This window comes from Oryza brachyantha, chromosome 9 (genome assembly GCF_000231095.2).
Source record: "Oryza brachyantha chromosome 9, ObraRS2, whole genome shotgun sequence".
Taxonomy (NCBI): Eukaryota; Viridiplantae; Streptophyta; class Magnoliopsida; order Poales; family Poaceae; genus Oryza; species Oryza brachyantha.
The window spans coordinates 3,336,057-3,408,145 of record NC_023171.2 but is presented as its reverse complement, the minus strand read 5'-3'; the positions used below and the strand labels follow the sequence as shown (position 1 = coordinate 3,408,145).

General features: G+C 43.3%; 3 protein-coding genes across 11 annotated transcripts in view; 1 reads left to right on the top strand and 2 right to left on the bottom strand.

Annotated features, from left to right (window-relative positions):
• Positions 1-5,105, top strand: part of LOC102707334 (FRIGIDA-like protein 3) — a 6,261-nt gene extending 1,156 nt beyond the window's left edge. The window contains exons 2-4 of the mRNA XM_006660384.3: positions 1-609; positions 1,720-1,889; positions 4,451-5,105. The exon at positions 1-609 is cut by the window's left edge and continues 450 nt beyond it. Of these exons, the coding sequence (XP_006660447.1) occupies positions 1-609; positions 1,720-1,889; positions 4,451-4,870 (1,199 nt within the window). The 3' untranslated portion in view covers positions 4,871-5,105. The remainder of the gene's footprint in view (positions 610-1,719; positions 1,890-4,450) is intronic.
• A 13,845-nt stretch (positions 5,106-18,950) lies between these two features.
• LOC102707056 (fasciclin-like arabinogalactan protein 2) lies at positions 18,951-24,127 on the bottom strand. Its single transcript, XM_006660383.2, has 2 exons — positions 23,709-24,127; positions 18,951-20,043 (listed from the first exon to the last, which is right to left on the bottom strand). The coding sequence occupies exons 1-2, from the start codon at positions 24,042-24,044 to the stop codon at positions 19,192-19,194; spliced, it is 1,188 nt and encodes a 395-aa protein (XP_006660446.1). The 5' UTR covers positions 24,045-24,127; the 3' UTR covers positions 18,951-19,191.
• A 3,434-nt stretch (positions 24,128-27,561) lies between these two features.
• On the bottom strand, positions 27,562-36,986 carry LOC102705842 (D-aminoacyl-tRNA deacylase). Of its 9 annotated transcripts, none has more exons than XM_015840768.1 (10): positions 36,734-36,986; positions 35,240-35,423; positions 34,823-34,965; positions 34,677-34,740; positions 33,830-33,882; positions 33,550-33,602; positions 32,408-32,476; positions 30,886-31,071; positions 30,687-30,751; positions 29,703-30,205 (listed from the first exon to the last, which is right to left on the bottom strand). In XM_015840768.1, exons 1-10 carry the CDS (start codon positions 36,845-36,847, stop codon positions 30,183-30,185), a joined length of 954 nt encoding a protein of 317 aa, XP_015696254.1. In that variant the 5' UTR covers positions 36,848-36,986; the 3' UTR covers positions 29,703-30,182. The 9 variants fall into 9 exon arrangements, with proteins under 9 accessions (XP_015696257.1, XP_015696254.1, XP_015696256.1 ...); XM_015840766.2 differs by lacking the exon at positions 29,703-30,205 and adding an exon at positions 30,366-30,565; XM_015840769.2 differs by lacking the exon at positions 29,703-30,205 and adding an exon at positions 30,367-30,565 and having other exon boundaries at positions 36,746-36,986.
• Positions 36,987-72,089: the final 35,103 nt, after the last annotated feature.

Genomic DNA, 72,089 nt, shown 5'->3' with positions numbered 1-72,089 from the left:
AGCCTGCAACCGAGCATGGTGCAGACCTGCAAGATTACACTGCTGTGAAACCTCGTTCTGAACTTGTTGTCCTCTGTGAAGAAATGAATGTTAACGGGCTTCATAAGTTCATATCAGACAATCGTAAGGACTTAACATCCATTCGTGAGGAAATCCCAGTTGCACTTAGGAGAGTATCTGATCCATATGGCTTGGTGTTGGCTTCGCTGGAAGACTTCTACTTTGGAGACAATCTTATATTGGATGGCAAAAAGGATGGAAACCTTCTGGGTGTACGAAGGACATGCCTCATGTTGATGGAATCACTTGGTCAGCTGCAAACTGATGCCACTACTGGTTTCATATCGGAAGGACAAATGCTTACTGCTAGTATCAAGGAGCGAGCAAAAAAGATTGCACATGAGTGGAAATCCAAGTTGGATAACCTTGACTTTGATGCTAGCAATGGGAACTGCCTGGAAGCACATGCATTTCTCCAACTCCTGGCTACCTTTGGTGTATTTACTGAATTTGCGCAAGATGAGCTGTGTAAGCTACTTCCTTCAGTCAGTCGTCGTCGCCAGACACCTGAACTTTGCAGATTACTTGGGTTGTCACATAACATGCCAGGTAAGTGCTTTCATGGATTAATAATGCATCTTGTTCCATTATGCGTTTATCACAAGGGATTTTCTATTTTTGGTTGTCACTCAGATTCTTAAAGGTCACGTTCTTATCAATTCAATAATAGTTGATTTATGAATATATCTATCTTACAATTTATTTTCTAGTCAGTAGCTGCAGGGTTAATAAGATGCCTAGAACTAATGAGAATTCTGACATTGCTGTTTATATAATTTATATGTAAATCTGCATGCTGGTATTTATGTTTTACTGGCTGCACATCTTAAACTCATTGCATAGATCTGTATTGTTCTTAGTGGCAAAAAAAAGTCAGCAACTTCTAAGCATGCTATTGTATGGTCCAATCAACTGCTCATTTCAGGGCTCAGGAGATCTTAATGCAACAGAATGCTATTTACTAATTTCCAATTAATATATGTAATTTAAGTGTATATAGTATATATCTCAGTGAAACATACAACTTTACTCAGTGCCTTTATTATGTACTAGGATGTGCTTTCATGCATCTCTTTTAGAAAAAAAAATGTAGACATTTGAGTATTGTTGTTAACATTATGTGGTGGCAAATATGCATCAAACCTACAAAGATTAGGCAATGAAATGCTTGCCACTCGCATGTTTTTGAAATATATAGCTACATATAATCTTCAATCCGATTCAGTTTCTATGCTGATGCTGATTTACACATATCTACCAATTTGCCAAAAATTCTATACTCAAAGAATTGTACAGAAGCAAGGCCCTAGTTCTTGAATTTTGTTACAGCTTGTATTGCTCCACCAATTAAGCAACCTAAAACTATTATGATCACAAACATGGAGTTTTGTATGGTCTGAACAAGGATGTTGCTTATTGTCATAATATCATGGTGCATGCCTATGTTTGCTCTGCTGCTTCTGTTTTGACAGTTTCAACAGTTATTGCAAGTGAACACTATTTATGGTGTAATCTTTGTTTTCCTTATCGTTAGCTCCATTCTTGTAATTTGTATTTCTTCTTTTCTGCTTTTTCCTCTCTTGCTCGCTTTTTCGTTTTTACAAGTAAGCACATTTGCTCATTAGAATTAGTCCTAATGTTCATGTTTCTTGGTATCAGGTGTCATTGGAGTCTTGGTTGAAAATGGGAGAACTATTGATGCAATTAATTTGGCTTTTGCATTTGAGCTGACTGCTCAGTTTGAACCAGTGGAATTACTAAAAGCTTATCTGAAGGAGGTCAAGGGTATGCCACATGTCAAGCCCGGAAAGATATCTCTGGGAGTACAGGTGCACTTTTTTATATTTCAATTTTAAACTGGATGGTACCTATATAATTTTCTTTCACTGAACCATGTTCAAGATCCAAGTGTTGATTTAATTTGGATCCGAAAATTATCATTTAGAATTTCAAAACTTGACATTTTGTCAAAACAAACCATTAAATCACCGTGATTCTATCCTTAAAAGAATTAATGTAAGCCTGTACAAATTGAGTGAAAATTGAAGTTCAAATGTTCTAAAAACAAGATTATTTGTAGAATATGGCAATTCTGTTTGATGGTGATGCCACTCTTTTAGTATCTATTGTCAAACATATAATATTCATTATGTAAGTAAATAAAATAAAAAAAGTTTTTTGTGAAAATTACTACTGCCACCGTCCCTGAAAAAGTGCATTCCTAGCATTCACTTGACAAATTACTATGGAATAGAAATGACCTAGATGGTCCTCATTATGAGGGGTGGTTGTGAGTGAGAGGTATTTGGGGGTAAGATGGGGAAATTTTGAATGAATGATGGTTAGAGGAAAAAGTAGGTATGTGAAGTACACTTATTTTGAGATAATATTTGAATCCTAGAAATGCACTTACTTAGGGACAAGGGCTGCAATATTGTGCTGGAGCATTTGGACTGAACCATCCGTTCACTAGTATTCTAACGTCTTCATGCTAATTTTTTGCGTGGCACCATGAGATCCTGTCACCATGATCCATCAAATGCTCCTTATGCTGCACACCTTAACAATTGCAGACAAAACTAGGATAGGAGATTGTTCCAAAATTTCCTGGGATTGACTAGTTTGGATGGAATTTTAGCCTATATTGGGAAATGGAATCCTGTGTTGAACTAATTGTTAAATTTGCACTAATTCTCTTAAGGAGTTCTGAAGTCTGAACCACTTGAAAGTTCATTTTTCAGCTCTGCATTCTTTTGCCACCATAATGAAATTTTTTCCAGATTTATATTTTCTATCTGGGAAGCTTCTAGAAGCTTGTTTAGTGCTTGTGTTTTAAATCTAAGCTAATTTCACCTGTTTGATTGTTTGAAGTTTCTGATAGTGTTATGTGATCCAGCGTTCCAGCTAATCCTTTCTGAAAAGTCCTGATATAAATGGTAACAAGTCATTTGATGCTTTGATCAGTTGATTTTACTCAGTATACTTCTTGATGTGCTTATTCTGGAATAGTTCAGTATGGGGTTTGATGATATTAAAAGTTACAGATCATTTAGCCACCAATCAACTTTAACTCGCCTATGATGTTGCACATTCATGTGACTCTAATCATCTTGTTACATGGTACGCAAAGGAGTGGCAGTCCGTCTCTCTTGGGGCTTCTTGTTGATCGTGAAAAACATGGGTCAAACAGAAAAAGGATTAATGGCACTGTGCTGATACATTACATGGTTTATCATTTATTGCAAACTTTACATCTGCATGAGTTGCCATCTTATAGCTGCCCCTGTCGCTGCATGACCCCCTTATCCTCCCTTTATTTTCCATTGGTGCACACGCTTTATAGCCCATGCACATACATTTGCAGGTTTTCTAAGGAATTAGTTCAATGCTATATTAAATTTGTCTGAAAATCATTTAACCTACATGCACATACATTTGTTGGCAGGAGTGTGCATATCGCCGTAGAACATTTATCTCAAAACAAGTTACCAATTAATTGCTAGAAGTTAAATTAATCACATAAACATACATTTGTTTTGGGAAATGGACTGGCTGTTGACTTTTCAATGGGCCCAGTCCATCTGCTATATGAAAGGGCAGTGGCTGGCTATTAGTTTTAGGGTTTGCTCTTCCCTTCCATGTTGCATGACCCATCACCTTTCCATCGTCTCTGCCACCACAAGAGTAAATGACCCCCAAAGCCCTCTCACTGCCCAGAGATGTCATTGCTGTCAGGGTATTATACTACATAGCCATTGTCACATAAGCACAACACTGATATATATAGTCATTGTGATACACACTATGAATTGTTTGCACCTCAGCCTCAACCAACGAATCTTTACTAAAGGATGAATTTTTATTTGTAAAACAGCCTTTACTAAAGGTGCAAATCGTAAAATTATATGCATGACCTTATCTCTTCCTCTCTGTATTCTTTAGCTTTTTTCTCCCCCTCTCTTTCTACTCTTTCTTTCTTTTCTCGTTGCTTCATTTCTAGAAACTTCGGAATGATTTTTTTACCACCCATCAGATCTGACTGTTAAGATTGATTCACCTTATTTTGTCTCCTATTGAATCCGACGGCTAATATTCGCTCAATGACGTGGCACATGGTGTTTGAAGAACCTCCAATGATATATATGCAAGATAAGATATAGAAGCTCGAATGCTACGACTAACCTCAATAATAAAGAGCTAGTCTAGGTTGCAAATACATATTAAGCTACTTGTCCGCTGGTTTTGCTTTCTTGAGTGGGATAATGAATACTCTCCCAATTTTCACTAGATATATATACATGTAAGATAAGATATGCTTTCTTGAGCATATCTGCATGCATTCCTAGTACTTATGTTTTGTATTATAACTGATGAGTTGTATATTATTCAGAATGAAATAAATGAACGGGAGCTGTCTACCTTGAAAGCCGTTATCAAGTGTATTGAGGAGCACAAACTCGAAGAGCAATTTCCTATCGACCCACTTCAGAAAAGGGTCATCCAGCTTGAGAAAGCCAAGGCAGACAAGAGAAGGGCTGTTGAAGCTGCAAAGCCACAGTCTAAGAGGCCTCGTGCTAATGGATCAGTATATGCGCCAGCACCACATATTACAAGCTTTCCTGACAAAAGCTTCTACCAGGCTGCGCCACAGAGGCATTCTTACCCTTACGAGAGGCAGTATGTGTATGGTGCTGAGGCCCATCATCATCCCACAATGATAAGCTCAGCTCCCTATGGCATCTCAGCTGGCCACGCGACATATTATGGTAATGGCTATCAGGTTCAGTACCAGGTACCGTATATCCACTGATGGAGAGAGTGCGGGTGCTCTTGCCTAAATATCTAGCTCTTAACCTGCTACTGTGTGTTGTAGTTGTATCAATCCACTAGCTAGACTGCCTAGCTGAAATTAGTTGGACCACTCTTGTGTGTGCTGAGTGGTCAGTGTGAAAATCTGTTAATTTCTCTCACGACTTATGACATAATTTACTTCTAATGTTTAGCTATATAATTTGCTTTTGTTTAATATATGCCCTACGGCCTATCTATAAAAGTTGAGATAATCTCAGTACCTAAGAATGCGGGGATTTTGTGCACTGCACGGTGGAAACATCCTCAGTAACGCTTGCTGTGGCATCCGAAACAAAACTTTTACTATCCCATTTCTTTTCCTGACATGATGCAAGATTTGTTATATTTTATTAATTCAATTATTAAACTTTGGATGAGAACATGTATCCTGACATCTTTTAGATTTTTCACATGGGAGCTGTTAGTGAAACAGGTCAACTTTTCATTTTGTTTCTGCTCTTCATTTGGTTTGCTCCTTACTTTACCCCCATCTAAGTGAAAATTCTATTTACAAAAGTTTATGTGTGTTCAATTTTGTCGGCATTATTTTGACATTCAGACACTGGTTATGCAACTGATGTTTTGTTCCAATAGTGTAGCGTTGTACTCCAGTTGTACACGATTTTGATATTAGGCACACGTTTAGATGTTTGTAAAATGTATAGTTTAGGTCGCTCGACAATCACAAAATTTACTTTTTCACCCTCTACTGGATAACAATGACCCAATTACTCTTTGATTGCTGTAGCAACACAATGTTTGCTAATTTCACCCCTACATATATGGGAAAGCGCTCATGGAAATTCCTGATCTACTGTCCATTGTTTCTGAAATTACCGACCGAAGGAAACATAAATGGTTTGATGAAAATAATAAATAGAATAGTAAATAATATAGAAATGGTTTTGTTATTTACCAACTGTTTTGTTGGTAAATGGTACATTTACGAGTATGGAAAAATACTTTTTTTTTCACAAGGCACATGCCGAACCGTAAAACTCAACGGTTCAACTATAATTTCTCCTTCCACGAGGTGACAAGGGCCCATTGCACGTGCTCACATGCCACAACTTAAATATCCCGTTTTCTATTTGCGTACTTTTCTACTTGTAAACTTTTCTATTTGCGTATCGTGTTATCGTGGTTTATAGGCCTACCCATCCCTTAAATATCGTTGAATTCTCGAACTTATTATCAATTTAATATGCATGTAGTTTATTTTCCAAAATGAATTATACCGATATATTTTTGATCAAATAATTCCATTTGTGATATACTGATATTTTTGATATCGTTTTCATTCCGAGCTTATCGTTTCCGATTTTATTCCAAAAAATAATGTGGATGTAAAAATGGTTTGCCTGTTTACCGACGACCATTTTCATCCCTGCTACATATATCTCCAACTCCAGCCATCTTACGACGAGCCACGTCGTGATATTATATCCTTAACTTCTTATAGGAAGTATTATATCCTTAACTTCTTATAGGACGGAGATAGTAGTGCGTGTTTTGCTAACTTGTCATTTGGTGGCTAAGACATGTTACTAGAATTAATCTTAAATTTTAGAAAGTAAGAGTAATAACACATGATTATTTGGATTATACCTTCTCGCACCAAGTCACTTGAGGGAAAAAAAGAAAGATAGAACCACATCTCTTTATTTTTCTTTATTTTACACATTTCCTTTTTTTCATGATATTTTTCTCAACCAGGAACAAAAGAAAAGCAGCATCACTTATCATCTCAAACGGATGCAATATGCAACGCACGATTTGCTTTGAAAATCATGCTAAAACTTTAAAATTCAAAAACTTAATCTTCCCAAGGAAATTTTGCAAAGAAAATTTTGACAAACCCAACAAAATGTGTAACTTTTTATGTATATGTCCATAGACTATTTATTGCCATATTCATACTCTGTGCGGTTGTTTTGCCAAAGGTGACACGAATTAGGGTATCGCAACACCAATTTCAATGTTTCTCTGTAGCAAACCTTCTATAAAAGAGTAAACACGACTAACAAGGAGAGCCTAGCGATGCAGGGCAATTAACACAAGTCAGCCTGTGACCAATCTAAAATATTGCGAAGTAGGTTATTAACACAAGGTGACTAACAAACAAAACCTAATATATCTCGATCTCATAAGGAAGGCTCTTGCGGAAGGTAACAACTAGAACTACGGATGTGACTAAACCAATGACTGGACTTGACCTAGGACACAAAATCAGGAAAGCAAAACTGAAATTAAAAAACGGGTTTGGACAACAAAAAGTAATTTTTTATGCAATTTTCTAGACTATATGTAAAGGAAAATTAACAAACGAAAGATCATGATAGATATACATAACAAGCAATCTGGCACTGTGATATCAACTGATGAGAAATTAGGATCCTGATCAGGATTCTCTGGAAGGTATGGATAGGTTGATTATAGAGACTCGGTGTTTATGATCCAACGGCTCTAACCAAAATGATTGAACCCCTTGCAACCACTACACACCACACTGTTGGTTATAATCATATCAAAATACAATTAACCTCACCAAGAAGGCTATCTACCGCAAGCGAATCAAGAACACAAGCAATAGAATAGAAGAAACAATGTCAATATATTGCGAATATAGATGAATATAATAATTTTGGGTTCCATAAACCGAACTAGTGGCAAAAGGATGACGGTAGAATAATTTAAGCAAAAACCAACCCTAACTCGACGTACTATTGAATATAAAGGGTTTGGGGTCTGACAAGGACTCTTGGATATGTCATGATACAAGGACCATAACCCAAAAGACTATGATGCATCACATTGACAGATTTGAGATGTCCTCTTACTTCAACAATTCTTGTTGATTCTGAATGAATTTTGATGAGAATAGATCCATTGTAAATGCGACATCGTCAACTTTCCGTAGATAGAATACCGAAAACATAGTTCTATGTAACTACAGCGACCAACTTAGTGTGATAAAACATGGTATCAATAGTCGAGAGATGATAGCACAAGGAACTAATAGACAACCAAACTAACACAAGCCCACTAGTGCAGAAAAAATCGTTTTCCCTTTCAATGTAGGTATAGGGGCACGTGTAAAGAGTGTAATCCTCTAGTATGCACTACGACAGAACGCCACACCTGTGACGGGATACCTCTGACGGGCCAACGGCCCGGTCAGTGCCATCCATCACCTCTGACGGGTTGTAACTACATCTGTCACAAGTGGGGCATCCTATCTCGGCCTGGCAGCAGCTCGTCACTGGTGTTCGATACTACTGACGGGCCAACGTGAAAAGCCGTCACAGGTGATGGATATCACCTGTGACGGGCCTCATGGCATAAGCCGTTTCTGGTATGCCATCACCTATGACGGCTTTTCCAGTTGCAAACCGTCACAGTTAACATCCACCACCTTTGGCGGGTATTTCTTTAAAACCATCTAAGGCATGTGTTCGTGCTATAAATACCCCCAACTGCCAACTGTTTTCTGTCCTGACCAGTGCACTGTTCATAGTTGGGTTGGGAGGACAAAGGGGCGAATTTTTGTAAAAATTGGAGGTAAAAATAAGATGTTTGACTTTTTTCTTTCAATGTTTGACCATTTGTCTTATTCCAAAAATAATGGAAATATTTTATAATATTTTTTCAATCAAACATCATATAATATTTCTTTATGTTATTTATTGCAGATGGATCGGAAGTGGATGTACCATGTTCATCGTTCATCCACGGAGTATAGGGAGGGGTCACTGAATTTGTTAAATTTGCGGACAATGACAGGAAAAGTAGGATGAGCCTGTATATATCGTGTCCATGTATGTAATGACTGTACGAATGAAAAGATGATCCCTGATAGTTCAGAAGTGCATTCTCATTTGATAAGGAGAGGATTCATGGAGAATTATACATGTTGGAGCAAACATGGAGAGCAAGAGGCACCTGATGTTGATGCTAATGAAGAAGTGTCGGATCAAAATACAGTGAACGTCGCCGCAGCTCTAGAAAGCATGTTTGCACCATCTCTGTTAGGCGGAGATACCATTGATTTCGACACTGAATGTCTATATCAAATGTTGCATGACATTGAAGACGCAGATGACAACGACAAAGACTTTGAGAAGTTTAGTAAGTTGGTGAAAGATTGTCAGATGCCCTTGTATGATGGATGTAAGTCGAAGCACACCAAGTTGTCCTGCGTGTTGGAACTCATGAAGCTTAAAGCAAGTAATGGATGGTCCGACAAGAGTCTTACAGAACTTCTTGAGCTGTTAAAAGACATGTTGCCAGAGGGGAACAAATTACCCAGACGACATACGAAGCTAAGCACGTTTTATGTCCGTTGAGCCTAGAAGTTAGAAGAATTCATGCTTGTCCGAACGACTGTATTTTGTATTACAAGCAATATGCTGACCTGGATGCTTGCCCTGTATGTGGGGCTTGTAGATACAAACGAGCAAAAAGTGCAGGTGAAGGAAGTATTAAGTCAAAGAGGGGAGGACCGGCAAAGGTTGTATGGTATCTCCCAATTGCGGAGCGCATGAAGAGAACATTTGCGAATAAGGAACAAGCAAAGCTCGTGCGTTGGCATGCCGAAGAACGGAAAGTCGATGGCAAGCTTAGACACCCAACAGATTCAGTACAATGGCGGAGAATCGATAGGATTTACCAGGAATTCTCAGAGGATCCAAGAAACATGCATTTTGCCATGTGTACAGATGGAATTAATCCGTTTGGTGATTTGAGCAGCCGTCATAGTACATGGCCAGTTCTTCTTGTGAACTACAACCTTCCTCCTTGGGTTTGCTTCAAAAGAAAGTATATTATGCTTGCCATGCTCATTCAAGGACCAAGACAATCGGGCAACGATATTGATGTGTTCATTGAACCAATAATCGATGACTTCGTGACACTTTGGAATGAGGGCACACGTACATGGGACGCATATGCACAGGAGTATTTCAACCTCTATGCAATGGTTTTTAATACCATCAACGATTATCCAGCCCTTGGCAATCTTTCTAGCCAAACAGTCAAAGGGAAATGGGCGTGTTTGGAGTGTATGGACAAAACAAGAAGCAAATGGTTGAAGCATTCACACAAGATGGTCTACATGAGTCGCAGGAGATTTCTCCCATGGTATCATCCTTATAGGAATATGAAAAATTTTTTTAATGGCCACAGAGATACAGCCAGACCCCCAGAACACCCAACAGGGACAGATGTGCACAACTTAGTGATGAGAATAACCAACGAGTTTGGAAAAAAGAGAAAAGCTGTAAAGGCAAAAGATAAGAGCATGTGGAAGAAAAAATCAATATTTTGGAGACTACCATACTAGAAGGATCTTGAGGTTCGCCACTGCATAGATCTGATGCATGTTGAGAAGAATGTATGTGAGAGTTTGATGGGGCTACTGCTTAACCCAAGTATTACAAAGGATGGTCTAAACGCTCGACGAGATCTGCAAGACATGGGTGTTCGTCCGGAGCTACATCCCGTTACCACAGAGTCCGACAGGGTGTACCTTCCTCCAGCCTGCTACACTCTATCGAAAGATGAGAAGATGAATTTGTTGACATGTCTTAGTGGTATACAGGTTCTATCTGGTTACTCGTCAAGAATTAGTAGGTTTGTTTCACTGCAAGACCTTAAGCTGGTAGGAATGAAGTCGCATGATTGTCACGTTCTTATCACACAATTGTTGCCCGTTGCAATAAGGAATATTTTGCCTCCTAAGGTGAGACACACGATAATGCGGTTGTGCTCCTTCTTACATGCTATCGACTAGAAGATCATTGATCTTGAGGGACTAGATAAACTACAGGCAGAAATTTTGAGAACGCTATGTCATTTGGAGATGTACTTTTCTCCAACTTTCTTTCATATAATGGTACATCTTCTAGTGTATCTTGTCAGACAAACAAAGTGTTGTGGACCTGCTTTCATGACGCAAATGTATCCTTGCGAAAGGTATATGGGGATCCTAAAGGGTTTTGTACGGAACCGATCCCACCCCGAGGGAAGCATCATTGAGAGTTACACCAGCGAAGAGGTCATCGATTTTTGTGTGGACTACCTGTCGAAAACCTCTTCAATTGGATTACCACGATGTCATCACGAGGGGAGGCTTGATGGTGTGGGTACTGTTGGACGGAAAATAGTAGGGATGGATCGAAAGGTGTATGATAAGGCTCATTTCACGGTACTCACGCATATGACCGAGGCAGTGCCGTATGTTGATGAACACTTGGAATTTCTCCAAGATGAAAACCCAGGCCGATCAGATAGTTGGTTTAGAAGCAAGCACATGTCTTCCTTCAACGAGTGGTTCAAGAATAGAATTGCGAACGAGCAGAACTTATCCAGTGAAACATTGAAGTGGTTGTCACAGGGTCATGAATGAAGTGCCACAACCTGGCAAGGATATGACATAAACGGATACACCTTTCACACGATCAAGCAAGACAGTAAATGCACTGTGCAGAACAGTGGGTTGCGCATTGAGGCTGGTACCAACGACGGTGGTCGCCGTGATCAGTACTACGGCAAAGTAGAGCAAATATTGGAGCTAGACTACTTGAAGTTCAAAGTCCCATTGTTTCGTTGTCGATGGGTCGATCTTCGCAACGTACAAGTTGATACGGAAGGTTTCACCACTGTCAATTTGGCTAACAATGCCTACAAGGATGAACCTTTCGTTCTTGCCAAACAAGTTGTTCAAATTTGCTATATACTTCATCCGTGTAACAAGAAGCTACATGTTGTTCGTGAAGGCAAAACAATAATTGTTGGATTGGACAATATCATAGACGAAGATGACTACAACCAGCACATGCATGGCATAGCTTAAGAAATACCTCTAGAAGAGGAGGAAGAGGAAGATGATGTTCAACATGCCCGCGTTGACCATGAGGAAGGATTATTTTTGTAATTTATGTCATGCACGCGTATGAATGTAATATGTTCGCAATGCTCATTAATATCATATATATTTGGCTAATTAATCTATTGTACTGATTAAATTAATCATCTATCAATCTACTGCATTAATTTCATGCATCATCTATGATAATATTACTCATGTATTTTACTAATCAACATATTCTATTGATGCATAAAGTTTATGAATAAAAATATTTTATTTGTGTTTAAATTTTATGAATACTTATGCACAAAGTTTATAACAAGAAATATTTTATCTACATATAAAATTTATGTATATTTATGTAAAATCTTTATAAATAGAAATATTTTATTTATGTATCATGTTTATGAATTGAAATATTTTGTATAAGTAGAAATTTTACCAATGAAAATTATTTTTCATATAATTCCAAGTAGAAGGTCAAAATTTTAATATCACTTTTATTAAAAAAACTTAATCTAAGAAATTTTTATTTATTTTTGTATTTTACTTGCCAGTATAATTTTGATACACTTTACTTTTCCCAACTGAATGTGTAATTTGTTTCTAAAATTTATTTTAATTTACATAATAAAAATTAATTTGACCCGGTGCAACCTTGAAAACCCCGAACCCTAAGTCAACTATGGTCAACCTTACCTCTAACGGGCGCCAGCTAGAGGCCATCCCAGGTACGCATACCTGTGATGGGTTGAAACCTCAGATCCGTCAAAGGTCCCGACATCTTTGACGGTTCCGTGTATCCCACTCGTCCCAGGTACGCTTACCTGTGATGGGCCCTTAGTTGGAGTCCGTCACAGGTAATGTTGACCCATGTTAACCTAGGGTTCGGCCTCTTCAAGGTCCAGACCCGACCACACTCTCTCTCAAACTTCACCGCCGCCTCCCCGCGCTCTCCCTGCCTGTGCCGTCTCCGTCGCCGTCGGACCTAGTCTTCGGCGCGCCTCCCCAACCTCACCATCAGTGCTGCCTCCCCGGCCTACGCCCTAGCCCCCGCTGGCCGACCTTCCCCTTGGCGTTGGCTCCGGCTCCTACTGCCGCGTCGGCTCCTCGACCTCGCCCTCGGCGCCGCCTCCTCAGCCTGCCTGCCTCCGCGTCATACTTTGGCCCCGCATCCCCGACCTCCGCGTCAGCGCCGCCTCCCCCTCCCCCTCCCTCTCACTGACTCCTCTTCCTTCTCCCGGACCAGGTAGGTCGCCGCCTTCCCACCTCCCCCTCCCTCTCACTCCAATGAGTTTGATCAAGTGGATGGTTAGATTAATTTGATGCAGTGGATGAATTTACGATGAATATAGTATGATTTTGATGCACTGGATTAATTTATGATGAAACTAGGTTTATTTTGATGCAATGGAAGAATTTTGGATGAATTTAGAATTGGTTTGATGAAGTGGATGACTTATGGATGAATTTTGGATTAATTTGATGCAGTGGATGAATTACGATGAATTTAGTATGATTTTGATGCACTGGATTAATTTACGATGAAACTAGGTTTATTTTGATGCAGTGGAAGAATTTTGAATGAATTTAGAATTGGTTTGTTGAAGTGGATGAATTTACGATGAATTTAGGATTATTTTGATGAAGTACATGAGTTATGGATGAATTTAGGATTATTTTGATGCACTGGATTAATTTACAATGAAACTAGGTTTATTTTGATGCAGTGGAAGAATTTTGGAGAATTTAGAATTGGTTTGTTGAAGTGGATGAATTTACGATGAATTTTGGATTATTTTGATGAAGTACATGAGTTATGGATGAATTTAGGATTATTTTAATGTAGTCGATGAATTTACGATGAATTTTGTCAGATTTTGATGAAGTAGATGAGTTATGGATGAATTTAGGAGCCATTTTGATGAAGTTGATGACTTATTGATGGATTTAGGATCAATTTGATGCAGTGGATGAATTTAGAATTAGTTTTATGCAGTGGGTGATTGGCCAGTGATGAATGCTCAAGAACAAATTATCTACACTTATTTTTTTTGAAAAGTTGGTTGTTTTGTACTCATAAATAGATTATCTACACTTGTTCTTTCTTTCGTGGTTAAAAGTTTGTTGCTTTATGATCAAGAACAGATTATGTACACATGTTCTTTTTCTCGTGGTTCAAAGTTGGCTACTTTATGATCAAAAACAGATTATCTACACTTGTTCTTTTTTTTAGTTAAAAGTTTACTGCTTTAGGTCAAGAACAGATTATCTACACTTGTTTTTTCTAAAAGTTGGTTGTTTTGTGCTCATAGATAGATTATCTACACTTGTTCTTTCTTTCGTGGTTAAAAGTTGGCTGCTTTATGGTCAAGAACAGATTATGTACACTTGTTCTTTTTTTCGTAGTTACAAGTTGGATACATTATGATCAAGAATAGATTATCTACACTTATTCTTTTTTGGTGGTTAAAAGTTCACTGATTTACGATTAAGAACAAATTATTTACACTTGTTCTTTTTTTTGTAGTTAAAAGTTTACTGCTTTATGGTCAAGAACATATTATCTACACTTGTTTTTTTCGTGTTTGCAAGTTGCCTGCTTTCTGCCCAAGAACAAATTATGTACACTAGTCGCCTTTTTTTCTCACGCAAATGATGGTATTTGATGCATACTTTCTGAGCAAAACTGAGGCCATACCTTAGTACAATCATGTTCTAAAAAATATAAAATTACATGTTCCAAAAATAATAGAAGGTTTTAAGCGTTTTCAGATAAATAGACCATGACAACACCCGTCGCATCCCCGTTGTCCGCAACGCCACCGAGGCAACAGGCAGAACCCGACCAAGCTATAGAGGTGGTCAGGGGAGTTGAACCCATGCCGACAACGTCAGTGCTCCAGGCACAAGAGGACCCAGCTGTGGAGCCAGTCCCGGTAGGTCATCCATCGACGACGATGGCAGGCGAACAAATCGAACCTCAAGGTAACTTATAGGACAAATTTGCAATACGTGACAATTTTGCAACACCAACCTCCTGTTTGTGTTACAGTTACGCCGCAGGAACAACAGACCTCGATGTCAGGGGGGACTAGTGCAAGTAGGTCGAGTAGAAACCCTCGGACACAAAACAAATGGCCCATGACAGTGCAGGTGATAAGAGAGGTAGATGCTAGTGGTAGGCCCACAGCGCCGAGAACTGTCATAGGAAGATGGTCTAACTGCTGCGGGGTGGCGGCCCGTGAAAATTTCGGCGTCCTACATAAGGATATAGGGAAGGTCTCGGAAGCCGACAAGGAGCGAGCTTGGACGGCTATGGAGAAATGGTTCACATTTCCGGATGAAGCAAAAGATAGGCTTAAGCGGAAGGCAATCCAGAAGATGGGTAAAGCTTGGAAGAATTGGAAGTCCAAGCTCCTAAACGAGTACATCATCCCGCCCGGCAATCGTCTGCTATTCGTTGAGTACCCTCAAATTACGGATGCAGTCTGGGAGCAGTTCCGCCAACTGAAGAACACCGACGAGTTCAGGGAGTCAAGTGAGGCACATCGCCGACTACAACAGCAGAATGAGCACCCGCATCATCTGGGCACGGCCGGGTACGTCGGCAAGGAGCAGATATGGGCCCAAGAGGATGCGGCCGCTGCAGCTGCGAATCTCCTCGCCCCGTTCTCAGACATTCCAGAACCACGAGCTCGCAACTGGGCAAGGGCAAAGGGTAAGGTCAACCCGGACGGCTCCATCACATTTGACAACATAAGTGTTGCCGTCGTCTATCAAGACCTGGTAAGATCGCACTTTAGCATAAATAATTCCCGTTTGTACGCGGTGAAATATTGTAAAAACCTTTCTCGCTTTTTTACAGTTGAATTTGGTTGCTGAACAAGCCTCACGGAGCGAGGTGGAGTCCGCGCCAATGATGCGTGAGGATGACATTCTAACGAAGGTGCTCGGAACCAAAGAACATCCTGGCCGGACACAGTGAATCGGCGTCGACGTGTCCTAGAAGCATGGCCTGCCACAGTATAGCTCGCAATACAGGAAACGAAAAGTCTCAAAGGAAGAGAGGGACGCTCGTTTAAAGGCTGAGCTTAAAGTGGAGGTTATTCAAGAGCTGCAGGCAAGCATGGACGCCAAGGTGGAAGAAAGGCTTAAACAGGTCCTGGCCGACATGAACATACCCCGAGGCACACCACAAGCTGTTCATCCTACTCCTTGGGCACATCATGACGCAAGCCTTATCCCTGGTAGGAGCAGTTGTGCATCCACGGAGGTGCCGGCCCCTGGTGTACCTATCGCACCACTAGAGGCAATGGACAATATAGAGGTAATTGATGTTTTCCTATCCAAATGTACTCCAACACCTTTGCACGTTCAAATATTAATTTGAAACTTTACACATGCAGAACGTAGCGCAATGTGCCATATTGGTGAGGGTCCACCCAAATTTTGCTCAGGAAGTCGCTGAGGTCATGGCTTTCAAACCCTCCATGACAGAAAAGATCCATGGCGCAACCCTACTATCTGGGTATGCCAAGGTGTCCATCGATTCAATAAAAGATAACTGGTCAGCCTATTCACTGCCTGTGCCCCCAACGATGAAATCATGACTTTGGGTGATGCGTGCAAGACATTCATACAGTGGCCTAAGGAATACATAGTTGTCAAGATGACTCCTCGTCCAAGTCGACCGACGGAGCTCACACCTCCCAAGTCTCCCAAGTCAAAGCTTTTTATCGAGGCTCCACGTGGACCGGCAATGTTGTTACCGCATTCACCGGATGCACCTGATATAGATTTGGGAGATATTACTAAAAACATGGCTCCGATCAAGACCACAAGAAAGGCCGATAGCTCCCCACCAGTTGTCAAGGGACCACACAAACATGACTGCGGGGGCGCTAAAGGCAAGGGGAAGGTCGAGGAGTCGGCGCCGGCACCCAAAAGGAGGAAGGCTGCAACTTCAGCGGGAGACACCAAATCGAGGAAAGTTGAGAAGGCGCTGACCCAATTTGAATTGGGCAAGCCATTGGTGGATGACCATCTATTAGTCATGATGGGCATTACTTGCAGAGAGCTACATAAACAATACATGGAGCTGAGCAATGCCAAGCAGAAAATGAGGGAGTCATCCATAGTTGGACATCACGACCACCAGCCGTTCCTGTCGTCGCTTGCATATGTAACTATAGGTTTTGATGACCTCTTCGACCTGTTTAGGATCCGAAAGTTGGACACCGGACTTCTAAAATGCTACTCCTTGTAAGTGCAATCCTTACTCATTTCTTAATGAACTGTCTCCTACGTAGATTGGTGCTAATACGTACATGATTTAAGGTTGTGTTGGCTCGAAAGTCATCGCCTTGGTAATCTGGTTGGGTTCCTTGATCCATCGATGATCAACGAGGTAAATTTACGACAGAGCTTCGACAACGTAGTTGAATATGTGAACCGGTGTTTATGGGCCCACCAAGACAAGGAGTACATCATGTGCGCACATAACCAACACTAAGAACACAGTACCCTTCGTGTATATTAATTCTGAAGTTAAGGTTCTTAGTACTAATGCTAGATATCCACCGTGTAGGCAACATTGGGTTCTGTTAGTTATCGTACCTAAATGGAATAGGGTCGCCTATCTTAACTCCAATAAGGCCAAAGAGTATGATTTCACTGAAATCATTAAGGCCTTAAATTTGGCTTGGGGCCCATATGTGGCAAAGAGTGTTAGGCATAAGGATGGTAAGAACGAGTTATATCATGACACCAAGTTCGCATGCGCACAATAGATCGGAGACCAATGTAGTTTCCACGTGTGCCACAACATGTCGACACTCCTAAGAGCGGTGAAAGATTTCGACCCTGAGGTTGTTTCTAATGGCAAATAAGCTCATTTCAGTATCAACTTTATTCTTCTAAACGTTTTAACCCCTGGCTTATTGAACAAAAAGGTAAAGCTGGCATGAAGATTGTACCCATCAACCCCCCGCTATTAGAGGAGAAGTGTGCGGCTTCATTCTTGCTGAAATAATGAACAAGAAAGGACGTTTTCACGCCACTTAGACATTTTAACTGGTTTAATTCAATGTGATGTACAATTAACCATAAACTTGTGATGTACATTTGAGCACAATACAAGTTGTCCTTGTTTTTAAATTTCTGTGGTATGAATGCAATGTAATTTACTCTCATATGTACAATATTATGACTGTTTGCTAAATTTTCTTCAATTTTATCAAATACTAATTACGTTGGACTATTCAATTTGTTTCTCGAATTTAAATATGACAGGTCATACATATAAAAGGTATGAATTTGTGGTTTTCATGCATTTTGCTAGGCAAAATTGTGGCATTTCAATTGTATATACAAGGTATGAATTTGTGGCATTTCAATTGAATATGTTGGGAATTACTGGCATATGTGAAGTTGGACAATATGTCAAGTTGGAGAGAATATGTAAAGTTGGGCAATATTTGAGTATTTGTGACTTACCTGTGATTTTTACTGCTATGTATATGTGTATTCTTCAGAGGGCATGGCTAGCGAATCCTGAGGCTAGCCAACTTTTAGCATTTATTTTTTTCTAAATTTAACTCATCATTGATGGGTTAGAACTAAAATCCATCATGGGTAGTAACTACTCTGACGTGTTCTCACTAACGAATCGTCAGAGGTGACTTGCCTATCACGATCACTACCTTTTTGGCTCGTCACATGTGTGGTACCTGTGACGGGTCCTAACTGGCCGAAGGGTACGGGCGATCAACATCTTTGACGGGCCGAAATGTATGTACCTGTCAGAGGTGACTCTACTCACCAGTGACCACTGATCACTGACCATGGTTAAAACCGTCACAGGTGAGGATTTGGGCCCGTCATAGGTGACCATTTCCAGCGTAATGATGGGATCGTCAACCGTGAGAGACTAGATATGGTCACGGGGACCCGTGAACGGAAACCTTGAACACAGGACAAGTTAATAAAAAGCAAGACAGTACTGTTAATTGTTATAGAAAATTTTCAACTTGTCATATGAAACAGAAGAGAAATTATGTTTGTATATGCTTTACCCCGGGAGGAAAAACCCCAAGATATGATGTTTCATGAAAAACCAAAACCAAAAGGAAAAAGGGAACTTTGAATCTTTCCACTAAATTTGACGCTGTTCTGTTTAATTATCGTGAAATCGTTCTTGGCTTCTTCCGGGGCTTTTGGACAAACTATACTAATTACAGTGTAATTACATCAAACCAACTGAAGAAAGGAAACCCAAAGAACTACAAATCATGCACACATCTATATAGGTTTCTTATTTGTAATTGACCAGCAGGCATACAAATTAAGAAAACAAAATAATTTTGAACTGAAAAATTGGACACGCTCTGCTCTGTAGAGTGACCGACTCCTCACGCCATTAGCGTCAACGCTGCAATGGCAGTCGCGGCGGCGGTCACCCACCGGGCGATCGCTGCCGGCGCGGCGTCACCCTTGTGGGCTTTCACATTGCCGGAATCGTCCGACGAGTCGTCGCTGCTGTCGTCCGCCGCCGCCTTGTGCTTCTTGGACGGCTCCGGCGCGGGAGCGGGGGCCTCGACCACCTTGTAGAGCTCCTTGGGCTTGAGGAACTTGTTGACGGCGTAAACAGCGAGCGGCTCGGCGTCGCCGACGGTGGCGGTGACGGCGGAGGTGACGACCCTAGTGTCAAGCGTGACGGTCTCGCCCTTGTTCTGGACGTCGTAGCTGTAGTCCTTCTTGGACTCGCTGGCGGTGGCGAGCGTGGTGACCATGCCGTTGTTGGACTTGAGCAGCTGCAGCGAGAAGTAGTCCGGCACGGCGTGGTAGAGGAGGATGGCCGTCTTGGCCTTGGCCGTGAGGTTCTTGTAGGACGGCATGAAGGCGGCCACGGCGGAGTCGACGGGGCAGAAGAGGGTGAGGCCGTTGTCCTTGGTCTCGTTGACGGCGCGGAACACGTCGGCGTTGGCGGCGAGGAGGCCGGCGAACGACTTGCAGTACTTCTTGGAGAGGAGCTCGGTGAGGTTGACGGGCGCCGGCGGCGGGACGGGCGCCTCGGCCTCCGAGGAGGAGAGCACGGAGCTGACCTGGAGGACGGAGATGTCGTAGGGGATCTCCTTGACGGACTTGACGAACCGCGACGGCTTCGCGCTCTCGTCGGCGTCCTCCGAGATGAAGTCGATCTTCCCGCCCTTGTGCGACGTGATGTTCACGTACCCCGTCGTCCCCGGCGCCGATCCTGTCGCCTGCAAGCAAATTCAAGAAATTAGTTCCTTAATACCTCGTCATTCGTGTCAGTAAAGTTGAGTAAATTCTTGAATGCCTAGCTAGCTGCTTGACTCACTCTATTACAATCGGATCTCGTGCCAGCTTGTTATTTGTTAATACTCACTTTGTTTTATACTATAAACTATATTGATCCTCTCTGAAATTATATATGAATCAGTAATATGTTTTTCATATTATAAAATATGTTGATCCTATCTAAAATTATATATGATTTAATAATATATTTTATATATGTTCAGATTTATTAGCATTCATATTAATTTAGGCAGTAACAAAACATCTTATTAATATAAAACAAATGCTACATTTATTTAAAAAAATCTTTTTTAAGGTCATCCTATAAAACGAAGGTTACATCTCATAAATAATAAGTCCGTCGTGAAAATAACAACAGAGTGGTGGTAATTGTTATACCTATAACTAGCCCTAAATTTTATTTATTATGGAAAAATCGAAAGCAATACTAGAATTCAATAATTTTTTTATTACACATGAATATCATCTTAACATATGTTTAACTTAAAAGTAAGCACTTAAATCAGAACACAAATAATTACGCTGATTGAGTCCATACGTTTTTGTGTTTAGACAAATACAGATGGTATATGCTTGTGATTGTGCAGTGGTGAAAATTGCTTTAGTTTTGATTTGTGCTGAACATATCATATAAAATGTATATGTTAAGTCCATGACAGATATATATATATATATATATATATATATATATATGATCAGTCCAGGATGGCGGAATTAATGACCAGCTTTCTTTTTTCTAGAGAAGGATGGGGAACCTAATTGTGGATGATGGTTCCTCTGTGATTGGTGTTCATGATGACTGATAAGCTTGTATGCATGGGCCTACAAATCAATCATGCAATTAGGTATGGGAAAATAGGAATTGAGCTTGATAATGTTTGAGAGCAACTGGATGGATGAAACTCCAAGCCCTATCTACCAACCATCCTTGTCGGTGAAAGCGGTACCACGTGTATGATATTAGTCATCTTGGGCCCACCATTAGGCTGTTCTTTAGTGACCTGGCACCCAACGCCATGTGGATTTTGGAATTTCTAGATATGCGTGGCATGACAAACTTTGTCAAAAGCTTATGGCAATTGAGAGCGCCATTTAAACAACTGCTTATAATTTAACTGAATTTGCATGCCAACTCTGGCCATTATTTCCTACCGGAAAAATATCCATAGCAAATGCCACCTATGTCAGATAAGCATATATATTGTTGAAACCATTGAGCGAAAATTTCAAAACTTATTATTGTCGGTGATATAGGCCCGGGGGTATCCTTGTAAGTGTGGTGCGTGGCAGTTGTGGGCCCAAGAATACCCGGGAAGGGGGTTGGGCCCCCAAGAGACACTTGCCCCCACCGACCCCTAAGTCAGCTAGCTGCTGGGTCAAGGGGTCGTGGTTGGGCCGCCCCGGCCCCCGGCATTGCCGCCCGGTAGCTGCAAGACCCACGTGTCATGGAGCGGGGCACACCTCTAGGATTCAATCTTCGCATTTAATGTGACGAGAGAGGACTTGGAGTGCGCATCACCTGCGTTGCAGAGAAAGACGTGTGTCTGCTGGGCAGGCACGTATGTGCTTCTAATGATGCCTTCCGCCAAAAAAAGAGGTAAAGGGTGGGCAGGTACCTCTGGCAGGGCAGACACAACACGACCCTACCAGGATGCCAACCCTCGCTCCATCGTAGTCACATTTAATGCAACTGGCAAACAACAGGAAGGAGGAGGGCGGCTACCCCGTTGCTTGAAACGGTCATCCATCTCTAAGATGGGACACTGACCAATGGGACCAAGCAGGAGAGGCGTGGCCGCCCCTTTCACCAACCATCTGACTGATGGGATCAGGCAAGGACAGTAAGCCCGACACGCCCACCTACCCTCTAAGGACCAAGACCGACGCGACGGCTGCAGATCTCCGCATCGCCTAGCCGTAGCGTGATGATGATCTACTTGTTAGCAGTTGGTGGGATTGTGACGATTGGGGTAACCCCTTACTACTATAAAAGGAGGCCCTGTTCCACCTAAAAGGGAGATCCCCAGACAGAACACTAGCAATACCTTTCCAGAGAAGGCTTGTACTCACTTGCCCTTGAGTGACCAAGCAACAGGAGTAGGGTGTTATATCTTTCGGCGGCCTGTACCTGTATAATCCTCCGTGTTCTTTTCTTTCACGAGAACCCTAACCTTGAACCTTTTGGGCGAACCAAAAAAAGGGGGTTCAGTGAACTCCCGCTCGAGGAGCTTGCACTCCAACAATTACAATAGATAGTGAACTTGCGTGATGATGTAAAATCTCAAGATCACACATGGAAACATACTAATGGCCTATTCATTTTGAATGAAAAACAAAGGATCGAATTCAGGGACAGATCCAGAATCTGAAGTTTGGAAGGCGGGTTAACTTCTTCTTCCTCCCCTCTTCTTCCCCTTTTCTCTCCCTTATTTTCTATGGGGATCTAGCGTGTAGGGGGTTGGAGCCCCCACGCTGGATCCGGATTAGATTCCTATAAAAGCCATTATGTCTGTAGGAATGGGTTATAGAAAAAACATAGAAAATTTCCGTCCACTCGAACCTCTTGAAAAGATTTCTATAGATTGATGTGGACATATATTACTATTTCTGTAATTTTAGTTAAAAGTTCTCAAAACCAAATAGACCCTAAAACAAATTATTTGCTGAATGCTTCTAAAATATACATTTTCTCAAGAAACTTTCTTCTTGCATAGACTCAACTATTTGTGAACTGTATTTTTTCTTCAAATATTTAGTTTTTCCTTAAAATCAAATAGATAATCTATAGCAATTATCCATTGAATAATCTAAATTAAATGGGAGCAACAATTAAGTATCTAAACCCCAGCTATATATTCAAAGTAATATATATCTGATCTGAACTTACATCATATCTATAATAGACTATATTATTGCGTATACTCCTCGTGGATTTCGTGACCGAGCGGTCAAAATCTGGCTAATCAAATTTTCTTAATCACGAAGCTAGGTTTGCATGTGAACTCAAGTTGATTTAGATGTACAATTAACCCAGCTACTTGCAGGGAAAAAACATAGTTTGCCATTCATGTAGTGACACAACAATTAACTCTACCATGTGTTCTCCTTCACCTAAACGTTGGACTTCTCTGTTAGTCTAGCTAGTACAATACTGTTTTAATCCTGCCAAAAGTTTAGGATCCACTCGAATTTCTTTAAATTTGCTGTTAAAGTTGTTCAAACTCATTCAACTTCAGGGAAAAAAATTAAACTAAAATTTGTATCAGAAATACTTTGTTCGAGACGACAAGATCTCGCTATCTCGGCCTCCTCCATTAACATTAAGCCCAACAACAAGAGAAAGAACCCTGCCTATGATAATAACAGCATTCCATCAGCAGATAGGACGGATTTACAGCACAGTAGTAACCAATGCAAGAAAACAATAGCTAGCTGTATCTGTATGTGATCAGCTTGCATGTGCAATAGCATGTGGGTGCCTGCCGGGCATATGTACCTAGCTATGAATTAGTTCATTAATCATCAGGTATATTAGTTAATTACCTCATTTATTATGTAAAAAATATAAGGAAAGGAGATTAATTACCTGGAACATGGAGGAGGAAGCGGTGGCGCCATGGGAGAGGGCATGGAGCTTCTTGGCGCCGTAGTAGTCGACGAGGATGTGGAGGGAGAGGATGTGGCGGATGGTGGGGAGGGTGAAGTGGTCCAGCGACGCCATGGCCGAGTTGTCCACCGCCAGCACCGTGATCGTCTGCCGCCGGTTGATGTCGTACGCCAGCCTCGTTTTGCTCAGCATGTCGTTGAACTTGGAGAACTCCGGGTGCGCCGCCAGGATCTTGGTGATGTTGTAGCTCTTCCCCTCGACCGCCGCCGCCATCACCGCCAGCGCCACCGCAAGAACGTACAACGCCGCCGCCATTGCACCAGCTAGCTAGCTCGCTTGCTTGTGGAGAGAGAATCTAGAGAGAGAGAGAGAGAGAAGCACTAGTGCGCAGCGAGTGAGAGGCAGGGTATGCAATGTAATGGCGGGAAGGAGAGTGGTGGTGGGTCGCTGTGAAGGTGAGATGGAGAGAAAGTTGGACTAATTTACGCAACTGCCACTCCGGTGGCCAATCGCTTTCTCGTTTATTTAATTGCTCCGTCCGTCCTTGTGTGTAATTTTTCTTTTTGGTCTTAAGTAGGGTTCATAATTTAAGATTATTATTACTCATGGACTTGGGAATCTCGAGGTGCATGTGCTACAGGACTAATTGGGAGCAAACCGACAGTTCACTACTTACCTCAGTATACATAAGTAATTGTGCGTTCAACCTAGCTTCATCAACTAGGCAGGGTCAACGGATTTTCTTGAAATCATAAAACATATTTTCATGTTTGTATCATGTCACCGTCAGCTTGTTAACTTATTTTTTGACCTGTTGCTTATTAACTTATTAGTCACAACCAAAGTACAAGTTTTGAAACTTAATTTCATTGATTTTGGTGTTTTCTCATTGTAATCTATTTTTCAACACCAGATTTTAAACTACAAATAATACATATATAAAATTGTAGAAATTATATTTTTAGTTACTTCGCTCTTTTTTCCTGTACAGTAAGCCTAAGTCAATGAGACACATATAATAAATTAAGCTCGCTGTACAAGTCATATCCCTTGTTTGTATTTTCCATGGTTCAATAAACCTAAAATACCAATTTAACAACATATAATTAGAAAAACCAACCCCTAGCTTTATGCGAGTGAAAGAATCTAGATCCATTCATATTTTTCTTACTTTGTAGGGTCTATTTGTAAAACAGACTGCAGATATTTCGTTGGACTTCACTTATGATTGATAAGGCTTAAAAAATACGAAAAGAAAAACCATTTGCCCCTCCACTTATCCTAAATATTGATCGTGAAGGCCCCCTGTTATTTTTCTCTCCCTGAGTTCAGCTCAACTAACTTGAACCATGCCTCGATCAATGTCTTCACATACCATCACCCTCACCTCTACTAGATTAAGCCCATCTAGATCGGTTCCATGTGATGCCACCAACCTTGGCCGACCTAGATAGTTGCTGCCTAGACTAGATCGATATTGCTCAATGCTATTGGCCTCACCTCAGATGGACTGAGGGCGTTAACCTTGAAGTCTCTCACATCCTCGCCATGTCTCTCCCCATGAGACGACGGTGATTGGGAAGTAAGCACAAGAAGCCCCAACCATGATTGGTGCTAGGTTCGGTGGCTTTTCCTATAACGATTCTCATAGACGGGTTTTTGCTTCTGTTCAGTAAGGTGAGAGGACATTGAGTCATTGTTGGTGCCGTTGACACTATATTTGTTGGCTCTGTCCTTGTGTTAGAGGTATGCAGACAAGGAGGTGGCATGACTTGGGCCTTTGGGGAGCTAATAAAGGAGAGGGAGGAGAGGGGCATGACTCTTTCGTCTTTAGAACATGTGGGACTCAACAGCAGACTCACGACTAGGTTGATGGTTGTAACCAGCAGACTCACGACTATCACCACTGTGTTCATTTAAAATTGTATAGATATTGATAACTACTTGGCATAGCGCATGCATGTCATCGGATCCAAAATAATCAAAATGTGCTATCACCAAAGGTTCAATGTATGAATGTGCCATTTTGTTAATGGCAAACATCTCTAATAGTTGATCAATAATTTTAGGTTTATGTACAGTAATTTTATTAGTTTAATTGAAACTAAATTTTGACAAAATGTTTTTAAAAATATACCAAATGCGCTTTGAGGGAAGGGTGATGATGCCATTCACTTCACCACAGTCGCCACACACCTTCTTGCTTGTTGTGTCCACCATCACCTTACTATAAGGAGATGATTACAACACAAAAAATATGCCGTTGCACCATTTTTGTGTAGTTTAAAAGAGATATATAAAAGTGAAAAATCTAAGAGTCATCATGGAAAAAGATTACAAGTCTTATTTCTAAGATTCCTAATAAAAGAAATACTAGAATTCATATTAGAAAAATAATATCATAATTTAAATATATTGCATAACAGTAAGCATGGGTATGGGGTCATCTCTGACTCTAGTAGTTAAAAGGATCCATTAGGCAGTGTCTGCAATGATTTGCGATTTACGAACAGTTAGAGTTGGGCTCATATCTCTAACAGTTTGTTCCATGGGCCTATATACATGTATGGAATAGGTTCATCCTTGAGACACTAATTTTAGGGATGAAAATAGAAAATTCCAACCATTTTTTATGTTGTTTTCGTCTATTCCCAATCGTTTCATCTGATAATAGAAATAGAAATGGTACAGTAATGAAAATGGAAACACGCTTTTTCTGACCGTTCTGTAGGTATCAGCCTATTAGCATGTTTTTTTTTATGGAAAATGTCTGAAGAAACAAAATGCCATGGCTTATGAAACTTGTCGTGGCTAACCCTAATCCCCTAACTCACACAGGCGCAACCGCTAGCTACCTGTGCCCAACCGCATGCACCGCTGTTCCTCCCCAACGGACGCTGACGATCAAGCCCAATCCGCTCTCTTAAGCATAGGTGACAATGCCTGCTTTGCCAGCCCGCGCCTCCGTACTTTGTTTATTATTTGTGATACATTTAATTTTACAAATATATTTAATTGACGAACTTCTTGTTAATTTGTCGAACTTTCGTTGACTTTCGAACTTATTATTTGTGGTATATGCTTATGTTCTCAATTGCCTATAAGTAACATAATTTTATTATAAATGACACAATGTATGATATATGTATGATTGTATGGAGTGGTATAGACTAAAAATGATTTTCCGTGACTTTGAAGTTTAATTTCTGCATCTGCTATAACCTTTTCCTTATCAATCTATTTGATAGCTTAATCTGTACTTTGATCATGAGTCAGTCGCATCTGCAATCTGGTCGATATCTATGCGAGATTATAGAAGTACCGTTTGATTGAGAAATTCAAGTACAGACAATCAATATAAGTGCAGCAGGAATTAACAGCCAAGAGATGGATTAGCTCCTCTACATGGTTCACAAAACCGAATCACTAACAGAAGCCCGACCAGCAAGTCCTTTTTTCGGTTTTCAGAAAAAAACCGTTGGTTATCCATTAACCCCACCACAATTTGTCAAAAATTTAAATTTGAGTTTGAATTTGTTTTGGACTTGACTAGGAATCGACCCCTAATCCATCCGGCCCAGAAAGTCTAGTTTTTTTTTTTGAAAACAGACTAGTTTTTGTCGGTTTCTTTTATGAGATTTGCTTCAGTCCAATAAAAAGTATCTCGAGGTGTCTCGTGGTACTAAATCGTTTATATCGCTGGATCTAACAGTATACATCATACTCAGCTAGATCTAATGATAGAAAACGATTTGATATCTCGAGGTACCGGTACTTTGAGATACTTTTTATTGGAACAGAGTAAATCTCTTCGTTTATAAACCATGGTTCTCTCGCTTAAATTTCTAAACGACTGCATAAACAACCGCTGAGACATGCTTTCTACTCAATATATATTCACACACTAATAATTCCGATGGATTTATTACTAATAATCCTGATATATTATTCCTCGATAATCTGACAAGACAGAACTACTGTCAGGTGCGGTCGACCTAGCATATGCCAGTTAGCGATGAAGATTTTGATTATTTTGCAGTTGAGCCTTCAACCTCCAAAACGGACAAAATGCATGCGTGTTTCCTTCATGTCTGAACTCTGAAGTGGCTTCACGCTCTAATTTCAGCCAGCACTGCATGTCCAATTAATCAATCCACCTAACAGAGGTGAGCCAACACGATCATATACCAACCAGCATGGCAATATGGCATATTGTAAAGAGCATCTCGCTGTGCAGATGTCCCTATATAAAACAAAAATAATTGACTACTCATAATACCAGCACGAAACATGCATGAGTTGAATTTCCGACCAACACCAGAAGTTACGTCAGATATCACAAGTATGTCTGTAATTCGACCAAATGTTACAAATCACTATTCTAGCTCTTTGTTCCTAAATGGATGATGGTATTGATTTTTTTTATATAATCACTTATCTTATTAAAAAAGTAGTGCGGACATATAAAATATAACTAATACTTAACATATGTTTTTTACTTGGTCATTCAAACCACACAAAAATGGTACCTAGCTTTTACTTTTAACAAGACGAATAAGACGAATGGTTAATAGTCATGTCATGTCTGGAAATAGGTGGCTATTTCTAGAGCAACCGTACAAAAATCAATCTAACTGACAATTTAAAGATTCAAACCAATTACCGCTAAATAGTTAGTATAAAAGAGGCACTTAGTTCTCACAAAGAGGAAAGCAAAAGCAGAAAGACAATCTAGAGTGACTTTAGCTCTACTCCCACATGCAACTTAACTAGGATATAAGCATGGTCCTCAAAAACATCTCCTCTTCGTATTCTTCTTTTTAAAGATTGGAATTATGCAAAACTGAGTAGCACCCCCACCGTATGCAATAAGCCACACCCGAAATAGAAAATAATGCACTAGGATAAAGGAAGGCATAAGAGGTCCCTTTTGCATAACAACATTCTCAAACATTTACAGTTGAAAATAATATAATTATTAACAATATTATCTCAATTCTGAACATCGCGCGTTCCAGAAAAAAGCGCGCTCAACTCTGAACAACAAACAATTTTTTCTCAAGACCACGGTCTCTACCCATGGATTAGCCCATTTAGCCAGACCGCATTTGCTCCAGCCCAATCCAAGTAGAGCGACGGCCTAATCCAATGCAACCCACGATGGAGTGAATCATGGTCCACTTAATACCAACCAAACCGATCCAAATCAGCATCCAACCCATTAAATCCAAACAAATCCAGCCCATTACTAGGCTTAGGCTGAGTTCAATGGAGGTGGGGATGAGTTAACTTATCCGGCACGAAAAACGTAGTAATGGATTAGTGCATGATTAATTAATTACTAATTATTAAAAAAATATAAAATAGATTAATATGATTTTTTAAAACAACTTTCCTACAGAAAATTTTTGTAAAAAATATACCGTTTAACAGTTCAGGAAGCGTGTGCGTGGAAAATGGAGACAAGTTAACTTACCACCCTTGCCAAACGCGGCCTTAGTCTGCACAAGGCTTCATTTGTCTCCTAAGAAAATGAACATTTAACTGACATATATATCGCAGGAACACTGCATATGCCTTAGACCCGTTTGAATTCTGGCATATTGCTACTTGGTGCCAAACTCGGAATCGAGGACCAAACCAAGCCAAGCTGAATGGGAACCGATGGCAGCTCTGTCTCTTTTCTATTTTAAAAAAAGAAAAGAATTCTATTGGAAGGATAATACAGATTTAACCACTTTCAATTGGCAGCGGGTGAGTGTTTACTTTACACTGAAACTTGTCGTGTTGGGGATTAATTAACAGTTGACGAAACCTGATTCGTGCTTAAAAGTGTTATTTTGATTCTGACTGATTAACACATGTGCCAACATTCAAGAGTATGGAGCATATGTGCTTTTGTCCACGCTATCCAGGAGTAGGCTATGACTAGCCAACCTATCAAAACCATCAGATACGAACTACAATTCATTCATTCACCCAATGGCTCAAAATAATTTAGGTGGCATGACTTCATGCGAAAAAATCGAGACATGAAATCATCCGATGGGTAAAAATAATAATGGTAATATGAGAGAAAAATAATAATGGCAAAGAAACGAAAAAAAAAAACAAACACAAAGAGAGAAATAAATCCAAACTAGAAAGAACAAAGAGCCCCAGCAAGGCTCTCCCAACACCCTGGAACAGAAACCTACTTAACCATGATCCATAATCAGCAAAAGCCCCTTAGCATCGACTAAAACTCCAAAGGCTTGCCCCGTTGAATACATATCCATTTTGATGCTTCCAAACAGTCCAATCATCAAGGATGACCAAAGTATTTAAGCCTTTCTAGATAGTCCCTCGTACCAAATTAATAGCCCGACTTCACCAATCATGAAAGGAGTTGTGAAAACTTTAAACCATAAAACCTTAGTTATGTGCTTGATAATACCACTTTAAATTTGCAACTTAAATGATGTAATGAAATCCATCTGCATGCACAAACAACGAGAACCACTGTAACTCATTTTTCTGGGGTCAGTTCGACAAAATATTAGAGCAGCACTGTGCTGCCTGTGTGGATCTACACTGTTAGCTAATAATCTTTTGTGTTTTCTAGTTTCTACTATAAAAATGTCATGCCAGAAAAAAATGAACAGAATATTGGGTGGCCTCAGATAGGCCAGAAATCTTTAGTGATTTAAAACTGCCTGGTTTACAAAACTTCAAGGCTTTCTCCAACAGAACATGCTCTGAGCAGAAACAAAGAAAAAACACGTACAAACAATTCATGAGTGGAAACTGCGCATTCCCTTCAAATTATACTGCTGTATGTTTACATGACCTGGATTCTGGACAAGTCAACTATAAGTGAGTTTGGCACTAAAATTGAGTAGAATCAAACCTGATATGACACAGCTAAACTTTTGTGGAGAATTGCTGCAGCATATTAGATGAAATCATTAGGTTTACCTATCCTAATGTTCAGCTTCTGCAAGTAGCTCATAATAGCAGTCTTTTGCCAGCCCTTAAAGCTCCTACAAGTCAAGCATCACTTTACAGAATTTTAAACTAAAACAGATCAAGACTGGGCCACACAATAAGGTAATGATGTACTGGCATCTTTTTCATACAACTGGATACCACCAACAGAAAAGGATACGATACTTACTTTTGATCAAGATGTGCTATAACTTCACCGCCAGGAAATGCTGCCTTTGTGGCATCATATGAAACTTTGATGGAATGCTTCCACATCCCACCAACCTCACTAAAACTCTTCCCAGTTCCTTCAGGTAGCACTTCCATTGGCAATGAATAACCAGAGAGCAGATGACCCACCCATACACCATCTTTGCTAACATATTTCAAGAATGAAATGTCAGGAGAACACTCATTTCTTCTTCCCCTTTGTAAAACAAGTAGCTAAATGCCCATAGACGGAGATAAAATATGGAAACAGGTTGCAATCAACTGCAGATTCAGTTCCCGCAAAAGGCATATTGCATCAACACTTTGGGCAAATGTCGAGACAAACAAGTAGTTTGTCTGCTGCTTGTTAGTTCAGTTTTTTTTCCTTAACGTCAATAGGTTATCCATTTACTACAGAACAATACCAGCCTTTAGCCCCAATTAAGTTTGGGTAGAGTAGGGATGGAATATAAGTGGAATCAGATGAAATAGAAGAAAAAGTAAGCTAACAAAGGATGGTATATTGCCACTTAAAAGAAAAACGACATTCAAGCTCATTGTTCTGGTACATGGATAGCTACTTTCCACAATTTCCTACCCAAAGAAAATTCTTTGAATATATTCCATGTCTTTAATTCTCTTCTAACTACTTCTTCCTATGTTAGTTTTAGCTGGCCCCTGCCTCCTGTTGTATGTTCAATATGGCTTACTGGTGCTTCAAGGGGCCTTCTTTGAATATACCTCAATCGCATTAAGCAATGTTAAGTTTCTCCTGAAGCAGTACCTAGTCCTCAGTGTTTTTTCCATTTCATAGATAAATTTTGTTAATGAAGCAGATCCGTAACCTTGCAAGTTGCAACTCTTGTAATTGCAGTAAATAAAGTTCATGTTCAAGCACTTGCATTTTCAGATTTCTAGTAAAAAACACAGATGTCCTCCTCTCCCCTCTCACACATAGCACGCCATCCCCCTTGCCAAGAAAACCAAAAAAAAAAAAAAAGACAACTGTTCTTTCTACTCCATTTTGAACTAGAAATGTGAAGTTATTTGGGACGTAGTAAATACTTAAGATCCCAACCCTGGTCTGTTCCCAATGGGCCCATAAAACAACCAATAGCCTATCATAGCCCAATATTCCACATTGAAAAGCATGGGCGCCCCACTAGTGATTAAACAAAGAAGGAACAGGATAGAACACACCCAGAGATAAATTTCATCCTGATAAATATCCTAGCAGTTTGGTGTTAGTGACCATCTATGGGAGTATATTACAAACATAAAATTAATCTGAAATGTTACAATTATCAACACATGAGTTTAGATTTCTTGCTGAAGTCGTTACAGAATCCTCCTATAATGTGGAAGGACTTCGAAATATTCAATGTACATGATTTAACTACTAGGTCGGTATCTCCTATACAGAATGAAAGATACCTCAGAAGCAATGCAGCACTAGAAACTGTCTGAACTATCATAAATAATAAACTCACGTCAGTGCTTACATGACAATATCCATATGACGAGGAGCATAGTGGCCACCTCCTATGCCAAGTAGTACTTTTTCACCATTACTGCATAGCAAGAAATGAGGATTAGAGCTTAAAAAGGAAATAAATATGAGGAGAGGATACTTAGAAGGAAAGAAACATCACTATTCAGATACCAAATAAACAGATTAACACGGCCAACGAATCTAATAAGAAAGAAAATAATTAGGACAACACTGTGAACATAATTGCTATGTAGACTTCAGAAACTGGTTCAGCCGAGCTGTTGCAGACAAAAGACTCCTGACTTGTATTTTAATCTGTGCTCAAGAATGCAATAAGAGAAAAGTGACCATCTCCATACGGTTATGTCTAGTAGTATCACTGTTTTACATAATTATGCCTGAAATTAAGATTTGGGTCAGATTGTGCCATTAGGATTTTACAAGCAATGGTCTTTATTAACTCCCTTTTCTCCGATGCCCATGTGCTGCAGCTACCTCCATGGTGTCACCATGCTACCAAGGTTCAGGTACACCTACCTCACTTGGGCCTAAAGCCCATTACCTCTCTATCACACCCATTACAATAGCACATCACAATAGCATGGTTACAAAACAACATCATCCATTTTTGCTCCATTAGATTGATTAGTAAGCCATCTTTAATGGTTTAAGGTATATTAAAAAAAATATAGAGACAAATTGTATCTTAAAGGGCAATAACAATTGATCCACCAACCAAGCAAAAAGAAATAAATTGGTATTTCACTTCCCAGTTCCCAAATGAACTAATTTCTTTCAAAGCATGTTGCCTAGAAAACTTCTATTGTTACTGATGGCAAGTAGAACATTCGTCACATAATCGTCAAACCATGGTAGAACCATAATCATCTTGTAGTATATAAACATTTCATCTGACCAAATTTTGAGTGTGTCAATTCCCATATAAAATACTTCATCCCAAAATAAGTTCATCTTTTGGGATGGAGGAAGTATTATACTAACACTCAATTATACTAGCTAGTTAGTGCAGTCAAATTTTCAGTTCCAAATAGTCTTCTTAATCTCCTCAACCCCACAGAACCAAAATGGAAGTCTCTGACTTACCAAAACCATTAATAATTCAACAAAGGAGAAGAATACATATAAACATACCCCTGCCAGGTTCCAACAGTTTTTCCTTCCTCAAGAAGACCTTTCCAAAGAAGCTGCAAGTGATGGATAAATTACTTCTATATTATCCTATATTTTCTTTAAACAAATTATATTTACATTCACAATTTCATGAATCTTTCCATCACATATGAAATTTTCCATATCAATTTAACTTTTGTGCCATATGATCTTGTGGTTCAACCAAGAAACCTTTGGCTCCTCCTGGAAATCCAGTATAAAACATATACACAGTAAAAGAGAACAGAGAAAATGACTCAACTAGAGCAATTGCCTGAGCAGCATCTTGACGACCCCAATATTCTTCAGTACTTCCTGAGAACATTGATATTAGCAAATTTTGGCTCAACACATCAACTGCTATTATTAGCTTTTTTTATAACTTGTACTACCTCCGTTTTTTTTAACACCTTTGACTTTTCGATCTATGTTTGACCATTCATCTTATTCATTTATATAATTACTACCTCCGTCCCATATTAAGTTCATTTTTGTTTTTAGGTACAATACTTTGACTCTTCGTCTTATTTGAATTTTTTTTACGATTAATATTTTTATTGTTACTAGATAGTAAAACATAAACAGTAATTTATGGGTGACTAATTTTTTAAAGTTTTTTAACAAATTTTCAAATAAGACGAATGGTCAAACGTTTGGAGACATAAATAAAAAAAATGAAGTTATTATGGGACGGAGGTAGTATTAATTATTTTGTAGTGATTTGCTTTATCATTAAAGGTACTTTAAGCACAACTTATAATTTTCTAGGATTTGCACAAAGAATTTGAATAACATGAATGATCAAACAGAGATCCAAAAGTCAATCTGTTTCAATACCAATTTCTTTGAAAACCCACAATTTCTTTCAATTATGGCATGCACATTGCTATAGTTGCAATTATCTACCTAAAAGTCATAGCATGTGTATAGCATTGAAGAGCACAGAACAAGTATACAACATAGATTACCTGAGTAAGCTAATAGCACAGATGTTTCTAAAACTGTAAAAAACATGTAAAAGGACAATGAAAAAACCCAGTTTATAGGAGGCTTTTCAAAGATGACAACATGCTAATACAGAACATGAAAGCATGGATGTAAATCCATACCTATCTCAACAAACATCGTGGGTGTATTGGTGACTGGTCCATGATGAGTAGCTTCCAGTGTAATCTTCATTCGCAATAAGAATTGAAATCTTAAAAGAAGCTAAGTCAGAAAGAAAAAAAAAAGAATTCATCATGAGAAAAGGCACCTCAAACTCTGGAACAAGACCTTGGTCTACAGCAATCTTTTGCATCAAACGGAGCCATGGGCCAATTCGAGGATTTGGAAGAGCTACCCATCCTGGCCTCCCTCCTTGAGGCAGCGTCTCATCTTCCCTTAGATGTGGAACACCTTAAAAACACCAAAAATAAGAAAACCACGTTTTTATCAAACAAATAATCCTTGTGGTAGTATAAAGTATGGATTCAAGAAACATAGATGCATTGTTTGCAAACAATCAAATAAAAAATCATGTCAGTTCAGTATCTTTTTAGGTTTATTAATCAACATAGATGACATATCCTATTTAAGTATTCCATGCAATTCAAACACAAAAAATCTCAAACTTTTAACTGGGCCATTGGGATAAACAAGAAACAAAAGACAATATGACTAAAAAACCAACCGATTGGATGGACAGTAAGAGCAGGACGGTTGGAGGCAGCAGTGTGCTTGCTGAGGAATATGACCTCAGAGACATCCTCTCCAGTGGCTGCCTGCCACCGGAGGTCAAGATCATCCTCTGCAATGATGCTGCGTTCATGCTTTAATAGCCGAACATCCCCATTTATGAAGCTATCCATCCCCCCCTAAGAAACATACACCAGCAGAAATTAACTTAGAATTGCTACAGAATTTTAATGAATTAAAAGAACTGGGAAATGCCACAAACATAGCATCAAATAGTAAATAACGACAAAATTTCCAGCTAAAACTTGAAAAAAAAACAGATTCTAGACCATAATATATGTTCTTGATCTCTATCCCGATTTTTGGCCTCTATTTTGCTTGGAACAGGTCACAAACCAATTACATGCAAACGAAACATTGGAGGGTTCTGGCCTTCAGGGACACCCATTTCTAACCAACTCTTTTTCCATAGACCACCATTTATCACTGAGAAGAAACATAGCACTATTTGTTTTTATCAGTTGGATTGCTTTCTTATATAAAGCAGTGTTCATTTGTCATTCTGTATGGTTCTAGCATGCATCTTTAGATAAAGATCTATTGGCTCCCATGTTCATGGTTAATCTATGTTGTTCTCATGAATACACATAAATCTGGATTTGCTTGTTAAATGGGGCAGATAATTTTTTGTACACTTCTTGTGATGAGACTAATTGATCAAGTTGGTAATTTTCTAAATACAGTCTTCTGTTCTGCCACACAATTATGTTAGCAAGTTCTATGATTCAAACATAAACAAAAATATTCCACCTTTAATATTGCATGGAAACATATAGCTATAAATGTGTAGTGTCTGCTTGATTCATATTCATGGCTTAAAGCTTGAGTATCAACTTAAATAAATTGGCATTTGTATATCGTCATAGACACAAATGTTTTAACTTTACTTGTCACCAAACAGAACTGCCGAAAAGCCACCCTGCATTTTGTTGTTATTCATCCAGTGGACTTTAATGTGGCGGCATTTGTACTGAAGTACAAAGGAGCTCCAAAAGCTAAAAGGAATATACCAATTTTCTACTATCAATGCTCATTCTTGAAACGATTCACACTATAGAGACAGACTATTCTTAGCTGTGCAACATCATTATCCGTAATCATTCTGCATTATCAACAAGCATCAACATAAAAATCTCTATCTAGTACCTAGAATTGCATAAACCGGAACCAAAAGGATATCCCTGTAGTATGCTTGAAAAACAGAGTAGAAGAACATTTCCAGCCTTTAGAAAGAAAATGGCGGGTCTGCCGCATTGAACAAGATTCCTACTCCACAACCACAAATACCACAATCCAATAAACACTACCCATGGTGCAAATTCTAATAAGCAGCAGCGCAACTATCGGAGAAACAGGGGACACAGCCCGCAATGAACAGCGTAGACCTGCGGATTGGATTGGAATGGATAGGATTCGCAGTAGGGCACACCAGGTCGCTTACGGGGATAGGCGGGCCGGGGGACCACCCGGGCATGGCGAGGAAGGCAGCGGCTGGGCCGATGGACGCCGGGTCCGACGCCGTCGCCACCACCAGTACCACCATCTCCGGTTCCTACTCCGACCACACCTTTCCCCACCACAAGTACCACCGCTGTTGTCTTCACCGTCGGCCGGAGTTGTGTCTATTGAAAATCGCTAAAATGTTGCTCCTATGTGTCTGCCGGAGAAGATGGATCGCGTGACTTAAGATAAAATGCGGTTAGCGAGGTAATTTATCACTCTAAGAGTTTATACCATTTTATTTATAATTTTCACGTGAAATAACATAAATGCCCCTGAGGCAAACTAAAGAGATTGGACTCTTTCTCATGCGTTCCTCTCTTAGACTCCAGCAAACTAAACAGATTGGGCTTGCCGTGAAGAACGTTGGTCGCCGCCCGCCGCCGGCCCCACAGGCTTATTTCTGGTGTGCTATGAATTCAAACTTTTGGTGAATACAATCCAAAATTAAGTTATCAAATTTTGTGTTTGCTGCTTATTTTTTCTGCTCATATTTTTGTGTACTCACTGGTGGAGAGCACCACGCACAGGCAGAGAACAAGCCAAGCCTGCATGCACACATAGCGATTTGTTTTGTTTTCCTTGGGGGCATTTACGTTATTTCGCGTGTAATGAATTCAAGAAAACCAAAAATACAAATAGAATAGTATAAACTATTTGGAGTGGCAAAGTAACTACCTAGCAATATATGAAGTGACATTTTATCCAGTTCTGTCTATGGAGTGGTATTTCATCGAAACCACGTGAACTGATTGATATATTTTCTGTTTTCTCATGTCTACGGTAGGCTTGATTTTCTTTCTTAGGTCAAGTTTTTGATTTTTTTAATTTATTTTACTTTTAATTTTTTAAAATAACAGTGCCAAAAACATCAGACATTCAGATAGTGATAGTGTTGTCACAGTGTGTATCTTTTATCTTTACTTAAAAAATACGGATATTTTTGTCTTCACATGTCATTGGTCCTGCACGTTAGTCATTGTGGCATGCACGCCTCGCGTTCACCCGAGCGTTACCTCCTCGACGTAGCACGTTGCTACCTCGCTTGCGTGCGCACGCGACGTACCTCGCCCTTACTCTGGTGTTCGAACACAACTTTGGTAGCAAAAGGATCGAGCATTAAAGATACGTTTGGATTCATCAACAACTCCACCATTCTTACGAAGTCGACCAAGATTCGGCTATTAACTTCGGGATAACTACACAAATTCAGCGTCCACTTGGTTTACACTCCGTACTCAAACACAACTTTCGTAGAAAAAATACTGAACACGAAAGGTACTCTTAGATTCTATCAAAAACTTTACTACAAGGTTTCCCGGCTAGCACAACGGCACGGTAACGTTGCGATAAGGGTAATTTCATTGCAATATTGAACAAACGCAACAGATTCATGGCGTTGGGAGGTGTTGCAAGTGTGACTGTTGCAATAGCATATTGCATCGTTGTTGCGTAATGTTGCAATACATATTGGGTTTCGCAACGACATGTAGTGTGGCAATGCTTTCAAAAAGCAACGATAGTTGGTGTTGCATGAGTAGTATTAGCAACCATAGTCATCATGGCTACAGTTGGTGGCGATCAAGTACTATCACACAGTACACGCGTGTGGTAGTAATACCGATTATCGCCACACTATCTGTTGGTACCTATTATAGCCATGGTGTTGCAATAGCTTTAGTGGCTATCACAATGAAGGTGAGTCATTGGTAGGGTATCGCAAAGAGGTTGCGGTCGTCGCTAAACGACGAAATGATATCGCAACAAGGTTTGTGGGCGTCGCTATAGACGTGAACGGTAACACAACGAAATAGGAGTAATTGCGATATGCACACCGTTTGTGGCAACATGTATGAACTCGAGGCTACATACATAGACACGAATTACAACGAACTAGGAGACGTTGCTACATGTTTAAAGGCAATTGCAACCAAATATTAGTCGTCATTATATAGCATTATAACAAACATATGTAGGATTATAACACCATGGTCATGGCAATAGTTAATTATTGCCTAACTAGAAATATTTATGTTGTGATTACTATAAAAATATTAAATTGGTAATGCAACCAAAATCTTTCACAAAATAGAGTATTAATGATAAAACAATCCATCATGTCTTACAACCCATCAAAATATCCAACGCACTAGTAATGACACATTAAAACACTAATCTCCTTTAGATAACAAAATTCAACAATATGATATTACAAACTAGAAATGTTGCTTCAAGACAGACTTTGAAGACGAATTTGTATCCCCAATTCCATATTGTAGACCACTGCATGTTAAAAAGAATAATGATCGTAAAGATCAAGGCAAGTATACAAACCATTTTGTATGAACAAAGTAAATAATCATGACATTTGCATAGTACCTTTGAAGGGCTAAGCAATCCTGACTCTTATTCCCTACTAAAGCTTCTGTGTCCTACATAATAAACATATAACATATAGTATGATGTTAGATAAGAGAATAGTAGCTTATATGGGTTTTTGCAAGCACTATTCCATTACACACCTGTTGTTTCTTTTTCCCAGCATGCATTTTAGCACCTGCTAGCAGCTGGTTTGTAAAAATATATTTTGGTCTTGTAGCTTTATCGTGGTTGTTAGTGAACAAACTCTTTGAAAGTTTGGAAGCATTGGGTTTCGCAGTAGGTGGAATATTTTTAGTGTTGTGACAATGCTTCTTGGCTCGATATGGAATTTAAAAGAAAATAGTTTATTCGAATAATGCTAGCTTCCATTTAATTCAGAAATACATCACGATAATTGGAGTGCTTCTTCATTTTGGTTACTTGAGGATCTGGGTTTGGTGTTTGAACATTCAATTGCACTGGTGTCACCGCATGGTCATCTTCATTGCTCACATGTCCATCTTTTGTTATATGGTTGTTTTCAGAGATAGCATCTTCATTCTTTGTTGCACTATTGGTCTGAGGGGCAGCATTCTGCTCATTCCGTACAATGACAATTAAGCGATGAGCAACTATATACATCTATTCTACTTGAAACTTATAAAATAAAAGTACATAGTAGATATAAGCATGCTTTAAGATCTTTTGTCAAGTCTTATGCAAAATAGTTATACACTCAATTATCATGCGATAAAGTATGTAGCAGAAATAGGAATGCTTAAAGTCCCTTTGTCAAGCATTATACAAAACAGTTATGCACTCAATCATCATGCAAGTTAACTTTAAAGTATAAACATTCAAAAAATTATATGCCAGAGTTACCTGAGCCATCATTGCTTTCAATTCTAGCATAAGTGAATCTTTAATTGAGGATCTGAGTTGTTCCTTCTCTGCTTCCCTCTTAGCAGCTTGCTTTGCTAGCTGCCCTTTTAATCACAGAAGCTCAAGTTCTTGTTCTTGGACACTCTCTTGAAGCAATTTGTTTTTATTTGGATTGAACATGTAGCTATACAAACATGACTTGGTCGATTTTGCTCTTGTTGTTTCCTTGTAGGTATCCTGGAAAACAAGGTTCCTTTAGCAGTGACAGGTGTCGATTCTTCTTGACCCAATTTTACTCACGTAAATACTCTCAGACATCTCATTTGACCATCTTCCTCTCTTCGTGTGAGTAGTCTTAAATAGTTCCAAAAGACCTGGCTAAGCACCTGTTTCTAGATCTCTCTACAGTGACCATATGATGCTTCATTAACATACCAGTTTAATGTATTAAAAGTCAAAGAATAACGTAACAACTTCATACCTTTTCCCAACTACACTGAGAGAAAGGTTTTGAACCCATGACATGCATGGTTTTCATTTCTTGACGGTTGGAAGAGTTCTGACTGCTAGTCTTCTGTAGTGAGTGAACAAGTAATGTTTAGAAACGTAAAAATGCACCAATGCGTGATTTTTTAATTAAATAAATAGTTTCACACCTTGAACTTTTTAGTTCCAAAGTACATGATCAAATAGTGCCACTTCGTGATATGTAAGTCTTCAGGCATGTTTCATTCTCGAATGATAATTGTTATATGCCTTGTAGGTAGCACTAAAAGTGGATCACCAACCTTTGTACCGCTCTTGGGAAATCTTCCATATCTTTTCCTTAGCAACAACAAAGATTGCTTATGCACTTGCTTCACACTTCGCGGTCGAACACAACTTTGGTAGCGAAACTACAGAGCACGATTGGTACACTTGGCTTTCATAAACAACTTTACCATTTACACAAAGTCAACAAAGATTCGACCATGAGCTCTAGTATAACTACACACATTGTATATGCACTTGGTTTGCGCATCGTGGTCGAACCCATCTTCGGCAGCGACACTACAGAGCACGATAGATACACTTGGATTCTATCAACAACTTCACCATTCACACAAAGACGACTGAGATTCGACCTGGAACATTAGGATAACTACACAGATTGTGTATGCACTTGGTTCACAATTCATGGTCGAACAAAACTTCGGTAGCGACACTACAGAGTACGATTGGAACACTTGGATTCCATCAGCAACTTTATCATTAACACAAAGTCAACCAAGATTCTACCATGAACATCGGGATAACTCCATAGGTTGTGTATCCAATTGGTTTACACTTCATGGTTGAACACAACTTCAGTAGTGAAACTATAGAGCATGATTAGGACACTAGGATTCCATCAATAACTTCATCATTTAGACAAACTCACCAAGATTCGACCATGAGCTCCAGTATAACAACACACATTGTGTACGCACTTGGTTTGCACTTCGTGGTCGAACACAACTCTGGTAGCGACACTACAGAGCACGATTGGAACACTTGGATGCCATCAACAACTTCATCATTCATACAAGCTCGACCAAGATTCGACCATGTGCTCCGGGATAACTACACACATTGTATATGCACTTGGTTTGCACTTCGTCGTCAAACGAAACTTCAGTAGCGACACTACAGACCACGATCGGTACACCTGGATTCAATCAACAACTTCACCTTTCACACAAAGTCGACCAAGATTCGACCTGGAAAGTCGAGAAAACTACAAATATTGTCTATGCACTTGGTTTACACTTCGTGGTCGAACACAACTTCGGTAGCGAAACTACAGAGCACGATTGGTACACTTGGATTCAATCAACAACTTTACCATTCACACAATGTCGACAAGGATGCGACGATGAGCTCCGGGATAACTTCACACATTGTGTATGCACTTCGTGGTCGAACACAACTTCGGTAGCGACACTACATAGCACAATCAGTATACTTGGATTCCATCACAACTTCACGATTCACATAAAGTTGACCAAGATTCGACCTGGAACATCAGGATGACTACACAGAATGTGAACGCACTTGGATTGCACTTCATGGTTGAACACAACTTCAGTAGCGACACTACAGAGCACGATGGAACACTTGGATGCCATCACAACTTCACCATTGACACAAAGTCGGACAAGATTTGACCTGGAATATCGGGATAACTACACAGATTGTGTATCACTTGGTTCACAATTCGTCGTCGAACAAAACTTCGGTAGCGACACTACAGTGCACGATCTGTACACTTGGATTCAATCAACAACTTCACCATTCAGACAAAGTTGACCAAGATTCGACCTGGAAAATCGGGATGATTCAATCAACAACTTCACCATTCAGACAAAGTTGACCAAGATTCGACCTGGAAAATCGGGATGACTACATGGATTGTGTATGCACTTGGTTTACACTTCGTGGTAGAACACAACTTCAGTAGCGAAACTACAAAGCACGATTGGTACAATTGGATTCCATCAATAAATTTACCATTCAGACAAAGTCAATCAAGATTCGACCATCAGCTCCATGATAACAACACGATTGCTTATCCACTTGGTTCACAATTCGTGGTCAAACACAACTTCGGCAGCGAAACTACAGAGCACGATTGGTACACTTAGCTTCGGTAAATAACTTTACCATTGACATAAAGTCGACCAAGATTCGACCATGAGTTGCGGTATAACAACACACACTGTGTATGCACTTGGTTTGCACATCGTGGTCAAACCCAACTTCGCTATCGGCACTACAGGGCACGATAGCTACACTTGGATTCCATCAACAACTTCACCATTCACACAAAGTCGACGAAGATTCGACCTAGAATATGTCACACCCGGAGTTTCGTCCTAAGCCTAAATCGTAAGAAGAAATCTGTAAATAACAATTGGCTTAATTAACTCAGGAAGAATCCCTCTAAAAGGAGTTAATTCAATTAAATCGAGGCTCGCAAATCGACTAACAGGACTTAAATTCAAATTTGCAGAAGTATAAAAATTGGCCAACCAATTAATTTAAAACTCGGCAAAAGTGGGGTTTTCCTTTTTCCCTCCTTTTTCCTTTCTTTTTCCCTTCCTTCTCAAATTGGGCCGAAGTCCAATTTTTCTCCCTCTTTCTTTTTCCTTTTCTTTTTCTTTTTTTTCTTTTCCTTCCCGGGCCGGCCCAGCCGAGCCGGCCCACCACTTCCTCCTCGGCCGGCCCAGCCGAGCCAGCCTCCGCCAGCCCGCGCGCGCTCCCGCCTGGGCCGCGGCTTCGGCCCAGATCCCGCGTCCGCGCCCGCGCCGCGAGTCTGCGCCGCCTCCCTCCTCTCCCGCGCCACTGACAGGTGGGGCCCACCTGTCAGTGACCGTTTCGCCGCCCCGCGCAAGCCCGCGCCGAGTCCGACTCCGCGCCGCTGCCGCATCCACCGCCGCCGCAACCGCTGCCGCCGAGACCGCGACGTCCCTGACTCGGTCTCCAACCTCCGCCCGCCCTAGCCGGCGCCGCCACCCTATAAATCCCGAGCCGCCGTGCGCCGTCGCTCACTTTCCGCCGTCGCTCGAGTCGCCGCCGTGCTGCCACCGTTCGCCACCGCCGCGCAATCTCGCCACCAGACGCCGGTCGTCGCCTCCTAGCCGCGTCATCGTCTCCGCCTCGGTGTGGCCAACCTTTCCCGGGCTCTCGTCGTCGCCGGTGGACGCCTCGCGCCCGCCGCAGCTCCTCCAACCTCTCCGCCGCCACGTCTCGCCCCCTCGCCGTCACCCGTCGATCTCCGCCGCCGTTGCCGATCTCCCGCTCCCACCCGCGTCGCCACCTCCGCCTCGACCTCGCCGACCCGTCCGGGCGTTCGCCGCCGCCGGTGAGCGTCCCCACCCTCCTCCCCTCTCTCTCCCCCTTCCCGGCCGACCGCCGCCGAGTCGCGCGCCGTCGCCGGACGAGTGCGAAGCTCGCCCCTCCCACCGGCCGCTACGGTCGTCGTCGCCTTCGCGTCGCCGACGTCTAGCCGCCGTCGCTTGCGCCCGCGCGTGCCGCGCTCGCTGCTCGCCGGTCGCCGCTCGCCAGTCGCCGTCGCCGCTGTCTTGCCGGGTGCGCTCGTGCGTCGCCGCCTCCGCCGTCGTCGCCGTCGCGCCGTCATCGGACGCCGGTTGTCGTCGTCGGCGCCATCGCCGTCGCGTCGCCGTCGCCGTCGCCGTGCGCCGCCGCCGCCGCATCACCCGCAGCTCCCGCCGGTCGCCGCCGTCCGCCCGAGCCGCGCTCTGCTCCCCTCCTGTCTGTTCCCCTCTCGCTAACGAGTGGGCCCCACCCGTCAGTCGTCCCCCGCGCCACACCTCCCTCTCTCCTCCCGTGGGACCCGCGTGTCAGTCTCTCCCTCCCCCTCTCTCTCACCGATAGGTGGTCCCCACCTGTTAGCCGTCAGCTTCCTCTCTCCTCGCTGACGTCAGCAGCCCCATTAATTGCGCAATAATTGATTTAGGACTTTTCTGTTTAGCTAAAAAACCCAGAAAACTTCTAAAATTCATAAGTAATTCATCTAGTCTCCGTTTAGGTCCATTTAAATTTCATTAAATTCATAAAATTGTCAAGAATCCATTAAAAATAGTTTCTTTTGCTGTTTCAGTAGAGTTTGTGCCTGTTTTATTTATTTTTGTGCTTTGTCGCTTAGATTCGGACCCCGCCGAAGAGCCGGTTTACTTCGAGATCGTCGCCGAAGTTCCCCAAGGGCCAGAGCAAGGCAAGTGACACTCATCCTTGAACATATTGAACCCATTATTGCAAATTCCCCGCTTATTTACTTCAAATATGCATTGTTTTAATTAAAGTATTTACTTTATGTTATTTTTCGGGTAAACCTTATTGTTATGCCATTGTTTATCCAAATTTATTCATTGCTGGACCAGGGGTAACTTGATTAGAGTTAGGCCTAGGGTAATGCTTAGCCATGCTTAGACCAAATAGCTCATGGGATCACATTTAATGATGCTTAGTTCTGAATAGCTGAGACATTGATTCATTACCCGGTTCGGGTTAATGTCAACTAAAATATTGATAATGGTGGGCTATGGGTGCATGGTTTTGAGAGTCGCACCCGTGGCAATTAAGGACCGGTTCACGGGAAACCCTGGAAGTAATTAAGTGCTAGCCATATGCCGAAATGGGTAAGGTGGGATTTGAAGCATGACTTCGAACTATTTGACGTACCCAGGCAAGGGTAGGCGTGATGGAGTATGGACGGGCAATCGTGGTGTAACGAGAGCCTCTGCTGCTTCCGGATCTACCAAGGCACAAGAGGGGACTGCCCGACTTGGTGTAAAGGAGGGGGTGAAACCTGAAGTGTGGTACGATTAAATAGGGAGGGTTGTGTAACGGGTCCTACCACGGTCTCCTTTCCGGTATACCATGGTGGTATGTCGGCGCACGTTCAAGTGTAGTGGAGCCGTGTCTTGTGGGTACAGTAGTACACCTCTGATCAGAGTATAAACTATTCGAATAGCCGTGCCCACGGTTACGGGCGAGCTCCCAGCTTCACTGTGATTAGTGAACCTTTAATAACTTGAGTAATTGGTTTTCCACTCGGGACTACTGCAACGTGGTGTAACGTTGAGTAGTGGTTGGGCCTGTTGCAACGTGGTGTAACGTTGGACAGTGTTGTGGTATTTTACAACTGTTACTTGTGCTTTACTGTATTTAATTATCTTCGTTCTTTGAATCTCTGTTATTTGTTTAACTGCTGCTTTATCGCAACTAACCCTAGCCTGTCCTTGTTAATCCCTATGCATCATTTATTTTCCTCCTTGTCCGTGTTACTTGTTGAGTACGGTGGTTTGTACTCAGCCTTGCTTAACTTTCCCACCCCAGAGCAAGAATCGAGTCCGATGGAGGTGCCTCTCAGGAGTGAGCTGTTCCGCCGTCGAAGCTTTGCCTGTGGACTGGAGTCGTACCCGCTGGAGCTAGTCTACCTTTGTTTTACTTTCCGCTGCATTTCCGCTAGAATAAGTGTAATTTTCAGTTGTTTCTAAGAACGATGGTTATGTAATCAACATTATCTTTTTGTGTACCCTGGCTGGTCCTGGACAAGGAATTAATACACAATTAAGTTCAGAAATTCGTGTGAGGAATTTCTGGGCGTGACAAGTTGGTATCAGAGCCACCTTTGACCGTAGGATCAGCCCAACGGAAACCCTAAGAGCCCTCTGCTTTCCATGTTTGTGCATAGTTTGCGAAAGTTAGAGTGTTTTGAAAATGGGTCAGTGCTTTTCAAAAGCGTGAGTGATTTAAAAAGACAAAATGTCACGCCCAGAAATTTCTCACACGAATTTCTGAACTTAATTGTGTATTAAATCCCTGTCCAGGACCAGCCAGGGTACACAAAAAGACAATGTTGATTACATAACCATCGTTCTTAGAAACAACTGAAAATTACACTTATTCTAGCGGAAATGCAGCGGAAAGAAAAAACAAAGGGGTAGACTAGCTCCAGCGGGTACGGCTCCAGTCCACAGGCAACACTTCGACGGCGGAACAGCTCACTCCTGAGAGGCACCTCCATCGGACTCTGCTTCTAGCTCTGGGTTGGGAAAGTTAAGCAAGGCTGAGTACAAACCACCGTACTCAACAAGTAACACGGACAAGGGGAAAACAAATGATGCATAGGGATTAACAAGGACAGGCTCGGGTTAGTTGCGATAAAGCAGCAATTTAAATAAATAACAGAGCTTAAAGAATAAAGGTAATTAAATACAGTGAAGCATAAATAGGTAAACAGTTGTAAAATACCACAACACTGTCCAACGTTACACCACGTTGCGACAGGCCCAACCACTACTCAACGTTACACCACGTTGCAGTAGTCCCAAGTGATACCAGATTTTACTCAAGTTATTAGGGTTCACTAATCACAGTGAAGCTGGGAGTTCGCCCGTAACCGTGGGCACGGCTATTCGAATAGTTTATACTCTGATCAGAGGTGTACTACTGTACCCACAAGACACGACTCCACTACACTTGAACGTGCGCCGACATACCACCACGGCATACCGGATAGGAGACCGTGATAGGACCCGTTACACAACCCTCCCTATTTAATCGTACCACACTTCAGGTTTCACCCCCTCCTTTACACCAAGTCGGGCAGTCCCCTCTTGTGCCTCAGTAGATCCGGAAGCAGGAGAAGCTTTCGTTACACCACGATTGCCCGTCCATACTCCATCACGCCTACCCTTGCCTGGGTACGTCAAATAGTTCGAAGTCATGCTTCAAATCCCACCTTACCCATTTCGGCATGTGGTTAGCACTTATTTACTTCCAGGGTTTCCCGTGAACCGGTCCTTAATCGCCATGGGTGCGACTCTCGAAACCATGCACCCACAGCCCACCATTATCAATATTTTAGTTGACATTAACCCGAACCGGGTAGTGAATCATTATCTCGGCTATCCAGAATTAAGCATAATTATATGTGATCCCATGAGCTATTTGTTCTAAGCATGGCTAAGCATTAACCTAGGCCTGACCCTAATCAAGTTACCCCTGGTCCAGCCACGAACAAAGTTGGATAAACAACGGCATACTAATAAGGTTTACCCGAAAATAGCATAAAGTAAGTATTTTAATTAAAACAATGCATATTTGAAATAATAAAGTGGGGAATTTGCAATAATGGGTTCAATATGTTCAAGGATGAGTGTCACTTGCCTTGCTCTGGCCCTTGGGGAACCTCGGCGACGATCTCGAAGTAAACCGGCTCTTCGGCGGGGTCCGAATCTAAGCGACAAAGCACAAAAATAAATAAAACAGGCACAAACTCTACTGAAACAGCAAAAGAAACTATTTTTAATGGATTCTTGATATTTTTATGAATTTAATGAAATTTGAATGGACCTAAACGGAGACTAGATGAATTACTTATGAATTTTAGAAGTTTTCTGGGTTTTTTAACTAAAAGAAAAGTCCTAAATCAATTATTGCGCAATTAATGGGGCTGCTGACGTCAGCGAGGAGAGAGGGTACTGACGGCTGACAGGTGGGGACCACCTGTCGGTGAGAGAGAGAGGGAAACAGAGACTGACACGCGGGACCCACGGGAGGAGAGAGGAGGCGGGCGCGAGGAGCGACTGACGGGTGGGACCCACTCGTCAGCGAGAGGGAACAGAGAGAGCGCGGCTCGGCGGACGGCGGCGACCGGCGGGAGCGGCGGGCGACGCGGCAGCGGCGGCGCACGGCGACGGCGACGCGACGGCGACGGCGCGACGGCGACGACCGGCGAGCGGCGACGGCGCGATGGTGACGACGGCCGGGGCGGCGACGCACGGGCGCAACCCGGCCGACCAGCGGCGACGGCGGCTGGCGAGCAGCGGCAGCGCGGCACGCGCGGGCGCAAGAGACGGCGGCCAGACGTCGGCGACGCGGAGGCGACGACGACCACGGTGGCCGACGGGAGCGGCGGGCTTCGGCCTCGTCCGGCGACGGCACGCGACTCGGCGGCGGTGGCCGGAAAGGGGGGAGAAAGAGGGGAGGTGGGTGCGGAGGCTCACCGGCGGCGGCGAGGGCGCGGACGGGTCGGCGAGACCGAGGCGAAGGTGGCGACGCGGGCGGGTGCGGGAGATCGGTGGTGGCGGTGGAGATCGATCGGCGGCAGCGGCGGGCGAGACGCGGCGGCGGCCGGGCGACGAGGGAACGCGCGGCGCCGAGGAGGCTCCCTGGTGACGGCGAGGGCGGCAACAAGTCGGCGACAGAGGGACGGAGGTGGTGACGCAACAGAGCGGCGACGACCGGCGACGGGTGACGAGATTGCGCGGTGGCGGCGAACGGCGGCAGCGCGGCGGCGACTCGAGCGACGATGGAAAGCGAGCGACGGCGCGCGGCGACTCGGGATTTATAGGGTGGCGGCGACCGGCTAGGGCGGGCGGAGGTTGGAGACCGAGTCGGCGACGACGCGGTCTCGGCGGCGGCGGATACGGCGGCGGCGGTTGCGGCGCGGCGGCGACGCGGACTCGGACGCGGCGCGGCGCGGGCGAGCGGCGAAGCAGTCACTGACAGGTGGGCCCCACCTGTCAGTGGCGCGGGAGGGGAGGGAGCGGCGATGGACTTCGCGGCGCGGGCGACGGGCGAGCGGCGAGCCGGGCCGGAGCCGCGGCCCAGGCGGGAGCGCGCGCTGGCGGGCGGAGGGAGCGGCCGGCGCGGCTGGGCCGGCCGAGCGGGAAGACGGCCGGCTCGGCTGGGCCGGCCCGGGAAGGAAAAGAAAAAGAAAAAGAAAAAGGAAAAAAAGAGAGGGAGGAAAATTGGACTTCGGCCCAATTTGAGAAGGAAGGGAAAAAGAAAGGAAAAAGGAGAGAAAAAGGAAAACCCCATTTTTGCCGAGTTTTAAATTAATTTGTTTGGCCGAATTTTATACTTCTGCAATTTGAATTTAAATCCTGTTAGTCGATTTGCGAGCCACGATTTAATTGAGTTAATTCCTTTTAGAGGGATTCTTCCTGAGTTAATTAAGCCAATTGTTATTTACGGATTTCTTTTTACGATTTAGGCTTAGGACGAAACTCCGGGTGTGACAAACCTACCCCCCTTAAACGGAATCTCGACCCCGAGATTCGGAGGCACTGGCGAAGAGGTGCGGATGGGCGGCCTTGAGCTCATCTTCTCTTTCCCATGTTGCTTCTTCTTCTGAGTGGTGACTCCACTGAACTCTGCAGAATCTGATCACACGGTTCCGAGTCTTCCTTTCACTAGTTTCTAGAATCCATGCTGGCTTCTCCACATAAGTTAGATCTTCCTGCAGATCGATGTGCTCGGAGTTGGTCTGTTCCTCAGGCACACGGAGACACTTCTTGAGCTGCGACACATGGAACACGTCATGGATTCCGGCCATGTTAGCGGGGAGTTCCAACTGATACGCAACCTCTCCCCTGCGTTCCACTATCCGGTATGGTCCCACGAAACGTGGTGCCAATTTTCCTTTGGTCTGAAACCGGTGCACTCCTCGCAAAGGTGTGACGCGGAGGTACACATAGTCTCCTGCTTCGAAGGCTAAGTCCCTTCGACGATTATCCGCATAACTCTTCTGTCTGGTTTGGGCCGTTTTCAACCTTTCACGGATTATTCTGACCTTTTCTTCCGCTTGGCTTAAAACTTCAGTCCCAAAAACTTGACGTTCTCCTGTTTGATCCCAGAAGAGGGGTGTACGACACTTTCGCCCATACAATGCTTCAAAAGGTGCCATCCGCAGACTGGCTTGATAACTGTTGTTGTATGAGAACTCTGCATACGGTAGATTCTTATCCCAAGTTCCACCAAAGTCGAGAGCGCAAGCTCTGAGCATATCTTCAAGAATCTGGTTTACCCTCTCTGTCTGACCATATGTCTGGGGATGATAGGCTGTACTGAAGTTCAGTCGGGTTCCCAATTCTTCCTGTAGCTTCTGCCAAAACTTTGAAGTAAACTGACTCCCACGGTCAGAAACGATCTTCTTCGGTACTCCATGTAAACACATGATCCTAGCCAAGTAAATCTCGGCTAATCTTTTCCCTGAGTAGGTAGTGTGAACTGGTATGAAATGAGCGACCTTTGTCAATCGATCAACAATTACCCAAATCGAGTCATGACCAGCGGCAGTTCTTGGTAAACCAGTGATGAAATCCATCCCGATTTCTTCCCATTTCCATTCTGGAATCTGGAGAGGTTGCAATAGTCCTGCTGGCCTTTGGTGTTCTGCTTTGACTCGTTGACAAACATCGCACAAGGCGACGTATTCTGCAATCTCTCTCTTCATACTAACCCACCAAAACTTTTCTTTGAGGTCCTGATACATCTTAGTACTCCCAGGGTGAATAGAGTACTGGGTTTGATGAGCTTCTTGGAGTATCAACTCCTTCAACTCCTTGTTATCTGGTACGCACAACCTGTTTCCCATCCAGATTGTTCCATGTTCATCTTCTGAAAAATCTCGAGCCTTACCAACTCGCATATTTTTCTTTAGTTCGGCTATCTCCGGGTCATTTGCTTGGGATTGGCGTACTTGATCCACCAAAGTGGGCTGCGCTTCTAGGGCTGCCACAAAACCTTCTTCGACTAAACCCAAATTTAGTCGTTCAAACTCCTGTTGCAACTGCTCACAAACTTCTGTTGACATCGCAGCGTTGCAGTAATTCTTCCGGCTCAAGGCATCTGCAACCACATTCGCTTTGCCTGGATGGTAGTGGATACTTAGATCATAATCCTTGATCAATTCCAACCATCTTCGCTGACGGAGATTCAAGTTACCGGAGTTCCTCCGTGTTCGTCCCCCAACCTTCTCAAGTACCACCGACCCCATGGAGGCAAGTGATTGGCTCCATGCCATCGAGAAGAAGCTCAACCTTCTGCAGTGCACTGACCAAGAGAAGGTCTCTTTTGCCGCACATCAACTAATGGGTCCCGCCTCTGCTTGGTGGGATAATTTCCTGGCTACCCGCACCGCTACCACGGAAGTGACTTGGGCGGAATTCTGTCTTAATTTCCGCAAGGCCCATATCCCCGACGGGATAGTCACACAGAAGAAGCGTGAGTTCCGCGCTTTGCACCAAGGTACCAAGACGGTGACAGAGTACCTTCATGAGTTCAATCGCCTAGCGCGATACGCTCCCGAGGATGTCCGCACTGATGCCGAAAGACAAGAAAAGTTCCTCGGAGGCTTGGATGATGAATTGAAGAAGGAGTTGCTTTCGGGCGACTATGCTGACTTTGAGAAGCTAGTGGATAAAGCCATCCGTCAGGAGGACCAGCACCTCCAGATGGACAGGAAGAGGAAGGCTTCGCAGTTCAGGTCTAACCAGCCGCCTCCTCAGAAGCCCTGGTTCCACACCGGCCCCTATCCTCAGAATCAGCAACACGGGCAATCAACCTTCATTGTCCGTCAACATCGTCCATACAATCCCAGCAACTTCTCCGGTGGTTCATCCCAGCGTGCTCCACCTCAACGCGCTCCCCCTGCACCAGCTCCCCGGCAACAGAATGCTCCTCCGCCGACAGCTCAACCTCCTCCAGCCAGGAAGGATGCAGGTGCAAAGCCTGGGGTGTGCTACAACTGTGGCGACCCAGGTCACTTTGCTGACAAGTGCCCGAAGCCGAAGCGCAGTGGGCAAAGGTTCGTGCAAGCTCGCATGAATCACGTCACCGCCGAAGAAGCACAGGCTACGCCAGAAGTAATACTGGGTACGTTTCTTGTCAACTCCGTACCTGCTACAGTACTTTTTGATTCTGGTGCTACACACTCTTTTATTTCAAGAAAGTTTGTGGGATTGCTTGGGTTAAGAAGGGAAAAGCTAAGAGACCCGATGCGGGTTAATACTCCAGGGCATAGTATGTTTTCGGACCTTTATAGCCCTGACGTGCCCGTAGAAATCCAAGGGACACCCTTTCTAGCCAATCTCATCCTTCTCGAATCTAAAGACCTAGATGTCATTTTGGCAATGGACTGGCTTACCAAGCATCAAGGAGTGATTAATTGTGCCAAGCGTACAGTCACCTTGACCGGTGAAGGTGGTAAAGTGGTGACTTATCAGTCGCCGGAGTCAGTGTCAAGCAGGATTTGTGAATCAGATGGAAGCCGAAGAGCAACCCTCGGAAAAAGTTAAAGACCCAAAGAGGTTGGAAGACATACCAGTGGTTTGTGAGTATCCGGAGGTGTTTCCAGATGATCTCACAACAATGCTGCCAGAAAGGGAGATCGAGTTCCGTATCGATTTGGTACCAGGAACCGCACCGATCTATCAGAGACCCTGCAGGATGGCAGCCAACGAGATGGCTGAAGTGAAGAAGCAAGTGGATGAACAGCTTCAGAAAGGTTACATCCGACCGAGTACCTCGCCTTGGGGTGCCCCGGTTATTTTTGTTGAGAAGAAGGACAAGACTAAGAGAATGTGTGTGGACTATCGTGCTTTGAACGATGTCACTATCAAGAATAAGTATCCTCTGCCAAGGATTGATGATCTGTTTGATCAGTTGAAGGGAGCCAAAGTCTTCTCCGAGATCGATTTGAGATCAGGGTATCATCAGTTAAGAATTCGGGAGGAAGATATTCCCAAGACGGCATTCACTACTCGCTACGGCTTGTGTGAATGTACGGTAATGTTGTTTGGACTTACCAATGCCCCGGCATTCTTCATGAATCTCATGAATAAGTTGTTCATGGAATACCTATTTAAGTTTGTGGTTGTCTTCATTGATGACATCCTTATTTACTCCAAGTCAGAAAAAGAGCACGAGCAACATTTGCGGGTTGTGCTAGAGAAGCTAAGAGAACACCAGTTGTATGCCAAGTTCAGCAAGTGTGATTTTTGGCTGCACGAAGTGAAGTTCCTTGGCCATGTGATCAATGCCCAAGGTGTAGCAGTGGACCCCAGTAATGTGGAGTCAGTGATCAAGTGGACCCCGCCTAAGACGGTTTCCCAAATCAGGAGTTTCTTAGAACTTGCGGGCTATTACCGCCGGTTCATTGAGAATTTCTCGAAGATAGCCAAGCCGATGACACAGTTGTTGAAAAAGGAAGAGAAGTTAAAGTGGTCAAGTGAGTGCGATAGGAGTTTTGAAGAGCTCAAGCAAAGGTTGGTTTCGGCACCCGTGTTGGTTTTGCCGGATCAAACAAAGGACTTCCAGGTTTACTGTGACGCATCCAGATCAGGACTGGGATGTGTGCTAATGCAAGAAGGAAAGGTGGTTGCTTACGCCTCTCGTCAGTTGAGACCACATGAGGGTAACTATCCGACTCATGATTTGGAGCTAGCAGCTGTGGTGCATGCCCTAAAGATTTGGCGACACTACTTGATCGGTAACAAGTGTGAAGTATATACGGATCATAAGAGTTTAAAGTATATCTTTACACAACCGGATTTGAACCTCCGTCAGCGAAGATGGTTGGAATTAATCAAGGATTATGATCTAAGTATCCATTACCATCCAGGCAAAGCAAATGTAGTTGCAGATGCTTTGAGCCGGAAGAATTACTGCAACGCTGCGATGTCAACGGAAGTTTGTGAGCAGTTACAACAAGAGTTTGAACGACTAAATTTGGGTTTAGTCGAAGAAGGTTTTGTGGCAGCCCTAGAAGCGCAGCCCACTTTGGTGGATCAAGTTCGCCAATCCCAAGCAAATGATCCGGAGATAGCCGAGCTAAAGAAAAATATGCGAGTTGGTAAAGCTCGAGATTTTTCAGAAGATGAACATGGAACAATCTGGATGGGAAACAGGTTGTGCGTACCAGATAACAGGGAGTTGAAGGAGTTGATACTCCAAGAAGCTCATCAAACCCAGTACTCTATTCACCCCGGGAGTACCAAGATGTATCAGGATCTCAAAGAAAAGTTTTGGTGGGTTAGTATGAAGAGAGAAATTGCAGAATATGTCGCCTTGTGCGATGTTTGTCAACGAGTCAAAGCAAAACACCAAAGGCCAGCAGGACTGTTGCAACCTCTCCAGATTCTAGAATGGAAATGGGAAGAAATCGGGATGGATTTCATCACTGGTTTACCAAGGACTGCTGCCGGTCATGACTCGATTTGGGTAATTGTTGATCGATTGACGAAGGTCGCTCATTTCATAGCAGTTCACACTACCTACTCAGGAAAAACATTAGCCGAGATTTACTTGGCCAGGATCATGTGTCTACATGGAGTACCGAAGAAGATCGTTTCTGACCGAGGAAGTCAGTTTACCTCAAAGTTTTGGCAAAAGCTGCAGGAAGAATTGGGAACCCGACTGAATTTCAGTACGGGTTATCACCCACAGACAGATGGTCAGACAGAGAGGGTAAATCAGATTCTTGAGGACATGCTCAGAGCTTGCGCTCTCGACTTTGGTGGAACTTGGGATAAGAATCTACCGTATGCAGAGTTCTCATACAACAACAGCTATCAAGCCAGTCTGCAGATGGCACCTTTTGAAGCATTGTATGGGCGAAAGTGTCGTACACCCCTCTTCTGGGATCAAACAGGAGAATGTCAAGTTTTTGGGACTGAAGTTCTGAGTCAGGCTGAAGAGAAGGTCAGAATAATCCGTGAAAGGTTAAAAACAGCTCAAACCAGACAGAAGAGTTATGCAGATAATCGTCGAAGGGACTTAGCCTTCGAAGCAGGAGACTATGTGTACCTCCGCGTCACACCTTTGCGAGGAGTACACCGGTTTCAGACCAAAGGAAAATTGGCACCACGTTTTGTGGGACCATACCGGATAGTGGAACGCCGGGGAGAAGTCGCGTATCAGTTAGAGCTCCCTGCTAACATGGCCGGAATCCATGATGTGTTCCATGTGTCGCAGCTCAAGAAGTGTCTCCGTGTGCCTGAGGAACAGACCAACTCCGAGCACATCGATCTGCAGGAAGATCTAACGTATGTGGAGAAGCCAGCACGGATTCTAGAAACCAGTGAAAGGAAGACTCGGAACCGTGTGATCAGATTCTGCAGAGTTCAGTGGAGTCACCACTCAGAAGAAGAAGCGACATGGGAAAGAGAAGATGAGCTCAAGGCCGCCCATCCGCACCTCTTCGCCAGTGCCTCCGAATCTCGGGGTCGAGATTCCGTTTAAGGGGGGTAGGTTTGTCACACCCGGAGTTTCGTCCTAAGCCTAAGTCGTAAGAAGAAATCCGTAAATAACAATTGGCTTAATTAACTCCCTCTAAAAGGAGTTAATTCAATTAAATCGAGGCTCGCAAATCGACTAACAGGACTTAAATTGAAATTTGCAGAAGTATAAAAATTGGTCAACCAATTAATTTAAAACTCGGCAAAAGTGGGTTTTCCTTTTTCCTTTCTTTTCCCCTTCCTTCTCAAATTGGGCTGAAGTCCAATTTTCCTCCCTCTTTCTTTTTCCTTTTCTTTTTCTTTTTTTCTTTTCCTTCCCGGGCCGGCCCAGCCGAGCCAGCCTCCGCCCGCCTGCGCGCGCCCCCGCCTGGGCCGCGGCTTCGGCCCAGATCCCGCGTCCGCGCCCGCGCCGCGAGTCTGCGCCGCCTCCCTCCTCTCCCGCGCGACTGACAGGTGGGGCTCACCTGTCAGTGACCGTTTCGCCGCCCCGCGCCAGCCCGCGTCGAGTCCGACTCCGCGCCGCCGCCGCAACCACCGTCGCCGCAACCGCCGCCGCAGAGACCGCGTCGTCCCCGACTCGGTCTCCAACCTCCGCCCACCCTAGCCGGTGCCGCCACCCTATAAATCCCGAGCCGCCGCGCGCCGTCGCTCACTTTCCGCCGTCGCGCGAGTCGCCGCCGCGCTGCCACCGTTCGCCGCCGCCGCGCAATCTCGCCACCGGACGCCGGTCGTCGCCGCCTAGCCGCGTCATCGTCTCCGCCTCGGTGTCGCCAACCTTTCCCGGGCTCTCGTCGTCACCGGTGGACGCCTCGCGCCCGCCGCAGCTCCTCCAACCTCTCCGCCGCCGCGTCTTGCCCCCTTGCCGTCACCCGTCGATCTCCGCCGCCGTTGCCGATCTCCCGCTCCCACCCGCGTCGCCACCTCCGCCTCGACCTCGCCGACCCGTCCGCGCGTTCGCCGTCGCCGGTGAGCGTCCCCACCCTCCTCCCCTCTCTCTCCCCCTTCCCGGCCGACTGCCGCCGAGTCGCGCGCCGTCGCCGGACGAGTGCGAAGCTCGTCCCTCCCGCCGGCCGCTACGGTCGTCGTCGCCATCGCGTCGCCGACGTCTAGCTGCCGTCGCTTGCGCCCGCGCGTGCTGCGCTCGCTGCTCGCCGGTCGCCGCTCGCCAGTCGCCGTCGCCGCTGTGCTGCCGGGTGCGCTTGTGCGTCGCCGCCTCCGCTGTCGTCGCCGTCGCGCCGTCGCCGGACGCCGGTTGTCGTCGTCGGCGCCGTCGCCGTCGCCGTCGCCGTGCGCCGCCGCCGTCGCATCACCCGCAGCTCCCGCCGGTCGCCGCCGTCCGCCCGAGCCGCGCTCTGCTCCCCTCCTGTCTGTTCCCCTCTCGCTAACGAGTGGGCCCCACCCGTCAGTCGTCCCCTGCGCCACACCTCCCTCTCTCCTCCCGTGGGACCCGCGTGTCAGTCTCTCCCTCCCCCTCTCTCTCACCGACAGGTGGTCCCCACCTATCAGCCGTCAGCTTCCTCTCTCCTCGCTGATGTCAGCAGCCCCATTAATTGCGCAATAATTGATTTAGGACTTTTCTGTTTAGCTAAAAAAACCAGAAAACTTCTAAAATTCATAAGTAATTCATCTAGTCTCCGTTTAGGTCCATTCAAATTTCATTAAATTCATAAAATTGTCAAGAATCCATTAAAAATAGTTTCTTTTGCTGTTTCAGTAGAGTTTGTGCCTGTTTTATTTATTTTTGTGCTTTGTCGCTTAGATTCGGACCCCGTCGAAGAGCCGGTTTACTTCGAGATCGTCGCCGAAGTTCCCCAAGGGCCAGAGCAAGGCTAGTGACACTCATCCTTGAACATATTGAACCCATTATTGCAAATTCCCCGCTTATTTACTTCAAATATGCATTGTTTTAATTAAAGTATTTACTTTATGTTATTTTTCGGGTAAACCTTATTGTTATGCCGTTGTTTATCCAACTTTATTCATTGCTGGACCAGGGGTAACTTGATTAGAGTTAGGCCTAGGGTAATGCTTAGCCATGCTTAGAACAAATAGCTCATGGGATCACATTTAATCATGCTTAGTTCTGAATAGCTGAGACATTGATTCATTACCCGGTTCGGGTTAATGTCAACTAAAATATTGATAATGGTGGGCTATGGGTGCATGGTTTTGAGAGTCGCACCCGTGGCAATTAAGGACCGGTTCACGGGAAACCCTGGAAGTAATTAAGTGCTAGCCATATGCCGAAATGGGTAAGGTGGGATTACAAGCATGACTTCGAACTATTTGACGTACCTAGGCAAGGGTAGGCGTGATGGAGTATGGACGGGCAATCGTGGTGTAACGAGAGCCTCTGCTGCTTCCGGATCTACCAAGGCACAAGAGGGGACTGCCCGACTTGGTGTAAAGGAGGGGGTGAAACCTGAAGTGTGGTACGATTAAATAGGGAGGGTTGTGTAACGGGTCCTATCACGGTCTCCTTTCCGGTATACCATGGTGGTATGTCGACGCACGATCAAGTGTAGTGGAGCCGTCTCTTGTGGGTACAGTAGTACACCTCTGATCAGAGTATAAACTATTCGAATAGCCGTGACCACGGTTACGGGCGAGCTCCCAGCTTCACTGTGATTAGTGAACCTTTAATAACTTGAGTAATTGGTTTTCCACTCGGGACTACTGCAACGTGGTGTAACGTTGAGTAGTGGTTGGGCCTGTTGTAACGTGGTGTAACGTTGGACAGTGTTGTGGTATTTTACAACTGTTACTTACTTGTGCTTTACTGTATTTAATTATCTTCGTTCTTTGAATCTCTGTTATTTGTTTAACTGCTGCTTTATCGCAACTAACCCTAGCCTGTCCTTGTTAATCCCTATGCATCGTTTATTTTCCCCCTTGTCCGTGTTACTTGTTGAGTACGGTGGTTTGTACTCAGCCTTGCTTAACTTTCCCACCCCAGAGCTAGAATCGAGTCCGATGGAGGTGCCTCTCAGGAGTGAGCTGTTCCGCCGTCGAAGCTTTGCCTGTGGACTGGAGCCGTACCCGCTGGAGCTAGTCTACCTTTGTTTTACTTTCCGCTGCATTTCCGCTAGAATAAGTGTAATTTTCAGTTGTTTCTAAGAACGATGGTTATGTAATCAACATTGTCTTTTTGTGTACCCTGGCTGGTCCTGGACAGGGAATTAATACACAATTAAGTTCAGAAATTCGTGTGAGGAATTTCTGGGCGTGACAGAATATCAGGATAACTACATAGGTTGTGTATGCACTTGGTTCCCAATTCATGGTTGAACACAACTTCGGTAGGGAAAATATAGGGTACGATTGGTAGACATGAATTCCATCAATAACTTTACCATTCACACAAAGTCGACTAAGATTCCACCATGAACATCGGCATAACTCCATAGATTGTGTATCCACTTTGTTTACACTTCATGGTCGAACACAATTTCGGTAGCAACACTACACAGCACGATTTGAACAAATGGATGTCATCAACAACTTCACCCTTCATACAAAGTCGACCAAGATTCAACCATGTGCTCCGGTATAACAACACACATTGTGTACGCACTTCTTTTGCACTTCGTGGTCGAGCACAACTTCGGTAGCGAAACTACAGAGCACGATGGAACACTTGGATGCAATCAATAACTTCAGCATTCAGAAAAAGTCAACCAAGATTCGACCGTGTGCTCCGGGATAACTACACAAATTTTATATGCACTTGGTTTGCCCTTCATCTTAGAACAAAACTTCGGTAGCGACACTACAGAGCAAGATTGGCACACTTGGATTCCATCAACAACTTCCCAATTTAGACAAAGTCCACCAAGATTCGACCATGAGCTCCGCGATAACAACACACATTTTGTATGCACTTGGTTTGCACTTCGTGGTTGAACACAAATTTGGTAGCGACACTATAGAGCACGATTGGAACACTTCGATGCCCTCAACAACTTCACCATTCAGACAAAGTCCACCATGATTCGACGATGAGCTCCGGGATAACAACACACATTGTGTATGCACTTGGTTTGCACTTCGAGGTCGAACACAAATTCGGTAGCGGCACTACAGAGAACGATTGGAACACTTAGATGCCCTCAACAACTTCACCATCTAGACAAAGTCGACCAAGATTTGACCATGAGCTCCGAGATAACTGCATATATTGTATATGCACTTGGTTTGCTTTCGTGGTTGAACACAACTTCGGTAGCGAAGCTAGAGAGCACAATTGGAACACTTGGATGCTATCAATAACTTCACCATTCATAATAAGTCGACCAAGATTCCACCACGTGCTCCGAGATAACTAAAAACACGTTGTGTATGCACTTGGTTTGCACTTCGTGGTCGAACACAACATCGGTAGCGACATTACCGAGAACGATCGATACACAAGGATTCCATCGACAACATCAGCAGACACAAAAAGTCGACCAAGATTCGACCATGAACATCGGGATAACTACACAGATTGTGTATCCAGTTGGTTTACATTTTGTGGTCGAACACAACTTCGGTAGCGAAACTATAGAGCACGATTGGCACACTTGGATTCCATCAACAAGTTCACCATTTAGACAAAGTCCACCAAGATTCGAACATGAGCTCCGGGATAACAACACACATTAGGTATGCACTTGGTTTCCACTTCGTGGTCGAAGACAACATCGGTAGCAACACTGTAGAGCACGATTGGAACACTTGCATGCCATCAACAAGTTCACCATTCAGACAAACTCGACCAAGATTTGACCGTGAGTACCGAGATAACTACACACAATGTGTATGCACTAGGTTTGCACTTCATCGTCGAACACAACATATGTAGCAACACTAATAAGCACGATCGGTACACATGGATTCCATCGACAACATCACCAGACAAACAACGTCGACCAAAATTTGATCATGAGCTCCGGGATAACAACACACATTGTGTATGCACTTGGTTTGCACTTCGAGGTTGAACACAAATTCGGTAGCGACACTACAGAGCATGATTGGAACACTTAGATGCCCTCAACAACTTTACCATTCAGACAAAGTCGACCCGGATTTGACCATGAGCTCCGAGATAACTACACACATTGCGTATGCACTTGGTTTGCACTTCGTGGTCGAACGCAACTTCGGTAGCGAAGCTAGAGAGCACGATTGGAACACTTGGATGCTATCAACAACTTCACCATTCATAATAAGTCGACCAAGATTCCACCATGTGCTCCGAGAGAACTAAACACATTGTGTATGCACTTGGTTTGCACTTCGTGGTCGAACACAATTCAGCGGCGACATTATCGAGAACAATCGATACACATGGATTGCATCGACAACATCAGCAGACACACAAAGTCGACCAAGATTCGACCATGAACCTCGGGATAACTACACAGATTGTGTATCCTCTTGGTTTACATTTCGTGGTCGAACACAACTTCGGTAGCGAAACTACAGAGTATGATTGGCACACTTGGATTCCATCAACAACATCACAATTTAGACAAAGTCCACCAAGATTCGACCATGAGCTCTGGGATAACGACACACATTTTGTAGGCACTTGGTTTCCACTTCGTGGTCGAACACAACTTCGGTAGCGACAGGTAGAGGACAATTGAAACACTTGGATGCCATCAACAACTTCACCATTCAGACAAAGTCGACCAAGATTCGACCATAAGCAACAAGATAACTACACACAATGTGTATCCACTAGGTTTGCACTTCATCGTCGAACACAACATAGGTAGCAACACTACCGAGAACGATCGGTACACATGGATTCAATCGACAACATCACCAGACACACAACGTCGACCAAAATTCGATCATGAGCTCTGGGATAACAACACACATTGTGTATCCACTTGGTTTACATTTCGTGGTCGAACACAACTTTGGTAGTGAAACTATAGAGCACGATTCGTACACTTCGATTCCATCAACAACTTCACCATTCAGACAAAGTCGACCAAGATTCGACCATGAGCTACGGGATAACAACACACGTTGTGTATGCACATGGTTTCCACTTCGAGGTCAAACACAACTTCGGTAGCAAAGCTAGAGAGTACGATTGGAACACTTGGATGCTATACACAACTTCACCATTTATAATAAGCCAACCAGATTCCACCATGTGCTCCGAGATAACTAAACACATTGTGTAAGCACTTCGTGGTCGAACACATCTTTGGTAGCAAAATTACTGAGCACGATCGATACACATGTATTCCATCGACAACATCAGCAAACACACAAAGTCGACCAAGATTCGACCATGAACATCGGGATAACTACACAGATTGTGTATCCACTTGGTTTACATTTCGTGGTCAACACAACTTCAGTAGAGAAACTACAGAGCACGATTGGCACACTTGGATTCCATCAACAACTTCACAATTTAGACAAAGTCCACCAAGATTCGACCATGAGCTCCGGGATAAAAACACACATTGTGTATGCACTTGGTTTCCACTTTGTGGTCGAACACAATTTCAGTAACGACACTGTAGAGGACGATTGAAACACTTGGATGCCATCAACAACTTCACCATTCAGACAAAGTCGACGAAGATTCGACCATGAGCACCGAGATAACTAAACACAATGTGTATCCACTAGGTTTGCACTTCATCGTCGAACACAACATAGTTAGCAACACTACCGAACACGATCGGTACACATGGATTCCATCGACAACATCACCAGACAAACAAAGTCGACCAAGATTCGACCATGAGCTCCGAGACAATAACACACATGGTGTATGCACTTGGTTTGCACTTCGTGGTCGAACACAACTTCAGTAGCGACACTACAGAGTACGATTGGAACACTTGGATTCCATCAACAACTTTATCATTCACACAAAGTCAACAAAGATTCGATCATGAGCTCCGGGATAACAACACACATTGTGTATGCACTTGGTTTGCACTTCGAGGTCGAACACAAATTCGGTAGCGACACTACATAGCACCATTGGAACACTTAGATGCCCTCAACAACTTCACCATTCAGACAAAGTCGACCAAGATTTGACCATCAGCTCCGAGATAACCGCACACATTATGTATGCACTTGGTTTGCACTTCGTGGTCTTACACAACATCGGTAGCGAAGCTAGAGAGCACGATTGGAACACTTGGATGCTATCAACAACTTCACCATTCATAATAAGTCGACCAAGATTCCACCATGTGCTCCGAGATAACTAAACACATTGTGTATGCACTTGGTTTGCACATCGTGCTCGAACACAACTTCGGTAGCGACATTACCGAGAACGATCGATACACATGGATTGCATCGACAACATCAGCATACACACAAAGTCGACCAAGATTCGACCATGAACATTGAGATAACTACACAGATTGTGTATCCACTTGGTTTACATTTCGTGGTCGAACACTACTTTGGTAGTGAAACTATAGAGCACGATTGGCACACTTGGATTCCATAAAAAACTTCACCATTTAGACAAAGTCCACCAAGATTCGACCATTAGCTCTGGGATAACAACACACATTGTGTACGCACTAGGTTTCCACTTCGTGGTAGAACACAACTTTGGTAGCGACACTGTAGAGCACAATTGGAACACTTGGATGCCATCAATAACTTCACCATTCAGACAAAGTCGACTAAGATTTGACCATAAGCACCGAGATAACTACACACAATGTGTATGCACTAGGTTTGCACTTCATCGTCGAACACAACAAAGGTAGCAACACTACCGAGCACGATCGGTACACATGGATTCGATCGACAACATCACCAGACACATAACATCGACCAAGATTTGACCATGAACATCGAGATAACTACACAGATAGTGTATCCACTTGGTTTACATTTCGTGGTTGCAAAAAACTTCCGTAGCGAGACAACAGAGCACGATTCGTACACTTGAATTCCATCAACAACTTTTCCATTCAGGCAAAGTCGACCAAGATTTGAGCATGATCTCTAGGACAACAACACACATTGTGAATGCACTTAGTTTGCACTTCGTGGCCGAACACAAATTCGGTATTGACACTACATAGCACGATTGGAAGGAACACTTGGATGCCCTCAACAACTTCACCATTCTTGCAAAGTAGACCATGATTCGATCTTAAGCTCCTAGATAACTACACACATTGCGTATGCACTTGGTTTGCACTTTGTGGTCGAACACAACTTCGGTAGCGAAGCTAGAGAGCACGATTGGAACACTTGGATGCCATCAACAACTTCACCATTCAGACAAAGTCGACTAAGATTCGACCGTGAGCACCGAGATAACTACACACAATGTGTATGCACTAGGTTTGCACTTCATCGTCGAACACAACATAGGTAGCAACACTACCGAGCACGATTGGTACACATGGATTCGATCGACAAGATCACCAGACACACAACGTCGACCATGATTTGACCATGAACATCGAGATAACTACACAGATTGTGTATCCACTTGATTTACATTTCGTGGTCGAACACAACTTCGGTAGCGAAACTACAGAACACAATTGGTACACTTCAATTCCAGCAACAACTTCACTATTCAGACAAAGTTGACCAAGATTCGAGCATGAGCTCCGGGATAACAACACACATTGTGTATGCACTTGGTTCGTACTTCGTGGTCGAACACAACTTCGTTAGCGACGCTACACATCACGATTGGAACACCGGAATGCCATCAACAACTTCACCATTCAGACAAAGTCGACAAAGATTCGACCATGAATTTAGAGATAACTACACACATTGTGTATTCACTTGGTTTGCACTTCGTGGTCGAACACAACTTCGGTAGCGACACTACGAGCACGATCGGTACACATGGATTCCACAACAACATCACCATACACACAAAGTTGACCAAGATTCGACCATGAATATTAGGATAACTACACAGATTGTGTATCCACTTGGTTTACATGTGGTCGAACACAACTTCGGTAGCGAAACTACAAAGCACGATTGGTACACTTTGATTCCATCGACAACTTCACCAATCAGACAAAGTCGACCAAGATTCGACCTTGAACTCCGGGATAACAACACACATTGTGCACACACCTGGTTTGCACTTCATGGTCGAACACAACTTCGGTAGCGACAGTACAGACCACGATCGGTACACTTCGATTCCATCAAGAACTTCACCATTCACTCAAAGTCAACCAAGATTCGACTATGAACATCAGGATAACTACACACATTGTGTATCCACTTGGTTTACACTTCATGGTCGATCTCAGTTTTGGTAGAACACTTGGATGACATCAAGAACTTCATCATTCATACAAAGTTGACCTAGATTCGACCATGAGATTTGGGATAACTACACACATTGTGTATGCACATGGTTTGCATTTTGTGATCGAACACAACTTCGGTAGGGAAGCTAGAGAGCACGATTGGAACACTTGGATGCTATCAACAACATCACAATTCAGACAAAGTCGACCAAGATTTGACCATTATCTCTGAGATAACTACACACAATGTGTATGCACATGGTTCGCACTTCGTGGTCGAACGCAACATTGGTATCGACACTACTGAGCACAATCGGTACACATGGATTCCATCGACAACATCAGCATACACACAAAGTCGACCAAGATTCAACCATGAACATTGGGATAACTACAAAGATTGTGTATCCACATGGTTTACATTTCGTGGTCGAACACAACTTCGGTAGCGAAACTACAGAGGACGATTGGTACACTTCGATTCCATCAACAACTTCACCAATCAGACAACGTCGACCAAGATTCGACCATGAACTCCGTGATAACAACACACATTGTGGACGCACTTGGTTTGCACTGCATGGTCGAACACAACTTCGGTAGCGACACTACAGAGCATGATTCCGTACACATGGGTGACATCAACAACTTCACCATTCAGACAAAGTAGACCAAGATTGAATCTTAAGCTCCGAGATAACTACACACATTGTGTATGCACTTGGTTTGCACTTCGTGGTCGAACACAACTTCGGTAGCGAAACTATACAGCACGATTGGTACACTTGGATTCCATCAACAACTTCACCAATCAGATAAAGTCAACCAAGATTCGACGATGAACTCTGGGATAACAACACAGATTGTGCATGAACTTGGTTTGCACTTTGTGGTCGAACACAACTTCGGTAGCGACAGTATAGAGCATGATCGGTACACTTGGATTCCATCAACAACTTCACCATTCAGACAAAGTCGACCGAGATTCGACCATGAGCTCCAGATAACTACACACAATGTGTATGCACCTGGTTTGCACATCTTGTTTGAACAGAACTTAGGTAGCGACACTACCGAGCAGAATCGGTACACATGGATTCCATCGACAACATCAGCATACAAAAAAAGTCGACCAAGATTCGACCATGAACATCGGGATAACTACACAGATTGTGTATCCACTTGGTTTACATTTTGTGGTCGAACACAACTTCGGTAGGGAAACTACAGAGCACGATTCGTACACTTGGATTATATCAACAACTTCATCATTTAGACAAAGTCAACCAGGATTCGACCATGAGCTCCGGGATAACAACACACATTGTGGATGCACTTGGTTTGCACTTCGTGGTCGAACACAAATTCGGTAGCGACACTATAGAGCAAGATTGGAACACTTGGATGCCCTCAAATACTTCATCATTCAGACAAAGTCGACAAAGATTCGACCTTGAGCTCCGAGATAACTACACACATCGTGTATGCACCTGGTTTGCACTTCGTGGTCGAACACAACTTAGGCAGCGACATGGTTGAACGCAACTTCGGTAGCGAAACTACAGACCACGATTCGTACACTTGGATTCCATCAACAACTTCACTATTTAGACAAAGTTGACAAAGATTCGAGCATGATCTCCAGGATAACAACACACATTTTGTATGCACTTGGTTTGTCCTTCGTGGTCGAACACAACTTCGGTAGCGACACAACAAAGCATGATCGGTACACTTGGAATCCATCAACAACTTCACCATTCACACAAAGTCGACCAAGATTCGACCATGAACATCAGGATAACTACACACATTGTGTATCCACTTGGTTTACACTTCATGGTCGATCTCAATTACGGTAGAACACTTGGATGACGTCAAGAACTTCACCATTCATACAAAGTTGACCTAGATTCGACCATGAGATTTGGGATAACTACACACATTGTGTTTGCACTTGGTTTGTACTTCACGGTCGAACACAACTTCGGTAGCGAAGCTAGAGAGCACGATTGGAACACTTGGATGCAATCAACAACCACATCATTCAGACAAAGTCGACCAAGATTCCACCATGATCTCCGAGATAACTAGACACAATGTCTATGCACTCGGTTAGTACTTCGTGGTCGAACACAACTTCGGTAGCGACATTACAGAGCATGATCAGTACACTTGGATTCCATCAACAACTTCACCATTTAGACAAAGTTGACCTAGATTCAAACATGAGCTCCGAGATAACTACACACAACGTGTATGCACCTGGTTTGCATTTCGTGGTCGAACACAACTTAGGTAGCGACACTACCGAGCACAGTCGGTACACATGGAATCCATCGACAACATCACCATACACAAAACGTCGACCAAGATTTGACCATTAACATCAGGATAACTACACAGATTGTGTATCCAGTTGGATTACATTTCGTGGTCGAACACAACTTCGGTAGCGAAACTACAGAGCACGATTGGTACACTTCAATTCCAGCAACAACTTCACCAATCAGACAAAGTTGACCAAGATTCGACTACGAACTCCGGGATAACAACACACATTGTGTATGCACATGGTTTGCACTTCGTGGTCGAACACAAATTTGGTAGCGATACTATAGAGTAAGATTGGAATACTTGGATGCCCTTAACAGCTTCACCATCCCGACAAAGTCGACCAAGATTTGACCTTGAGCTTCGAGATAACTAAACACATTGTGTATCCGCTTGGTTTACATTTCGTGCTCGAACACAACTTCGGTAGCGAAACTACAGAGCACGATTCATACACTTGGATTCCATCAACAACTTCATCATTGAGACAAAGTCGACCAGGATTCGGGCATGAGCTCCAGGATAACAAGACATATTGTGCATCAAATTGGTTTGCACTTCGTGATTGAACACAACTTCGGTAGTGACACAACAGAGCATGATCGGTACACTTGGATTCCTTCAACAACTTCACCATTCACACAAAGTCGACCAAGATTCAACCATGAACATCAGGATAACTACAAACATTGTGTATCCACTTCATTTACACTTCATGGTCGTCTCAATTTCGGTAGAACACTTGGATGACATCAAGAACTTCACAATTCATACAATGTTGACCTAGATTCGACTGAGATTTGGGATAACTACACACATTGTGCATGCACTTGGTTTGCACTTCGTGGTCGAACACAACTTCGGTAGCGAAGCTAGAGAGCACGATTGGAACACATGGATGCTATCAAGAACTTCACCATTCAGACAAAGTCGACCAAGATTCGACCATGAGCTCCAGGATAACTACACACAATGTGTATGCACCTGGTTTGCACTTCGTGGTCGAACACAACTTAGGTAGCGACACTATCGAGCACAATCGGTACACATGGAATCCACTGACGACATCACCATACACACAACGCCGACCAAGATTTGACCATGAACATTGGGATAACTACACAGATTCTGTATCCACTTGGTTTACATTTCGTGGTCGAACACAACTTCGATAGCGAAACTACAGAGCACTATTCATACACTTGGATTCCATCAACAACTTCATCATTTAGACAAAGTCGACCAGGATTCGGGCATGAGCTCCGGGATAACAACACACATTGTGTATGCACTTGGTTTGCACTTGCTGGTCGAACACAAATTCGGTAGCGACACTAGAGAGCACGATTGGAACACTTGGATGCTCTCAACAACTTCACCATTCATACAAAGTCGACCAAGATTCGACCTTGAGCTCTGAGATAAATACAGACATTGTGTATGCACTTGGTTTGCACTTTGTGGTCAAACACAACATCGGTAGCAAAGATACAGAGCACGATTGGAACACTTGGATGCTATCAACAACTTCACCATTCAGACAAAGTTGACCAAGGTCAAAAGCTCTGAGATAACTACACACAATGTGTATGCACTTGGTTTGCACTTCATGGTCGAACACAACTTAGGTAGCGACATGGTCAAACACAACTTCGGTAGCAAAGCTACAGAGCACGATTTGTACACTTAGATTCCATCAATAACTTCACCATTCAGACAAAGTCGACCAAGATTCGAGCATGAGCTCCGGGATAACAACACACATTGTCTATGCACTTGGTTTGCACTTCGTGGTCGAAAACAACTTTAGTTGCGACACTACAGAGCACAATTGGAACAGTTGGCTGCCATCAACGACTTCACCATTTAGACAAAGTCGACCAAGATTCGACCATGAGCTCCAGGATAACTACACACATTGTGTATTCTCTTGGTTTGCAATTAGTGGTCGAACACAACTTCGGTAGCGACACTACGAGCACGATCGGTACACATGGATTCCATCAACAACATCACGATACATACAAAGTTGACCAAGATTCGACAATGAACATCAGGATAACTACACATATTGTGTATCCACTTGGTTTATATTTCATGGTCGAACACAACTTCGGTAGAGAAACTATAGAGCACGATTGGTACACTTCAATTCCAGCAACAACTTCACCAATCAGACAAAGTCGACCACGATTTGACCATGAACTCCGGGATAACAACACACATTGTGCACGCACTTGGTTAGCACTTCATGGTCGAACACAACTTCGGTAGCGACACTACAGAGCACGATTGGAACACTTGGATGCCCTCAACAACATCACCATTCACACAAAGTCGACCAAGATTCGACCTTGAGCTCCGAGATAAATACAGACATTGTGTATGCACTTGGTTTGCACTTCGTGGTCGAACACAACTTCGGTAGCGAAACTACAGAGCACGATTCGTACACTTAGATTCCATCAACAGCTTCACCATTCAGACAAAGTCGACCAAGATTCGAGCATGAGCTCCGGGATAACAACACACATTGTGTATGCACTTGGTTTGCCCTTCGTGGTCGAACACAAATTCAGCAGCGACACTACAGAGCACGATTGGAACACTTAGATGCCGTCAACAACTTCACCATTCAGACAAAGTCGACCATGATTCGACCTTGAGCTCCGACATAAATATACACATTGTGTATGCACTTGATTTGCACTTTGTGGTTGAACATAAATTTGGTAGCGACACTACACAGCACGACTGGAAAACTTGGATGCTATCAACAACTTCGCCATTCAGACAAAGTCGACCAAGATTCGACCATGAGCTCTGAGATAACTACACACAATGTTTATGCACTTGGTTTGCACTTCGTGGTCAAACACAACTTAGGTAGCGACATGGTCGAACAAAACTTCGGTAACGAAACTACAGAGCACGATTCGTACACTTAGATTCCATCAACAACTTCACCATTCAGACAAAGTCAACCAAGATTCGAGGAAGAGCTTCGGGATAACAACACACATTGTGTATGCACTTGGTTTGCCCTTCGTGGTCGAACACAAATTCAGTAGCGATACAACAGAGCACGATTGGAACACTTAGATGCCCTCAACAACTTCACCATTCAGACAAAGTCGACCATGATTCGACCTTGAGCTCCGAGATAAATACACACATTGTGTATGCACTTGATTTGCACTTTGTGGTCGAACATAAATTCGGTAGCGACACTACACAGCAAGATTGGAAAACTTGGATGCCCTAAACAACTTCACCATTCAGACAAAGTCGACCAAGATTCGACTTTGAGCTCCGAGAAAACTACACACATCGTGTATGCACTTGGTTTGCACTTCGTGGTCGAACACAACTTCGGTACAGAAGCTAGAGAGCACGATTGGAACACTTGGATGCTATCAACAACTTCACCATTCAGACAAAGTCGACCAAGATTCGACCATGAGCTCTAAAGTAACTACATACAATGTGTATGCACATGGTTTGCACTTCCTGGTCGAACACAACTTAGGTAGCGACATGGTCAAACACAACGGAGGTCGAACACAACTTCGGTTGCGAAACTACAGAGCACGATTCGTACACATAGATTCCATCAACAACTTCACCATTTAGACCAAGTCGACCAAGATTCGAGCATGGGCTCCAGGATAACAACACACATTGTGTATGCACTTGGTTTGCTCTTCGTGGTCGAACACAAATTCGGTAGCGGCACTACAAAGCACGATTGGAACACTTAGATGCCCTCAATAATTTCACCATTCAGACAAAGTCGACCAAGATTCGACCTTGAGCTCCGAGATAACTACACACATTGTGTATGTGTCACGCCCAGAAATTCCTCACACGAATTTTTGAACTTAATTTAGTAAAAAATCCCTGTCCAGGACCAGCCAGGGTACACAAAAAGACAATGTTGATTACATAACCATCGTTCTTAGAAACAACTGAAAATTACACTTATTCTTGCGGAAATGCAGCGGAAAGAAAAAGGTAGACTAGCTCCAGCGGGTACGGCTCCAGTCCACAGGCAAAGCTTCGGCGGCAGATCAGCTCACTCCTGAGAAAGACCTCCGTCGGACTCGACTTCCAGCTCTGGTGGGGAAAGTTAAGCAAGGCTGAGTACAAACCACCGTACTCAACAAGCGACACGGACAAGAGAGCAGTAAATGATGCATAGGGATTATCAAGGACAGGCTAGGGTTAGTTGTAGTAAAACAGCAGCTAAACAAATAACAGAGATTAAAAAGAATACAGGTAATTGAATACAGTAAAGGATAGGTAAATAACAGTTGTAAAATACCACAACACTGTCCAACGTTACACCACGTTGCAACAGGCACAACCACCACTACTCAACGTTACACCATGTTGCAGTAGTCCCGAGTGAAAACCAGTTTACTCAAGTTATTAAAGGTTCGCTAATCGCAGTGAAGCTGGGAGCTCGCCCGTAATCGTGGGCACGGCTATTCGAATAGATTATACTCTGATCAGAGGTGCACTACTGTACCCACAAGACACGACTCCACTACACTTGAACGTGCGCCGACATACCACCATGGTATACCGGAAAGGAGACCGTGAAAGGACCCGTCACATAACCCTCCCTATTTAATCGCACCACACTTCAGGTTTCACCCCCTCCTTTACACCAAGTCGGGCAGTCCCCTCTTGTGCCTTGGTAGATCCGGAAGCAGCAGAGGCTTTCGTTACACCACGATTGCCCGTCCATACTCCATCACGCCTACCCTTGCCTCGGTACGTCAAATAGTTCGAAGTCATGCTTCAAATCCCACCTTACCCATTTCGGCATGTGGTTAGCACTTAATTA

Bases quoted from the DNA above. Each gene is read 5' to 3' on its own strand.
- LOC102705842 (XM_015840766.2), bottom strand. From the start codon at position 36,847: ATGGTGGTACTGGTGGTGGCGACGGCGTCGGACCCGGCGTCCATCGGC. The intron at 34,966-35,239 runs GTTGGTTTTTTA...GGTGTTTTTAAG, and splicing joins TCTTACTGTCCATCCAATCG to GTGTTCCACATCTAAGGGAA. The intron at 30,752-30,885 runs GTAAGTATCGTA...CTTGACTTGTAG, and splicing joins ATAGCACATCTTGATCAAAA to GAGCTTTAAGGGCTGGCAAA.
- LOC102707056 (XM_006660383.2), bottom strand. From the start codon at position 24,044: ATGGCGGCGGCGTTGTACGTTCTTGCGGTGGCGCTGGCGGTGATGGCG. The intron at 20,044-23,708 runs GTAATTAATCTC...ATTTGCTTGCAG, and splicing joins CTTCCTCCTCCATGTTCCAG to GCGACAGGATCGGCGCCGGG.